We start from the raw sequence: 72,089 nt of genomic DNA, 5'->3' as shown, positions 1-72,089 counted from the left end.
ATGTTTCTTTCATCTGCCCTTAGTAATGTTTCCTTAATTACATCCAGTTCTCCTGGACTCCTTTCCTCCTCAGTCTGACCTCCAGAGAATCCTGATCAGCAGTTCCCTGAGTGAATCAAAGTCTACTTTTCTGAATTCTAGGATCCTTACTCTATTACTTTCCTTTCCTCAACCTCTTGACCACAATCATTTCATGGTTGCTGCTGCCCAAGTTGCCATCTAGTTCTACATTCCTCACCAATTCTTCCCTTTTTTGAGCTACAGATCAATAAGAGTATGCCCCCTAGTTGGTCTCTCCAGAACTTACACCAGGAAGCTGTCTGATAGTCTCCAAAAACTTATTTGAACATTTTATACCCATCCATGATAGTATTCCAGTCTTGTGAGCTATCCCACAAAGTCTGTTATTCCAATCACATCATAATTCTATGGCTGTGCAAAGACTTGCAATTCTTTGTTTCCTTTCATTTCACCACTTTCCCCACTCCCATTTCCTTTCCACATCCCATTTCATTACTCAGCCCCACCCCAGTAACTCTCTGCCTCCCAGTGTCATGTTCCCATGCCCACCCAACCCATCTCTCATATACCCTGACCTACAGCAGGAACTGAAGCCTGTCCTGCCCTCACCAGACAATTCACAGCTGTAACTTCTAGTCCAGCCCCTGCTCACCAGCCCTCTAGTGGCAAGCCACAGCTGTGCAGTTATGGGGCAGTAAGAGAAGGTTTTTAGCCTTTAGATGTGACTGCTTTGAACTTGATTTAGCATTAATACCTACCAATGTTTGAGCAGCTCAAAGTGATGCATTTAACAAGTCCCATATTCTGTGCACTACAGAAAATATTCTCAGACTTGTGAAATGAGTCTGATGTTCAATAGAGTATCAGACAGCACTCCACAACAGTTTAGGATGGGAAGTGGAGAATGCACAAGTAATTCAAGTCTCCAGTATTGAGACTTACATTGATAAAAACTGATCATCCAACAAGTAATTTGGTCCAAAACTTACAAAAAAAAATCCCCAAAAAACAAAAACAGAAAAGAAAAAAAAGAAAGAAAGAAAAAGAAAAAGGACATATTTATTCCCAAAAGAATTAACTCTCTCTTATCTCCGATCTTAAAGATCAGCTTTCCAGCAGTGCAGTATTTCTGCATATTAGGCTGGATTAGAGATTAATTTCTAATAAACCATTCCCAACACCACTTCATGTACCACATAGATATTATTTGGAAGTACTGATCTCAGTACTGACCTAATCCAGCACTGTTTAGCTTGTATGAGCTTGTAGGATAATAGAGCATGGTAATACAGATTTGATGTTAAGATAAAAATAATATAATGGAAAGTTTCAAAAGATTTCAGTTTCTCCTTGGGAACAAAAAACTGTTTTATTTAGATTTAATCAAAACAAAGCGGCAACAATAGGATGAAAAATCATTTTCTTAGAGTGGCACGAAAGGGGTATTCATTAGGGCTGTGTGAAATGCTGCCAGCTGTTTTGTTTTGAGGCTGTTTCATTTCATTTTGAGCTTGAAACAGAAACATCAAAAACAGACAGAGGGCTTCAAAACAGCCTTGAAATAAAATGAGGCCAGTCAAAATGGTTTGAAAGTTTCTAAAATTTTCGAGTTTCAAAGCAGCAGCCAAGTGGTGGGAAGCAGGACAGAGTGAGAGATGTGCTCCAAGCAGCTCCTTGTAGCCCCATGTGGCTCAGCCCAATGGGGAGCGCAGCCCTGGCTCTCCCCACCTTCCACCACTGGGCTGCCCTCTGCGGGGTGGTGGAGCTGATTGGAGTTCAGTGTTAGCTCTGCCCACTTCCAGCCACCAGTCTGCTCTCTGATCAGCTCCACCAGCCCCACGGAGCTCAGCCTGGTAGTATGAGGCAACAGAGCCAGTGCTGCACTCTGCCTTCCACCACCAAGCTGAGTTCCATGAGGCTGCAAGTTGCTGGGTGCTGAGCCTGGTGGAGGGGGGGTGGATCACAGCCCCTGGGCTGCACCCCGCCTCTTCCCACTGGGCTGCAAGTCACTGGAAAAAGTGCTCTGCTCACCTCCACCAGGCTTGGTTCCCAGGAGATTGCAGTGCAGTGGAGGGAGGAGGGGTGCAGCCCTGGGGCTATGCTCTTCACTGGGCTTGGTTCCCAGATGCTTACAGCCCCATGGAACTGAGCTTGGTAGGGGGAACAGGAGTGCAGTGCTAGGCCTGCGTTTCACCTCCTTCCACCGGCTCAGCTTTCAGCACCCAGGTGGCAGCAGCAGCCTCCTGCCCACACTCCCAGGAGGGCTGCAGGGCTCTGCCTGACTCCTCCCCAGGGTGCAAGCCCCGATCTGCCTGTGATCAGAAGAGGCTCTCCTCCTCCAGTTTCGTGTTTCCCCATCATAGTCAATGGACGAAACATTGAAACAGCATTAAAACATTGAAACTGTTTCGAAGAAATGAAATGGAACAGTGCTTTTGAAATGAAATTAAACTCAAAACAAAACACTATTCTGTTGAAACATTGAAACAAAAGTTAAAGCAGAATGGTGCACTTTCGGACAGCCCTAGAATTCATGTAGAAAAAGAAAATGAACAAAAATGAAGAAAATCAATTCTATCCAAAAGAAACTTCAAATTGGGATAAAATATCAAAAAAACAAGGACATCCAAAGAATTCTTAGTTTAATTCCTTTGTACACATATATTGAAGCATGTGAAATCACTTATAGTAATGTAAACCATTAAGAATCTACTGAAAATGCTTCTGCAGAGACTGATTTTAAGTGATTCTTGCTTAGATATGCAAAATTAAATCCTTAAGATCTCCTCATAAGTACTGAATATGACTGAATTTCTTTTGCTCATCTGGGTGGAAGGACTGCATTAGATTAGGACTGCTAATCACCCCAAATAAAAGGGAGAAGCTCCCAGGATAATAAAAAATCTGAACTGGAATAAGCATATTAAAAATATCAGTACTAGAGAAAAACAATTGTTGGGTTGAGTTTCATCCTTCTACAATAATACAGGTAGAATGGCTAGATTAGCAGCACTAAAGATCTATAGATCTAATATAAGAGTCCTTTTTATTATGTGGACCAGAACTGTGGGATACTGACCCCATGGCTCATTAAAAAATAGACCTTGCCCACAAAAAACATTACTTTTTTAGGGCAGATTTTATCTCTAATTCTATGCTAAGAGAGAGTGTGTTTAATGGGGGTAGAGGGTTCTCATGTGCTCTGAAATGGGATTGATTAATGTGAGCATTAGCTCAATTAAGAGTTCTAAATTATTGGATGGAAATTAAATCTTTTATGCCTTTCAGATATCCCAACAACTTCATTTTAGAAGCCTTTTATTTTTCAAATAAACCCTTGTTTGGATGGTTAAATAGCAGCCATATCCTCCTCCAGACAAATGGGAAATGTAGTAAAAGTCATTAATCCAATATTTCTCCTCTGTTTTAAACAAGACATAAATTTAAGAATTAAAGGTGTTATCATGCCGACCTACATGCATGCAGTGACTTTTTAAAAAAATTCTTCTTTTTGTATAATTAATGAAGTGTTATTTTGGCCTCAAATCCTACATATTTTTAGTATAAAACTACAAACAATGAGAGGCCAGTCGTCATGGGTCCAATAGTTAGAATATATTCTTGCAGAATGAAAGAGGTAGATGACTTAAATTGCCATTTGTAGTCTTTTTCATTTTTTTGAATAAGAAGAAAATGAATTTCTTCATTAGTGCAAAATTTTAAATACTGAGCTAATGAAGACAAAATAATTTATCTAATTTCTCATACCAGAGATCCTGGTTTTCTATGATCAAAAAAAAATCTTCAGATTAAAAAAAGTAGCCCAAAATCCACATTTTTCCATGATTAGAATGAAACACCACTAATATATAGACAGATATAGTCTATAGCAGAGATTCATTTTAATCATGGGAAAATGTGGATTTTGGGTTACTTTTTTAAGCTGATTTTTTTTTTTAAATCAGAGAAAATCAGGATCCCTGCTCATAACTCACTGCTTGCTTGTCTTGTTGTGTCCAGATGAGCATGCACATGAATTTGCCTGGGGACAAATACTTGTCTTTGAGGAATGACCCTGAATGCATGCTCTGTCCAGGCTCTGCTTTCAGATGGCTCATGCTGCAGCCATGTGCACCACCCTACTTTTTTTCTGCATTTTTTTAGATACCAAGATTTCCCAGTATCTAATTTTGCCACCACACTGCAGATCCACATGCATCACATGCATTTTGCAGCACCTCAAAAGACTTTGAGGCACCACAAAGTGCATGTTCCCACACATGTGGATGTGGTCCCTCAGTGCATTTGCATGACTTGCTCAAAGAATGAGGGACAAAATAAAATACAATTCCTGTGTTATTTTATTTTCTCCTGCTTCATTTTATCTTTTTATTTATTATCATGTATTATGTTCCATTTTACTTCTGGTTAAAGTAATAGATTGTGATTTTATATATGTTTGGTTTTCATTTATTGTATTGTTTTAGTGAAAGCTGTAAATAAACCACTACTTCTAATACTCAAGAAAAGCCAATCAAATATTTTTGCAGAATCTTTTTTTTTTTTCTGAAGAGAAATATTTCTGAAGGGAAATTTGTTTTTTAAATAAGCAATTGTGTTCAATAAAAAGTATCTTTTTTCTTTAAAAAAAATCTTGAAAATGTATATATTTTGGTTTGCAAATGCTTTTGTATTTCATGAGCATTATGGTGTGATTGGTCATGCGTCCATTCTCTTTGATGGACTGGATTCCTTAGCTGGAATAAATCTTCATAAAACAATAGAAAATATAAACTGAATAAATTGCCTTCTAATTTGTACTTTGCACTGTAAAGACTTTCACATATAATGATATATCCACAAATATTTTCTTCCAAGGAAAACAGCCAAACATTTTAGATAAATTGTGTACAATTATTCGTTTAAGCATTATTGTCTTTTCAAATCTTTGAATAAATATGTATTTAAAATGCTATTTTCCCCTCTTTTTATAGTGGCTTAATCACTTTTGTAGGTTTGCTGTTTATATTATAACTCTTGTTAATTCTTACACTTAGCTGTATTACTTTGCTTTAAGACTCCTGAAAGTCTACTGAGGGTACAGTTCTTCACCTGCCAAATATTCTTGTATTCTTTTCTGCACCTTATGTAAAGCACAGGTGCTGGCACTTTATTACCCTGTTAACAATTAACATTTCCTGAAATAGAAATGTGCATGTTTTGCTAACAGAGGAAAACTATAGACTTGTATAAAGTAAAATGTTTTTTCAACTCCATCAAAGCTTACTGAAGGTAAAGTAAAAATAAAATAAAAGGCATGCTATTACTTTATAATATATGTTATATTTTCACATAGCCGTAGGTGTATCGATATATTATGCAACAAATACCACATTTCTATCATTTTTTGTTTTGGTACAGTAAAAGAGGTGTTTGATCTACTGAAGCTAAAATTGAAAGTTTATACTCATTAAAACTCAGTCGGAGTACTTTATAGCTTCTTTCTTCTAAAACACATTACGTTTATCAGAATTATAAAAAAAAGATGAAATTACCTTATACAGTTGCCTTGTCTCAAAGTAGGGCAATTGGAATGAAAGTCATATGAATGACACAAGTACTAATTTATTACAAGGAGCCAAGAGGAATCTTCTCTTTATTGTGATGATTTTTTTTCTTACTTTCAAATATTAATTTTGTTTAATCTTTTAGTCTATATAACATTTCTTGGAATTTAAAAGTTCTAACAGTAGGCTCCTAAACTGCAATTTAGGAACTTAAATAGCATACTTGATTTTCAAAATGGCTGAAGATCCAGGTCATTTGACTGGGTTTTGCTGAGTAATCAGTAGGGATACTGGTTTTCTCCGATTAAAAAAAACAACAATTTTCAGATATAAATAAAATAAGACCAAATCCACATTTTTCCAAGATTAAAATGAAACACCACTACATATATAATATCTATATAGATATTATATACATAGTGGGGAAATGGAATCATGGAAAAAATGCAGATTTGGGATAACTTTTTAAAATCTAAATTTATTTTTTTTAATCAGAGAAAACCAGGATTCCTGGTAATCAGGCTGTGTAGAAATCAAGTTACTATGCTGCTGTTAGTAAATGCCTTACTGGTACTGAATATGTTTTACTTGACAAAGTCAATGGGACTAAAATAAGTCTAGTAGGGATTAGCTTTTTCTTTGTGGCTGTGGGGCACAGGACTAGGAGGAATGGCCTCAAACTGCAGCAGGGGAAATTTAGGTTGGATATTAGGAAGACCTTTCCAACTATAAGCATGATCAAGTGTTTAAACAGGCTGACTAGAGAAACTGTAGGATCTCCAGGAATCTTCAAAAGCAGGTGAGATAGGTACTTGGGTGGGATGGTTTAGTAAGGTATCATGCTGCATTGAGTAGGCAAGAGTACTGCTAGTTTAGATCACCTCATTAAGCTTTAAGAGCTGGAATTTTCTGAAGTGTCCCTTGAGGCTAAAAAGGAGTGCTTTGTGTCTAGGGTTGAGAACCACTTTTCAAGCCATAATTTAGTTATCCAGTGCTGGGTTTAGGGCCCCAATTTTAGACTTACGTTTTTTAAACTCTTTGCCAAGAACATTTATTTAGAATGTAAAATACCAAGTGCCTTCTACACTAGGCCTATCCTGAATTACACCCTTTATAGTCCAAGGTTTTGGAGTACATAAGTAAAACATCTGTGTATATGCACTAATTTTAGACACTATTAACTCTAACAAAATACAAGGATTCAAAATGTTAGTCATTAAGGAACTTTGGCAATTTAATTGAAGTTTTAATGATTCTTAAAAATATCAAATTGAATTTGGAAGATATGTTGATTATTTCAGAGGCTTTTCAACAATAATATAGGAAAAATCAAAGATAATTTAAGAAATGAGGTCATATCCAGAACTACTCTGTTAAATCTACAAAACATTATTTTCTAAATATTAAATTTAGGACTAAACTTCATGTACCAAATCAGACATTCCTGGGGTTTTCCAAAAATTTACCATAGATTTTAATGGTGTGTGTGTATGTTTTGTTGGAAATCAGAAATTATAGCTTCATCTGATTACAGCTTTTTGGTTATAGACATGGGTGACTGGTGCCTCCCAAGTCTAGGTGGACACCAGATCCCTGACAGGGGGGGCACCAGAAGCCAATTGTCTACTGGGGGCAAGGGCTCCCCAGTGGTTCATCACTGACCAGCGGGGGGTGGGAGGGAATTCCCCAGCATCTGATTGCTGAGCCAGCAGCAAAACTGGAAGTGTACTTCTGCTGGCACTTCCAGTTTCATGGGTGGCACTTCTCAGGGGGTGCACGTGAACCTGCATTCATCCCCTACATGTCGCCAATGGTTATAGAACTATTATCCCCGCATGAATCCATCTCTGACAGCTAAACCTGGCAGCCTCCATCACCTTATTTTCTCTCATTTCCCATAATCTTCAGAAGATGGTTAAATGACCTCCTTGCTGGTGGTTTTCTGGTGTGACAGCTGTCCTCAGGGATTTCCCCAACCTTTATGGGCTACCTAGTAAAGAAGCTTAACCCTCTCAAGCCATGATTCTAAGTAATTTGTGGTACATCCATTTGGACGTCTGTTCTCTTATATTTTACTATATATGATGTGCTCAAGGATACAGAACTATGGCTTGAAAGAGAGAGGACCTCTGGCAGATGTTATGAAACAATTATGAATTCAAGTCTTTGTAAATATTGTTAGTTCTTCTTTTTCACTTTAATATGCTAATCTTAAATTTACACATTAATTATGTTAAGCCTCCCTTTTTCCTTTGCATTGCCCTTTACAAATAGAATACCCTCTCTGACATGTATATAACAAAAGCCTCTCTCACTAATTCCTTCTCACTTGTACAATGACAATAGTTTGAGGGACTGTCAAATACAATACGCTAAATGAGTCATGTTATTTTTTCTAGGATCCTCTAAACATATGTTCATCATTTACTTACTAAACACTATACTGGCAGGGCATTGGAAGAAATCTAGCCTTCCATGCCATGTTGCAGGGTGTCCCTGGTGTTTTTGGCTTTGTAACTTGTAGTTGCATGCAAAATTTTGAAGAGGCTTTTTGGAGGAAAAATAAGTGACTGAATATGCAGGGAGTTAATCTCAGCAACTCAGAAGGCCACATCAGTCCTATGTCCCTGAGTATCTATAGATGTACTTAGGACCAGATACTACCTACCTATCAGTCATGTAAGTGGACTTAAGCACTGGAGTGAAATTTTGTTGTACCCTACTCAAGTCTCTGAAAACCAGTTAATGAAAAAGGAAGGTGGGTCCCATCATCTTCACTGCTTTTTATATGACTCAGTCTCAACGGTAAAATTACCGCATTTTACAAAACTAGACATACTAATGACATTTCAGGACTTTAATGGCATAGCACACAACACTAAGTCAAGCTTGATGCCTAACTGGTGGAATGGAATCTGGCCCCTAATATGTACTAATATTGATTTCATGCTTCATTGCTGTTTCTGTTGCTTTTCTTTGTTTTTAGAATTAATTGTTAGCTAAAACTTATCGCCCTATGTTCGCTGTCCGTAATTTAGCTAATGCAGAAGCTTCTTCAACCAGAATACTATTATGACAGGAAGTCAAATAAAGAGACTTAAAGAGAAGGATTAGAAAACAGAGAGATGGAAGAAAACATGACTTTAGGACTCCTTAACTTTAAGAAGATCGAATCAAATATTTCAAAATTCTTGTGTCATGAATTGACAAAACATATAGAAAATATTCAGTGGTAGAAACAATTCACTGATATCAGTAAACTTGATTTTCCATTTTTTTCCACTGATGGCATTTTTCACAAAACAGTGTTTTTAATTTGAGTTAAAACACATTCTGACAATATATTTAAAATGTGTGTGCTGCTTTGTTTTGCTTTTTCAGAAGCCATGGTACACTGCAGTCTTGTACCACATGACTAATATTGCCTGGGTATGATGATTGCATAAAATATAATGCTTCCAGTGAGACTTTAGGAGTGTAAGGAAAGGCATTCTATTTTATACACACAAAAATGGGCAGACATATCTCCACCTACATTATTCTTAAGACTCAAGTGAGCACAAGAGACAACAGAATATGCATACTATTAGGATATGTAATGGGTAAAATAATCCAGGGGAACAATCTGAGTAGCTAAGTCTAAAAGCAAGGAGAAATAAGGAAAAACATCAAGATGCAGTAATTTACGTGGTCGATTTTTTTCTCCATCTCTTTGCTTTTAATCATGCACTATCAATTTAAAACAGATTGAGTAATTGAGATGTTTAAACAACTGTACAATCTTCTTGGTCAAAGGAACCAATTTGCAGCAGAGTCTAAAGAAAGAGCAGTTGTATAACTGACAGTAGCAAAAACAAAAATTGCTGATATAATAGAATTTGACAATTCAATTTAACTCTGACTTTGTGGTAGTTTAACAATCAGCACTACCGAACAGATTCTGGTGATAGTGAGTCAAGTTTTTCTCACTGTTCACACATGAGTAATATCATAGAAATCAATGAGATTATTTGTAAAAGTGGTTGGCAGGTTATGTGTTGGAGAGCTATAAAGGTTTAGTACATCAAACATGGTAGTGGAAACTAGTAAATTCTAAATTCTAACCCTGATTAAGACACTGTCACTCTGTGTGATATAAAGAAAATAACTTTTTCTGTGTGTTTCATCCTCCCCAAGTCCTGAATTGCACTTAACATAACTTACATGCATGTCTGCCACGTCACTAAAATTATCAATGAGTAAAATATATACAGGTCTTTTGCATGCTTGTCTCCAATCTGGTATATTCACCTATAGTGTGCAGGTCCTAACTACACCTCCTTGAAATCCTAATTCACTGTTCAGTTTTCCTAGGAATTGGAAATAGCCACTGACTAGTGGAAATCTTAAGGTTTAATCAGAGCACACCTAGGGAATTTTGCTAACTGCCACAAGTACTCCCATGACAAAATAACTACACCCTGATTTTTTTCTCTCATAAAAGTCACAGAGCAGTACCATACCGACATAGGTACCTACACTATTAATTGAAATCAAGGATGTAGGTGCCTGATTCACACCAAAGACCACTGGAGTTAGGTACCTAAATACCTTTAAATATCTAGATTTAAAAAATGTTTATTAATTTAAAAATATGCACATAGTTATTAAATACACTTTTAAATCCTAATCTAGAAATTACCTGAAAGTTAAGTGCCTTAGAGCAGAGGTCCTCAATCCTTGGGCCACAACCCGGTGCCAGGCCATGGCACGTCAGCTGCTGGTACGCAGCACAGGTGGCTGCTGGACCAGAAGTGACTTTAGGGGCATGATTCCCAGTTAGGGTGCAGGAGATCCTGGGTTCACCTCCCAGACAAGCCTGGCTTAGTGCTCTGGCTGGGGAGCCTAGGTTTGGACCTTGGTGTGCAGATATCCACTTTTATCCAGCTCCAGAGGCAGGTGGGGCCATTTCCCTGTTGCACCTAGTGCATGGCCCAGAGCAGGGAGGTTTAGGTACCTCCTTGCCTCTGTCTCCATGGTCCATCAAGCCCATAGTGTTGTGGGATGGTGGCTGTTGAGGCATTCTGACAACCATGGGGGTTGTCAGAAATCATGGCCTGGCACTGCCCCACCCCTCTTGATCAGGGACCCTTATTCTCACTTGGGTCAGGTGACTACTTGTGCATGGGTGTGGCTGAAGAGCTGAGGGAGCCATCATTAGGGAAGCATGTCCTTGATCAAAGAGTCTTTAGGGCAGAGTTTGGGGAATCCAGCGGCAGTGGTGTGGAGATGTGGAAGGGGTTGCCCATGCCAGGAGCTTGAACACAGCTGGAGGAGAAAAATGTGCACACCACTGTGCAACCGAGTGCCAGATGAGCCCTCATTGGCTAGTTTGTTTGACTGGGCCTGGGGCTGGGTGGCAACTGCAGTGAAGAGAGGGAGGCCGCTCTTTTGTGTGTAGCCTCAATAGCTCAGTTGGTAGAGCTTCAGACCCTTAATCTGAGGACCCACATTCAAGTCCCTGTTCAGACATATGTGGGACCTTGTCCTAAGCTTGGCCCTTTGAAGGTCCTAGAAGCCTGGCCCTAGACCAGTCCCAGCTCCTGGTTCTGACACAGGTGTCTCCCTGAGTGTGTGACTGTCCTCTTCTTGCTGGTTGGCCTACAGCCATTGATTGCACTGGGAGAAGTTGAAGGCTCTCTTTGGCCTCCTACCCATGGCAGCCAGGTTAGGAAATGGCAGCAGGTGTTCCTCTCCCTGACATTGCAAGTCCCATGGATGAACTCAAGTCAGGGCATCTGCAGGAAAGGAGTGCTGCCCTACCCACCCCAAGCCTGGCCTCTTCAGGCTACCGGCTCCTGGCATTTTGCCCCTCTCCAAGTCTCAGGTGGTTGCACAGGACCTTCTGGCCTTCCATCCAAGTGGGAGAGCAACTCTTCACAGCTCATCATGGGGGAAGAGACACAAAGGCCACAAAGCACCACAAAGCCACAGCTTGGAAGGCCAGGCTCAGAGATCTGGCAGCAGTTCTGTGGCACAAGAGGGTCCCGTGTCACAGGGTCCTGAAATGCGGCAGGGCAGAGGTGGGGCCAGGAAGGCACCTATTTCATTGGTCTAGGGCAGGGGCGGGCAATTTTTTTAGGTAGAGGGCCACTTACTGAGTTTTAGCAAGCCATCAAGGGCTGCATGGCAGGCAGCCGGGGCAGATAAATATTAATTTTCTAAATTTTTTAGGGGACCTGAGGGTGAGATAGAATGCCCTAACAGGCTGCATCTGGCCCGCGGGCCACATTTTGCCCACCCCTGCTGTGAACCATCAAACTGCAGCTCCCTGGAGCTGGGCGGGGAAGTTGCAGTTCCTTCTGTAGGGCCTGTGGCGCTGTAAGGTTTGACCTGCTCCACTCCCAGAGGGGTGGGAGGTATCTTTACCTGTCTTCTGGGGGAAAATTCCAGCTGCAGTTGGCTGTGGCTTTTGGGCCATGGTTTGCCAGGCCGTGGCCAGTTCCAGGCTGCAGCTTGCCTGGCCGTGGCATTAAAACTTTAGGAACACTTGACTTAGAGTGCAGTCCTTGTACCTCTATTTCATTTTTAGGTATCATGGCTTCAGGGAAACTCTCTACCATGGACTCACAACACTAGAGACTCCTGAAATCAGAGTTTTACAGCAACAGCTGTGGGAAAGGATGGAAGGAAGGATTAATTTAATGAAGTTAATAGGAACTAAAGGTATTTAACATAGGACTCTGTGTTAAAGATTAAAACATAAAAGTACTTTCTAGCATATTCAGAACTTGAAAGCTGAAAGTACATCAAAGCTCTGGTACTAATCATCTTACATATAATTTTGTTTTTAAATTAGTTCAGAGTCAGGTTTGGAATCCTTGTGGTTGAAAAATATCAGCTTCACTAATGAAGGAAGTAAGAGGGAGGAGGAACACATGGAAGGGTTGCTGAAGTTGAAAGACCATCAAAAGTCTCTAAAAGTATAATGCAAGGTAATATTGGTCCCTCTATTAATAGAATACTTGTTCATGAGAACCGGAAATTTGAGAGCACTAGGGGTCTTTAAATCTATATAGACTATTAACTAGATTTCAAATGGAGATTTTACAAAAGGTATGGAAGTGATGAAGTATGTTTGAGGTTTCATTGTTGAAAAATATAGACCATAATGATGGTAACAAAGAGTGTCCTGGTGGTCCAGTGATGCAATGAATTAAAAGTCTGAAAGATGAGGGATCAATCAGGTTGATAGCATACAGTCTGGGGAAAAAAGTTGTTAGACTTTTATTAGTAGGACATAGGAAAACAGAAAGGCATAGATGATTTCCTAACTGGGTGTATCTACATGTTTATTAATGCATCGTACTTACCGTACATTAAGTTTACTACTTGGATAACCAGGTACCAAAACAATGTGCAGTATCTTGTGCTACTCTGCGGTAGTACCAGTGCACAGGTTTTTACTGACACTAACTGCACAGTAGCCTAATACTATTCTGCAATAGTGTATTAGCATAGTTTTTGCTTGACACTCTACTGTACAGTGTTATAGGTTACTGCACAGTTAGCATCTCTTGTTAGATGCACCCACTGTGTAGTGCATAGAAGAACTTTTCAGTTCCCCTATTTCTTGGGGTTGCCTTGAAGTATTTTTCATTTTGTAGGTTTCATCCATATTCTCTGCATGCATATCACATATTTTGTTTATAACCCCCTTCTCTCTTTCTCTCTCTCCTTCCTTCTCTCTCTTTCTCTCTCTATGAAGCTTTTTGTGTATGCATCTAAACACACACGTGTGTGTGTGTGTGTGTGTGTGTGTGTGTGTGTGTGTGTGTGTGAATAGGGGTCTACCAAACTCAAGGTGGTGGCTGGCTGATTTCTCATGCAGATTGTAGGGCTGGCCATTATTTTTGCTGGCTGAACACAGCAGCACCCCCACCCCCATGCCTCTGATTGGCTGAGGGGCCTTGGTAGTTCTTACCCTCCCTGCTGATTGCCAGATGGCTCCAAACTGCCACTTAGATTGTAACATGTCAATTAATGGCTTCATCAGGCTTAATCATAGGATTAAGCCCATGGAAGTCATTAATTGACACATTATTAAGCAATCTAAGCACTTAATTAAGCTCTAAAATGATATATCTTATTAAAATAAAGCTATGCACATCATTAACTGCAATACCAACTATATACATTTTATTAACTAATACCAACTACATACATCTTATTAATATCAACTATATACATTTTATTAAATAATATGATCTAAGCACTTAATTAAACTCTAAACTGAAATATCTTATGAAAATACAAAGGTTCAGAGCTCCAAAAGATAATGTTATGATCCATGTATTATTATTAAATGAAAGCATATGATTTTTATGATGTTGATTTTCACAGTAATAGGTTTGTTTTGCCTCAAGGCTCTTAACAAAAAATCCACTGCTTTTCACTTTTTCCATTTATTTATTGTCACACTCTTGTGTAAACTTATTCTGAATTGGGGATGGAGGTCTGTGGGACAACAAAAGCAGTTTCAATTCATGTTTTAAATCTATTTAAGTAATCTTAATGCAATGGTATGGAATGCCACAAAAATATAAAAGTTTTAAAATAGCATTAATTCTAAGCTTTTTCTTGGTTCCTAGAAAATTATGCATTAAATTATATTGCCTTTATTACAGATATATGTACCTTTTGCACACTACCTTTGGCCAATTTAGGGATGGCTGCAGGATAAAAATACAATAGCCCTTTGTTATTCATTTGAAAATGTGTCAGGGAAATTGTGCAATATTTAATAGTATAAAATGTATTATTAATGTTTTTTATTCAAGTTAACAGCTCCTCACACCATATGTGGAATTTAAATATTTAAAGATTAAAAAAAAAAATCAAAGAAATGTTCACAAAGATATAAAAAATATTTATTTATATAAATATCAAGTAAAATTAGAGGTAGATGAACCATTTGGTGGCTATTATGAATAGTCCTATAAATTACGAATTAGTTACAAAGCCTGATGTAATCTGCACATTATTAGAACTGGAAGAGCTTGAAGAATATTTCTTTTTTCTTTTTCATTAAAAAAACCCCAAAACAAAGCAAACCTCCTTTAAATCCTTGTCTTTAGAGAATTTGAAATTAAATTTCTCTTGCAGTTGTTTCCCCTTCACAAAGCTGTTCTCTTTGGGATAGAATTACTCTATGATTTAGGTGGAAATGAGAGGCCAAAATCCAAAAGTACAAACAGACTCTTCCAATAAACAAGGCCTTTGCTTTGAAATGTCTAAACTTACTAGGTGATTCTATGTTTAACTCTAAAGTGCTCTAGGAACTCAAGTCTGGGTAGTTTTTGGCCCTGCCTCTGCATCAAAAAAGCATAGGTATGTATGAATAGATTGAACTTGTCCATTAAGAGAAACATGGGCTGGGATGGGGCACTACCTACTCTTGTTCTTGAAGCTAAACCTCTATTTCGAAAGGAATTAAAAAATCATGGGAGCATCAAAGGGAACTTGATTGGTAATTAGCTGGAAGAAGTCCTGTGTTCCAGTTCCTGTTTCTAAGAGTTTTTTTTTTTTTTTTTTTCTGGTAGTGGACATTAAGCTTGGGATAAAATGTGTCTATCTAACAATACATTGTTCAGTGCAGGATCTTGTCCACAGCTCCAAATAGTGTCCCTCAGTACTATAATATCATCTTGTTTTCATAAGGATTGGGAGAAAGGGGTTGGTTCTTCATGGTACCAGACATCAGAGCCATATCCAACAAAAAGATTTAGGAGCAAAAAAAATATGCTCTATACCTTAGTGTTGTAGGTTGTAGCCATGTTGGTCTAAGGACATAGGCAGACAAGGTTCTTTGGGTAAATGTGATATCTTTTATTAGATCAGTTAAATAGTTGGAAAAATTGTTCTTTGCAAGCTTCTGGGCACAAACATCCTTCCTCAGGCATACTCTCAATACTCTCAATATTTGTTATTTTATCTGGGATAGTGCCTAGAATCCCACATCTCAGACTAGGGCACCATGGTGCTAAACAGATTCAGAAAAAAAAAAAAAAAGGTTTTGCCTCCTTATAGACAATCTTAACATTATATACACAGGTTAAAGATTTTCAGTGAAGTCTAAGACTCTAAGGGCATGTCCAGATGAGTGCACACGTGTCTGTTGCTCCGCCTCAAACCCCTTTGAGGTGGGGCAACAGGCAAGTGTGGGAACGAAAAAATGTTCCCTGCACTGCAAGTATGCAGCATGGGGAGAAAATTAGACCCCTGGATATCCAGGGGTCTAAAAAAAACTGCTCTTACATAGAGCAGAGCAAGGCATGGTTCAAGACCGTGCCCAGAGCCAGTCCTCTAAAAGAGACACTCTGGTTTTGGCCAGAGCATCTCTTTTGTGTTCCTGCTGCTCCTAGCACTGTCCAAGGTAAGTTGGGAGGGGAGGGAGTTCATGGGTGTTGGGGGGAGTAAGGGGTGGCAGGGGGATGGGGGGTTTTGGAGAGTGGTGGGGGGGATGTTGCTGGGGCTGTGGGGGGGCAGACGTGAGGACCTGACCCAGAGCCCTGAGGCTCACTAGTCTGGCTTTTCACTGCTCCTCCCGGAGCCCTGTGACCTGTTCTGCTGCAAGGCTGGGCTAGTGAGCCACATGGGACTGGGCCAGGTCCTCCCCCTCCCCCCCCACAGGCATAGGGGGCAGAGGCGGGAGCTGGCCCTGGGGCCCAGTCCATGTTGACAGGAGCTGGTGCGGCATGCAGTTCCCACATGCTGTGCTAAGTCCTGCCATGGCTGGGCCCTTCCTGTAGCTGCAGGACCTGGCCCAGTGTGCGGGGACTACACAGAGCCGAGCCAGGTCCTGCTGGCCCTGGAGCTGCTTGTGCCACCTGGCAGCTGGGTGGCATGAGCAGCCCCAAGGTTGGCAGGACCTGGCTCAGCTCCACATGGTCTCCATGCACAGGGCCGGGCCGGGGAACATGAGCTGCCTGGGGCATGCTGCCCCACACACCAGCTAGTAGCTCACCTTGGCTTCCAGCACCCCAGGAACTATTCCCACCATCTTCTCCAGCCACCAGAAAACCCAACTGACCTCCTACTACTTTTCTCTCCTGACTCAGGGGAAAGCCAACACCTTTCTGGATGGCCCCAGGTGTCCTGCCAGCTGCAGGAGCCTGCTAAAGGCAGAAAAGGTGAGAGTGATTTGAGGGTCCCAATCCTTTTCCCCAGTGGAGCCTTCCCACCCCTCCCATGGGTGAGGGGTGAGATGAAAGATTAATGGCACAGATTAATGGACCTCTGCCTGCAGGATAGGTGGGAATGCTCTGCCCTCCACCCCCCCAAAGAAGGGTCAGGCCCCTCGCTGCTTCTGCCTTTAGCAGGATCCTGTGGCTAGCACAACAAGCACATATATACTGGGTGCATCTACTGATGCACATTTACTGCACATTAACCTAGATCACTGTGGAGTACAGGTGTCTGTCTACAAGTGCACACCTTACCGCTCAGTAACTATGGTGACTTATGCTGACTTGGGCATAAATTTGATACCTGAATGATGTGGGTCTCAGATGTATGCTGGATTAGTTACTGTGTAATGCACATGTAGATGTGTTACTGTGCAATAACTCAGGAGGCTCCTGGTTGGATATGCCAAACTACTAGGGGGCTGGCTGAAGCCCAGCCCCAGGGTTCCTGTCTGGCCCCCTCTCCTGATGCTGGGCTAAGCTACTCTCTGGCAGCCCCTAGATGCAGGATAGAAAACCCTGCACCCATTTTGTTCTGTGGGGTGCATACTCCAGAGAGCCCAGGAGGATCCTTATGCCCCCGTGAACAGCCCACCAGGCCCCACTCCCCTGCCTCTGGGTTTTGCCTCATAGCACACAGAGATGCATGACACAGGTCAGAACTTTATTGAGCAAACCATGTCCCAGTGGCTATGTGGGCAGAGGTCTCTTACATGCTGAGGAACACATCAATCCCAGCAGCAACCTCCTCCTACGCATCCAGGGGCAGGAGCATGTGGAGCTGAGACAGATAGTCCTCCAGGTAGTGGTGGACATGTGAGGCAGGCTAGGCTTGCCCTCCATGCCGTAATAGCTCAGGGTCTCAATCCAGGAGTTCAGGTGTGCCCAAGGCATCAGCAGGATCAGCAGCAGCATGTGCAGCAATGTTTGCCAAATCATTTTCAGAATTAACAACCACATTCCATAATGGAGTAGCTTACTTGAGTCTTGTACCATTCCATGTCCTTATGTCAGATTTAAAACTGAAAAATATCTTTAATTGGTAAATTTGCAATGTATACATTTTTTTTCAGATATCCTCCACATTTTTTTTTTCATTTGAGTCTTCAAATAAATCCCAAATAATTGAAAAACTAATAGGGGTTCTTCCCTGTGATGTAATTTTTGTTTTTTTTTTTCCACTGAGGGGTTTTCCTAGTTTAACAGACAAATTGCACAGAAAGTAAAGGAAGTTACCAACTCAGGACAAACTAGCTTATGAATGCAAAGATAATATTACATCACAAGGAGTTTTTTAAAGCAAAATGTAATGGTATTCATTATATTTTCTTTAGCAGTTAGTTGATGATGCATTCACTTGCTTCTATTTTACTTCAGAAAATTCAGCTTTACTAATTTTTTTAATTCACTTAACATGTACAATTAAAGTATTACAATCAAAGAGAGAAAGAGAGAATGAATGATTGACAATGAATGGGACTTATTTCATTGAGAATTTGTTTTGACATATAAATCAATGAAAACTGTCAGTGTTACAATAGCATTGATTACAATTTACTTCCTTTTGATCACATTAGAAATCACTTGTCAGACTAAGTTATGTTGGGTGCATTCCGTATCTCAACTGTTTTCTTCCTGTGGCTCACTTTCCCACTCACAACCACATAGATCATCCTTCTGTTTGCATTGCTTGAAAGCTTTGTGGACATTATTGCAAGCAATTACATAGAAATGTAATTTTAGGAAATAATTTTATTTGTTTTAGTTGTTTATTAATTTAATTGAGCAGCTGCAATAAGGAGGAGGCACTAATGATTTTTTTTTTAATGGGTTCTTACCAAGGATCCTGGTTTTCTATGATTTAAAAAAAATCCCCACTTTTCAGGTATAAAAAAATAACCCTACATCCACATTTCCATGATTAACATGAAGCACCACTATTTCTATCTATCTATCTATCTATCTATCTATCTATCTGTCTATCTATCTATCTATCTATCTATCTATCTAGATACATAGATCTAAAAATATATATATCACTACCCATATATGGTGGTGCTTCATGTTAATCATGGAAATGTGTGGATTTGGGGCAACTTTTTTTTTTAATTTGAAAATTGGGGATTTTTTTTTTTTAATCAGAGAAAACCAGTATCCCTGGTTATTACATTGATCAGTCTGCTCTCTGCAGGCCAGCAGTAAGGACTCCACATCACAGCAGTGTTTTGCAGAGGAAAATCTAGGCTTTGGCATAACCTTCTTTCCCAAATACATCTTTCTTTAAAACTAATTTTCTATAGGGTATATAAACCCTCATATGTATATCAGGTAAGAATTTCACAGGGTTATGTGCTCATTTTCAATGGAACTCTATGTGGACTCAGACACCACATAGAACAGAACATGAACAGACACCACATAGAATTGGGAACAGTTGCAGGCAGACCTGGATAGGTTGGACAAGTGGGCAGAAAACAACAGGATGCAGTTCAACAAGGAGAAATGCAAAGTGCTGCACCTAGGAAGGAAAAATGTCCGGCACACCTACAGCCTAGGGAATGACCTGCTGGGTGGCACAGAGGTGGAAAGGGATCTTGGAGTCCTAGTGGACTCCAAGATGAACATGAGCCGGCAGTGTGACGAAGCCATCAGAAAAGCCAATGGCACTTTATCGTGCATCAGCAGATGCATGACGAATAGGTCCAAGGAGGTGATAGTTCCCCTCTATAGGGCGCTGGTCAGACCGCAGTTGGAGTACTGCGTGCAATTCTGGGTGCCACACTTCAAAAAGGATGCGGATAACCTGGAGAGGGTCCAGAGAAGGGCAACTCGTATGGTCAAGGGCCTGCAGACCAAGCCCTACGAGGAGAGACTAGAGAAACTGGACCTTTTCAGCCTCTGCAAGAGAAGGTTGAGAGGCGACCTTGTGACTGCCTATAAGTTCATCACGGGGGCACAGAAGGGAATTGGTGAGTATTTATTCACCAAGGCACCCCCGGGGGTTACAAGAAACAATGGCCACAAGCTAGCAGAGAGCAGGTTTAGATTGGACATTAGGAAGAACTTCTTCACAGTTCGAGTGGCCAAGGTCTGGAACGGGCTCCCAAGGGAGGTGGTGCTCTCCCCTACCCTGGGGGTCTTCAAGAGGAGGTTAGATGAGCATCTAGCTGGGGTCATCTAGACCCAGCACTCTTTCCTGCTTATGCAGGGGGTCGGACTCGATGGTCTATTGAGGTCCCTTCCGATCCTAACATCTATGAATCTATGAATCTATGAACCAGTCAGAGAAGTAGAACCTCAATTGAGATTTTTAAAAGGATTTGATGCTATTGAATTCAATGTCAATGGAATTATATCAGCCTAGACAATTTTTAGAAACCTCATACAAATAAATGGTGGTTTTTATCATTATTATTTGTATTGCACTTAAGTTTTGGAGGTTTTTAGGGGAAATGGTTAGTATATTTTGATTTTTTTTTATATGTAAAAAAAAAAAAAAGTATTAGAGTAAAAGTTCTGTTAACTAGCATCTTACAAGCCAGGATGCTCAGTTAATCAGCATGCTTGCTTGTAAGATAAAGTGAAACCAGAAGTGCCCACTGTAGCACTTCCAGTTTCTCTAAGCCCCTATGGCTCGGGGCAAAGCACCCTGTGCTGTCGAGTCCCCACAGGCCGGGGGCATAACAGGCTGCGCGGGGCTGTGCAGGGCCCACCTCCCTGTCCCACAGGAGACATGGGAGGGGTGGTAATGTGGCAGGAGGGGCAGCGATGCCATGGGAGGGGTGGAGGGATGCCCCAGATGTGGCGGGAGAAGCAGTGGCCTGGGCTGCTGAATTAACCGGCATATTTTGTTATCCAGCATCCCCTGGGAATGGGGGATGCTGGATAACAGAGCTGCTACTGGATTTACATAAAATTGAAATAAAGACTTCATATTTTAATGATGGTAAAGAAAAACATCTCTCTAAAGGAATTTTTAGAAAAGCTCCAGCTTGACCATATTAAAAATGGAAATGTATCTATGAGCTATCCATTTTCAAGGTGTTTGTTTTTTTGTTATAGTCATGATCTTCTTGAATATTTCCCTCATGCCAGAAAAATCTATTTCTTATAAATTCTTGTACATAGAGATGAATGTTGAGTTAAAAGGGAGAGTTAAAAACTAGGTAAGTTATTTTATGAATTTTCTTTTAAGGGAGTGCAGAGAGAGTTTACTCAAATTTGTTACATTTTATGTACTGAGGCATTATAGTTTGAGTTCCTGACTAAAACGAAACATATGTGAGTATTAGTTTTCAAAATCCTAGTGAAAAAATATCCCTCTTTTTCAGTATAGAAGAAAACTGAAATCAATACAATAATTATGTTTAGGTTTTATATCACATACTATCCATTATAAAGGGAACAAATGTTAGCTTGAAGGTTCTTAGAGTTTTACAGCTATGATTATTATTATGGTACTGGTTTTCCACAAGACAAATTTTAAAGGATTAGCACATAATGGCAGACTTACGCTTTTTGCTTGAAACATTTAATTCTGTTAGTACATGTTGATAATTTTAGAAAATAATGAAGTGCATTGTTTTTTTCCTGATTGTGTGAATCAAATGACTTATTTTCACTCTTAGCTGTAAAAAAAGTAGGCAAAGAGTAGGATCTAGGGCAATGGGTCTCATCCAGGGTGCTGTGGCACTCTGGGATACCTTGAGATCCTTTCAAGTGTGCCCTTGGATGCCACACCATGTAGCACTGTTGGGTGTGTGAGTATGCTTCACAACACTGACCCAGAATTTGAAAATAAAGATCCATAATGTCGACAGCGCACAGACCAGTCGTGGTATTTCTGATTTCTTTCCAACAGAAAAATTACTCTATTGTTTTTCTGTAGTCAAAAAATGAATGAAAACCAAGACCAGACATTTTCCAAAGGGTTTATTAAATCAATTGAGTGGTGCCTTGAGTCTAAAGAGGTTGAGACCCAGTGGTCTAAAGAATCAGCTAAGCAGGTGTGTGGCAGGAACCAAGCATGGGAGCAAGTAGGCAGTTACTGAGTTAATATGTTGCTGTTTGTTAAATAAATCTAACATTTAGGAAATAGGTGATTTTTCTTTCTTTGGTTCAGTATTTTATTTTTATGGCAGGTTAGCAAAGGAATCTGTTTACATGTGTTATTTGTATAAACATTTGCCATAATTGCTAGTTTCAAATGGCTTTTTACATAATCCTCTTATCTGCAGCACAGGGTTTTTTGTTTGTATTTTAGTTTTTTGGGTTTTTTTCATTACAGCTTGAAATTAATGAAAAATAACAAGAGCTGGGTAGGAAATGGTTTTCCCATTCTCAGAAGCATTGAGATTTCAAAATGTTTGCTATTTTGCATAAGAGTTATAACTTTTTGACATTTGAATTAAAAAATCATGATAGCCATGCAAAATAGCTAAACACCCACTGATTAAAGCAGTAGGTGCTCAGCTCATGACCAGTCGGCCAGATCCAGCCTGTGGAGTTTTCCATGAGTCTGGAAATTTGGAGACCAGTGAGCAGTGTGGCAGCATTAATAGCTATAGCTCTCAGAGTGGCACTTAATGTTGCCATTGCTCCCCCATCATCAAATTTACTGACCAGTTGAGAGCCCTGTGTACTGATCACCAGAAATCCTGGTTTTCTCTGATTAAAAAAAAAAAAAATCCCCAATTTTTGGATTTAAAAAAGTAACCCCAAATCCACATTTGTCTGCTTAGAAGGATGAAGGAGAATCTATCATTATTATAGTTAATATTAAAAGGTGTTTTGTGTTGATAGAATTCTATCCAGTTCACACATAATAGAAATCATATTTAAAGAGAGTTATTTAAAACATCAGGGAAAATATAAATCTATCCATGTATCAGATGATGTAATCAAAAAAACAAACAAACTTAGGAAATAATGATGATGATGACTATGTCTGAAATATATATTGAAATAAAAAACAGGACAGTGGCTTGATACTCCATATAGCACATGAGATTGTAAAAGCTTTCATCAGTAAAGTAAACATGGAAAATTCATCTTCAATGTAGAGTTACATAGTGCTGCATCTGCCCACACATCTTTTCCTTCCTATAGGGAGAATTTTAGGAAGAACTTATGTAATTATTCAGCTTGGTTCTTTATCTCTATCAAGTTATTGGTTTCTTTACTGTTTTTTCCCCCTAAAATAGTTATACTTTAAAGCCTATTTAATATTTTTTATCATTTTCTTCTCAAACTCTTATTCTTGCTTGTGAATTTGAAAACTCAATCTATGGTTCTTTGTCACTTTGTAGGTAATTATATGATTTCATTTAACTATCTTCTTTAGGGCTGGATCACCTGATCTAAATAATCACTGCTTATAGTTCCTAAGACCAGAACTAAGATTTTTAAAGCATCGACTAAGCTGTTCCTGAACACTGGAGGTACCTAAATTCCTGAAGCACTTTTAGGGATATCTGCATGGCATCAGGCATTCTAGGAAGCACTGCCATAAAAATATGCTTGCCTCATTCCCTCTCACACTTCATGTCAAAAAAATATAATTACTTTCTATTACAGCCCGGTGCTACATTCTGAGCATTTCCTGATCATTTGCAAAAAGGGGCTATGTGGCATTTTCCTTGGCATTTGGAGACATGGAGCACAAGAGGTTCCGGAGGACCTTCAGCATAGTACTTTTAGTTACAGTCCCACACTGTGTAGACATGACTTAAGTTTCCACCAGGAAATCCCTTATGCATCTAAAGTTTTGCTATTTTTCAACACACGACCACATAAGTCCTGACTAAACTGAACTACTGTGTGCCATACCCGTATCAGAATTCAAAAGCTAAGATTTTCCTGTTTATCTCATCTTTGGGGCTCAATCAAGTAGTCATGAAAACATCTACCAGATTGAGCCATGGCCAAATATACCATACAGAAGAAGGAGAAAATGTTGGTGGTGCAGCTTCTGCCTCTGACATCCAAATAATTAAAATAGTCACCTTAAGATTTTGGGATAACCAGAATCATGTCTCTTCCCTAACTGTTTTGGAGGAAGAAGTTGAATTTAGATTTCTCAACTACAAGGCGAGTGCTCTAGCCATTGGAATAGCAAGCACTATGACTTGAGGGCATGGCATCAGGGATCTTATTTCAAAGTTATTCTGCTCTGAATATATTACTGAACTATATACTGGAATGCAGTGGGCAAATGCTGCAGACAGGCATTTGCTGTAGGCATCTACACATGCCTGGATGTGGGAGCAGATTTACTACTTATGGCGGTAGTATGTTCCCACCTCCACCGGAACTGCACTGGCCCCCTGCTGCCTCCAGGGGTAGGGAGAGGCTCTGACCACAGCTGCCTGCAGCTGGCAGAAGTATTTAAAAAGCAGTCCTGCACACTGTTCCTGGACTACCTGCTTTCTTGGCCGACAGCAGTGCACAAAGCATGGTAGCAGCATGAAGCAGCTCAGTTGCTGCAGCCTCTGCCTGCTGCGCCATGACTACTATAACTCCTAGCCCTGGGAGTGACATTCACTGCCCCAGGTTCCTGCTTCCACTGTGCTAGCCTACCATGAGGACTGCCACCTGGCCCAGGTCAGTCTCAGCCCTCGTGGTCCCCCTGCATGGTACAGCCACCTGGCCCAGCTTACTGCAGCATCCCAGGCTCCCCGCTCCCATGCCGGACCTGTGTGCTAATGAAGTATGCCTTTTGCTGCATGAGGGGATGCTGCTGTACCCTCATTGCCCACCTCAAGTTTGCTGAGGCCAACTGTACCCGGGTCATCATCAAAACCTGCATGCTGCATAACATATGTGAGGCCCAAGGGGAGCTGTTTCATGAGGCATGGGTGGAGGAGGCACACTGGACGGAGGACACCTGCCACTGGAAGTGTGAGTTATGGCATCAGACTATGGCAGACCCCTCCCACTGAGGCCCCAGGTGAACTTCTCACTCACCATCAGGGGCCGGGCTACCAGGTGTGAGAGGTGCTGGTTGACCACCTCCTCCTGCACTCCCTGCAGTAGCCTGCCTGGCTATCTACCCACAGACCTCCGCTCTACTGCACACCCCCAGCACCATACAAACTGTTTACATTTCTCAGACAAGTGGTTTATTCTATTCCACAAACACAGACCCCTCTCCCTCCTTACTCACCACAGAGGCCATCCCTTTCTTCCCACTCCCTATGGTGCCCCTACTAAATCCCTCCACAGAGCCCTTCCACCACCCACCACCAATAAGCACTCTTTTACCTGTGAAGACTGCTTACAGTGTATGCTGTGTGTTATCCCAGGGTGGGGGATTGTGGGGTGTGGGCACCAAGGAGGTGGAGCTTGAGGGCCCAGAACCCCAGCCTCTGGTCACAACTCTGTGGGTGCACATGGTACGATAAGGCTGGCAGGTGGGAGACTTCATTTTTTCATAGTTTTATAGTTGGTAGGGTTGGAAGGGACCTGAGCAGATCATCAAGTCCGACCCACTGCCATGGCAGGAAAGAATGCTGGGGTCAAACAACCCCGGCAAGGTGTTCATCTAGCCTCCTTTTAAAGAACTCCAGGGTAGGAGCCGGTACCACTTCTCTTGCAAGTTGGTTCCAGATCCTAGCCACTCTGACAGTGAAGTAGTGCCTCCTGATGTCTAGTCTGAATCTACCCTCTGCCAGCTTGTGACCATTATTTCTAGTCACTCCTGGCAGTGCTTGGGGGAACAGGGACTCCCCCAATGCCTGCTGGTCCCCTCTGACTAGTTTGTAAATGGCCACTAGATCAACCCTCAGCCTTTTCTTGTAGAGGCTGAACAGGTTCAGGTCCCACAGCCTCTCCTCGTAAGGCCTGCCCTGCTACCCCCTGATCATACGAGTGGACCCTCTCCATGTTGTCCACATCCCTCCTGAAGTGCAGCATTCAGAACTGGACACAGTACTCCAACTGCAGCCTGACCAGTGTCGTATATAGTGGAAGGATCACCTCCTTGGACCTGCTTGAGATGCATCCGTGGATGCATGACAAGGTATGGTTGGCTTTCCTGACCGCATCCCCACACTGTTGGCCCACGTTCATTTTGGCATCAATAATGACTCCAAGATCCTTTTCTGCCTCTGCAATGATGAGAAAGGAGTCCCCCAGCCTGTAGGTATGCTGCTGGTTCTTCCTCCCCAGGTGCAGTACCTTACACTTGTCAGTGTTGAAAGCCATCCTGTTCTCATCGTCCCACCCCTGTAACCTGTCTAGGTCTGATTGCAGCCTATTCCTCTCTATTGGCATGCCCACTTTTCCCCACAACTTAGTGTTGTCTGCAAATTTGAACAGGGTGCTTTTTATCCCCTTGTCCAAGTCGCTGATGAAGATGTTGAACAGTGCAGGCCTGAGGACCAAGCCCTGTGGAACGCCACTGCCCACATCCCTCCAGGTCAAATAGGACCCATCCACCACCACTCTCTGGGTGTGGCCCTCCAGCCAGTTAGTGACATATTTGACTGTGTAGACGTCAACACCACAGTCCTCTAGTTTTTTTAATGAGAATGGGGTGAGAGACAGTGTTAAAGGTCTTCCTAAAGTCCAAAAAGACTACGTCCACTACTACCCCTGCCTCTAAGGATTTTGTAACCTAGTCATAGAAGGCCACCAGGTTGGTCTGACATGACATGCCTATAATGAACCTATGTTGGTTGCCCCTAAGCATAATCTCCCCTGCTGGCCCCTTGTGGACATGCACCAGGATAATTCTCTCAAAAAGCTTACCCAGGATCAAGGTAAGACTAGCTGGCCTATAGTTTCCTGGGTCCTCCTTCCTCCCTTTTTTCAAAATGGGAACCACATTGGCTCTGAAAGAGACTACCAAAGCCAGGACAGTGTCCTCCACATGACAGGCCTGGAAGTCTGCCAGGCACTCCTCAGCTACTGTGACCAGCCATTCCAGCAGCTGGTTATGGTCCTGGGTCCTATGCTACTGGAGTCAGTGCATACATAGGTCCCCAGCTGAGGGAAGTGGTGACCCTGATCACTAGGGATCCTGGTTTGCTTTGATAAAAAAAAAATCCTCAATGTTTGGATTAAAAAAGTAACCCAAATTCTACACTTTCCATGATCAAGGAAAAATGTGGATTTTGGGGTGGTTGTTTTTTTTATCCAAAAAAGGATCTTTTTATCAGGCAAAATCAGGATCCCTGCTCATGAGGTTCAAGAAGGAGAAGTGCAAAGTCTTGCACATACGATAGAATAATCCCATGCACCAGAACAGGCTGGGGACTGATAGCCTAAGTGGCAGCTCTGCAGAAAAAGACCTGGGGGTTACAGTAGACAATAAGCTGAATATGGACAAAAGTGTGTCCTTGTTGCAAAGAAGGCAAACAACATAGTGGGCTACATTTATAGGAAATTTTCTGGCAGATTGAGGGAAGTGCTTATTCCTCTCTATTCAACACTAGTGAGGCAACATCTGGAGTACTGTGTCCAGTTTTGGACCCCCCACTACAGAAAGGATGTGGACATCTTGGAGAGAGTGCAGAAGAGGGCATTAACATATTTAGGGAGCTGGGTAATGTGACTTAGGAGAGGCTGAGGGAACTAGACCTATTTAATCTGGAGAAGAGAAGACTGAGGAGGACTACCTGAAGCATGTTAGTTTGTCTGTTCTTAGTGTTGGCAAACAAGGAGCAATAGTCTCAAGTTGAAGCTAGGATACATTAGATATTAAGAATAACTTTTTTTACCCAGAGGATAGTAAAACATTGGAACAGGCTACCTAGAGAGATTGTGGTATCTCCATTCTTGGAAGTTTTTATGGCCAGGATGTATAAAGCCTTGTCTTGGATGTTTTAGTTGTGGATGGTCCTGCTTTGAGCAGGAGGTTGTCCTCCTGAGGCCCCTTCCAACCCTAATTTTCTATGTTTAGAGAATTTCTTATTGGTTAAATTATCTGGCTTCTTATTGTGGATCCATATTATGATGCCTAACTCTCAGGTGCTTATATGACTAAAGGGAATCCTCAGCCATGAGTTGGGTGTATAGATCCCCCCCTCCAGTACTTGGGGAAAGTTCAGGGTCTAAGAGTGAAATTTACAGAAGCCAGCATGCTTAATAAGAATACATCTAAACTGCCAATATATATAAAGGCACAGGGGTCACACCTCTAATGAAGCAGGATGCCAAAGGTAGGTCAATCCTTTCTTACAAGCAAAATAAGGAAAAGATATCATACCCCTTAAGTCATGTGGTCCAAGAACTAACCCCAGATATGGTAGATTCAGGAGTAATTATCCACTCTGATTTATTTGGAGCAGGAATTTGAATCTATAACACTTATTTCCCAGAGATTTCATTCAGCATGGGATTAGATTTTGGATAACTCTTGCTCTTGCTGAATATGTTCAACTGTTCATGAAAGACTTAGTTGTTAAAAATATCAACAACTGAATCCAGCTTCCCCAGGGAAATGTACTAACTATAAAGACTGAAATATAGAACTGTTGTTTCTCACACTGGGTACATCTACATGAGATACTTACTCAAGATTAGAGCAAATTACTCTGCAGTAAGTCTCACCATCTACTACATGTGCAGACACTTACTACACAGTAATTTGCTCTGATCATGAATAAATTTGCTACCTTGTAATACAAGTGATAAATTTACTCAGTTACTTACTGGGAAGTGACTGGACATGTCTACATATGCATTTATGCTGACTTAAATTTCCTGACCAGTAAGTTACTGATTTATGGAAGGGCCTGGGGTGGACTCCTATCAAGTGAGAGAGTCAACCATTTGTAGATTGACCCAGGGCTCTCCATTGGCCAAAGCTGGGTCTAGGGCCTGAGTGGCTGGAGTATGCCACAAGAGGTTCCAGAACTGAGAACCTGGGGTCCTGACTGGCTGGAGAGTGAGGCAAGGCTCAAGTGAAAGAATATCTCTCAGGGGGGAGAGCACCAGTGAGAGAGTAAGGGAGTCAGCCACAAGCAGTCTGGAATGATGGAGGCTGAAACCCAGCCACCTGATGGGAGGTATCCTGTAAGGGGTCTGAGAGAAAGTTGGGGCCAGCGAGTGATGGTTATATTACAAGGTGGAGTCTGAAATAGAGGACTCAGAAGTGAGCAGCCCAGGAAGAACATCTAGGAGCCTTGAGTGGGAGGAGAAAGACCAGGGCAGACAGGTCTTCAGGGGTCCTGCATAAGACGTGAAACTGCACCCTGCTGAGGATGGATGGTGTGGTGGTGTTGCCAGTCTCCAAGAAATGCCACACCTGTGCCTCCTCAGTGAAAGGAGAGTATGAGGTGCCAGAAATCCTCAGCCCCCACTGAATTGTGGGTACCCCATGGATGGGAAAGGCTAATGGAGCACAGCCTGACAGAAAAGCAACAGGCTTGGGTGACAGCACAGAGGCCAGGAGGGCCCGAGGCCCAAGCCAGTGGGAATTGGCCTGAATAGGACTGAGGCCTAGTGGGAGACTGAGAAGAAGGTCCAGGCAGGTCACAGGACATCTGAGGCCTGAGTGGGCCAGAGGCTGAGTTTGAGATGCCCAAGGCCAGAGAGGACCAGGGGCCGGAATCATCCTAGTATGTGGGGTGGTAGGCCAGATGTCCCATCGTACAGTAGGGCCACAATTGGGCAGCCTGAAAGTCTGCAAGGGGTGAGGACCAAACATGAGAAAGAGGAAGACTGAAGGGCTGTATGGAGTAGGGCCAAGGAGCCAGAAGGGCCATGCAGATTAGGGCAGAGTGCAAGTGGCCCATGGTAGGGTGACCCAGTAAAAGGGGCAGTGTGAGTGAGACCCAGTTATGGGACATATGTAGGATGACCAACATATGGACAGAGTCTGGCCCTAGAGAGGGCTAAGTGAATGTCACTTGTTTGGAGGCCATCTGCAAGGCATGGAACACAGTAGAGGGAAGGTTGGAGTCATGCATTTTTGCCCTTGGTATCTGGGTTTAAAATGGCCATCCTCCCACTTAGATTAACATCAAACTTTATGTAACAGCAAAGGCATGGCAGGAGAGACAGGGCAGACTGCCCTAGACAGGTAGGTGGGCTGATGTTTAGCTCAGCTGTGGATGGCCCCCTGTCATAATACTTATTCATTTATTTGTGGTGTTTCATTTTGATCATGTAAAAAATGAGGATTTGGGGTTACCTTTTTAAAAAATCTGACAATTACGGATTTTTATTTTAAATCACAACAAACCAGGATCCCTGATGATCAGGAAAATTCTACTAGCTGTTTGATGAAAGCGAAAATCCACCTCATACTCCTGCTCTAGTGGTACGTAACAGACACCACCCACTCTTGTTGCTCTCCTCTCTGACACTAACCCAGAGACTTTCAATTGTACTATCTCCAGTTTCATACTGGAACTCTGAGCAGTCACACAGCTCTTTTTACATAAAGCAAAACTACTCCTCCTCTCCTCCCCTGCTTGTGTTTCCTGAATAGTTTATACCAGGGTGAGCATAATATGGCCTTCAGGCTGGATCTAGACTTGACAACTGACTGGATCTGGCCCATGGCTGCCCCGAAGCAATCTTCAATGAGCTGAGCCCCACCTGGTCCTGATGGGGCATCCCACACTGCACTTCAGCCCACATCCACTGACCCAGGCCCTAACCAGTGTACACATCTTCCAACAGGGCTGTTCCTGGCGCTGCTCTATCCCACTTCATCTCCAGCAGAAGCTGACCAGATGGGGTAGTAGTCAGAGGGCCTGCTACAGGTGGAATTAAGACTTCTGCTTGTTGCCAGAGGCCACAAGCTTCCAGCTTCCACCCTCCTTGGTGTCCACGTCCTTTTCCTTTTCTAGTGCTGCCTCTGGCAGTGCTTCCCTCACAGTTCTAGAGGTTTCCTCCAGCATTGAATTGATTAAGTCTTCATGGCAGAGGATGCTTCAGAGCCTTGCCACTTCCTCTCTTGCCTACTCCCTGATGGACACCACCAGGAGGCACTGCTTATATTGCAGGCATCCCCTCACTTGGCTATCACTGGAATCTGCAAGCCACAATCTCCACAGTGCCAAACTAGGACGTAGGTGGAAGCCTTGCTGGTAAGCAGTCCTGCTTGGACAGACACCTTACAGGCACAAGGAGAGAAAGAGCTGGCAGTGATAGTGTCTCTGGCTCCAGCCATTTTACTGGGTCTCTAAATCTGCTGCCTATCTCTTCCTGCTCCTCTTTCCAAGGAGCTCTTTCCTACCAAACTCCCCTGTAAGATGGCCTGTTTGCTGTATCTCAGTACTGAAAGATTCTCTTTTCCCTGCTAACCTGCTGCCTCTCACTAGCTTACAGTGAAGGGAAGTGAAAGAGTTTCTAGGGAAACTCCCTAGAAACTCCCCCTTGCTCTGGATACTAGTTAAACATGAGGTTTTGGTCTAATTGCTGAGTTTTAGGTGCTAATATAAAACTATGTAGGTTAGTCAATCCTAATCACACATAAAAAAAGAATCTTACCATTTAGGCTCCCCTTCAAAGAGAGGGACTGCAAACTGACTTTTGAACTGCTTGCAAACTGTCCTAGTTCCTGCCCCTGGTTGCTGTCTCCTTGGTCACTAAGGGAGTCTCCTTTTATATATTCCTGGCCTTGGACTGGCTCCTAGTCCTAGCTAAGGGCAGGTGGTTGTCTTAAATTTAGGAATTTAGGAAGTTAATTCCAAAGAACAGTAGATGATTCCTTTTACTGAAGATGCGTAGCCTTTAACTATCTAGGCCTTTCTACCACATCCATGGTGAATACTCAAGTGTAATTATTGTACTCTATGGGTGCATCTTCATATGTGCTTTAATGACCATTAGCCTATTATAAAGCATCAAAAAAAATGCTCTTCAGCTAATGCACATTAAAATAGTACCACGATAGAGGTACTACGATAGAGGTACTAGATTTAATGTGCGTTACCTAAAGTGTATTAATGAATATGTAGACATTAGGGCTGTGCGAAACAGCACTGTTTCATTTCATTTCAACTTCCATTTCACTGATTTGACAGGACAGTGTTTTATTTCAAATTTCATTTCATATAGAAAACGCTGTTCAATTTCATTTAGTTGAAACTGTTTTGCTGTTTCGACTCTGTTTAGATGTTTCACCGATAGACTATAATGGGGAAGCATGAAACTGTCTATAAGTTTGTCATTTTTTACCTGATTTGGATGAAATCTGCCAAAATGGTAGCCCCTTCTGAGCCAGTGATGTCTGCCAAGTTTCAAGGAGATAGGTGCAGGAGTTTCTGGGACACCAGAAACATCAAGCTGCTGACAAGCAAAATATGGCACGTGTGACTTTGTGTGTGTGTCAAGGTGCAGTGGGGTGAAAACTGCAGGGGTGGTAGCCCATGATGAGGCCATGAAGGCTGCCAAGTTTCTAGGAGATAGGTGCAGGAGTTCCTCAGAAACTGCACCTCAAACAATTCAGAGCAAAACTTGTGTCAGTTGTAAGTGTGAAGGCACAGAGAAAGCTCAGTTGAAACAATATTTTTTATTCTGTTTTTCCATCCCTCCCCCATAGCACTGGGATTGGAAGGGACCTCAGGGAAGGATCACAGTCACTGGCCACCTACACATGCCAATATCAGAGCAGTCCTTCCTCCCTCTTCCCCCTTCTTCCCCATCCCTCACCTTAGTTTCTCTTTAGCTGCAAGTAGGCCCAGATTTGAAACTCGAAACATTTCAAAACTTTAGAAATATTTTGACTCCCATCATTTCATTTCAAGGTGGTTTCGAAGCCTTTTGTTTCATTTCCATTTCACTGTTCTGAGCTTGAAACAAGTCAAAATAGCATCAAAATGAAACAGTTGGTGAAATTTTGCATAGTCCTAGTAGACATGCCCAGTGTATTCTCAGGATGTTCTATGTAGCTGCACTCTGAGAATGCCTACTGAATCAAGTTCCTCAGGGGATGAGAGAACTTAGGCATGCCTATAAACATTTAACCTGTATGATAAGGAGAAATAGAACTTTAATTCATATGGGTACCATAAACTTACCATGGTAGGCTGTGATGTCCTTAAACACAATGTGAATGGGTTACCTCCTGCATCAGAAGCAGTTAAGCTGCGTTTTTATACAGTAATGACATGACAGGATTAATTAATCCACTTAAACTGTTTCATGAACAAAGTTACATTGCTTCCAATTCAAGAGCTAGCCCATGTAAAGCAATCAACATGTTTGAGAGTACTGCTTCTCTGAACGACAAGCTTGTAATGAAGACATATTCTTAGATTCTTGGGAATCTTTAAGGTCAAACAGTAAGGTACCTATGATATTTCCAGGGTTAGGCAGCAGCTGAGTGGGAAGATTTTACAATTGCAGCATTGGTCATGGCAGCTAATATGTCCTTTTTTCCCCTATCTATTCTTAAAGACTTGGTAAACACTTGGGCAAGGTCTACACAGCAAAATGAATGTGTGATGGCAGTGTATGCTAGTGTACCCATTAATCTAACTAGTATGGGTATTAATAATAGTGACAATGTAGTGACATAGGATTTAGCAGTACATTAGTAATGAGAGTACATACCAAAGTCTCTAAAGAATTTGCACTCCGATTGCAAGCAAATGCAAAAGCCTGTGCCACTGTGTCTTCACTGCCATTATTACCTGTATTTGCTAAATTAATCAATCATGGATATGCTAACACATGCTACAATCAAATTGTTCTTTACACGTGTGCACATACTTTCTCTGCATATGGTTGTAGTTATGTACCTAAGTATCACATTGACCTTAGTTAGATTAGCCAAGTACTTAAAATTAAGCATATGTCTAATTGTGTGTAGGATTGTTAGAGTCCTAAGAGCCCTCAAGTGCTGACAAAATGTAAAGTGAAGAGTGACCAGCATTAAAAAAAAAAACTGGTGTGTAATAGTGATATGGTCATATGAAATGTGATCATTTTACTTTTGAAGAAAATATTCTTATGGTTTTAGGAAAAAAACATTTAGCTTTTGGCTTTAAACATATGTTGATTTAGAGAGAAAAAAAATGTTTTACTGGAAAGATAGGAAGTCTTTGCCTTCCCTCTGTGCTATTTTGTTGATATATTTATCAGTAATTTGTGTGTAGTCATTAGGTTGTACTCAGTAAATTAACTTTTTGCTTGTTCACTGCAACTTGTCTCTCTCTCTCTCTCTCTCTGTCCACCTGAACAATTGATAGACACAAAAAAGGTCTAGTGGGCCATCTAAATTACCTGCTGCTATTTTAGAATTATTCCCAAAAGAAATTTAGCACAGCATTCCAGATATCCCAACACTTTGCATATTGCAAATTCAATACCATTAGTTCATTTTTCTAAGTACTAAAGATAGCTATCTATTTGTCAAAGATATACACAACTATGACTTGAGTTATTTTTCTAGCTTCACCTAAACCTTTTTTATGAATAGGTTACTTTGTGTTAGCTATATTTTAAGTCTGAAATGTTTCTACATAAGCATCCATGCCTGCATATTTTCCATGTTGACATTCTCTTTGTTTAGACACACAAAAGGAATAGACTTATTCAAAAAATACCCAAGGACAAAATTTTAAGCACTCCAAGTACCCAAAGACACAATTTCAGGAATTACTGAGGTAGAAAAGTAAGAATATGGTACCCACAGCCACTGATTTAGGACCATGGGTCCTGTGCTAGACCAGATGTGGTACACAGCAGAACACGAGGGGTAAGTGTTACATGCAGCCTGCTTCCTACAATAACCAGAATGGGTTCCATGTGTGGCTTGTGTCCTGGTCCCTGTAATTCAGACCAAGGTTCAACACCAGGGGCTGGACGATGGGGATCCACAGGTTGGATCTAACCTGCAGGTTTGACACCCTTGATTTAGCTGACCCTTGTCAGATCAATTAATTTACCAAGTATTTGGTTGTCACCTTTCCCTTGCCATCCTCAGTTGCACAACATGGTCATGCACTGTGGCTCTAGGTAGAAATCCAAGAACACTCCTTATTTTTCTACTAATCCCTAAACATTACCCCACATGTTAGTATGTTCATTACCTGAGGCCCACTATTGTCCTGGGAAAACTTGCATCATTACTCTATTACTATTTCTATGAACATTCAAAGGGCTCTCAAGCCATCTGCATCAACTACTGCCTTAAAATATCACACCAAGACTTAGCTCACAGCTAATGCTCATAATGCTGGTTTTGGTTTTGCCTAAGGCTGAGTGAAAATTTGTTACTTTTCAAACTCTTACTAAATATTTCAGTTTCAGGCTGGTACAATTGAGCCAGATTCGTTTTTGTATTGTTACTTTGTACTCTATGATATATTAATGGCTTCTGTGGTCTAGAAGGATGGTTCCATACATTCACTACTAGTTATCAATTACAAAAGTGAGGGACTGTAGGACTCAGGCTAGATTTACATTTACTGAAAGTAGAAGAAACCAAGGTAAAGAAGTTTGGATTTTATTTTGTTTGTTTTTGTTTCCCTCCTCAGCCTGGTCTTTACTCAGGTTAAAAGGCTAAGATGGTTGCTGAGAATAAGGCTGTCTGGTAGTTTTTTGCAGGCAGTTTTCTCTTTTGGGGAGAGCTTCATCCAATACTAGTAATTTTTAGTCTGGTTGGCTAGAAGCTGGGGTTAAAAGGTCACTTCTACCTATTGCTATGTCAAGATCCAGGAGTATCCCCAGATTATTCAAAAAAAGGACCCTATTAAGATCTGTCAGGAAAAAAAAAAGTCTACATTCAAATGTTACTTGCAGGTATGAACATATTTTTTAAGCTGCTATTTATGCTAAAGCTCATTTTTTCCTTCCTAAATAGTCTTATTCTCATGTTAAAAAAAAACTATGCAGATGAAGTCCTGTAGAGTTAATTCATTTCTACTTTATGTGAGTGATTTCTGATCAAAATGAAACAACCTAATATCACTGGGATATTATGATGTACTGGAAACCGCCGCCATTCGTGGCTTTGCACCGTGAATATTCAAACCCACGAAATCTCCCTGAGCACTCTCCCTCCCCATACGCTCTCGCCATGGTCCCCCTCCCCCCCCACCAACAATGCTGGTGTCGTCTGGGGGAGCTCCATGCTTCCCTCCGCTGGGCTCCTGCCACCGTGCTTCTGACGTATTCATGGATTTTGCCATTCGCAGGGATCTCTGGAACATATCCCCTGCGAATGGTAAGGGTCTCCTGTATTTAGATTTTGTGTAAATTTGTTATTCAAAATAGTGAAAGCCAGACACCTACAGATCAAAACATACAAATAACTAAAAATGAACCAAGCCAATTGATCTATTCATAAATGGCCTGGATTTCCACTCTGTCACACCAGCTTCATGGTGATATAACTGGACTTATTTCACTAGAGTAAAGCTGGCACTAGACTGTTACTTCATGTTGGATAATAAGTTTAATTATCTTCAAAGACACTTCAGTCCTGATTAAAGAATTCTCTCCTAGTTTCCCAGGACATTATTTCCCACTGAAACTAAATTTTGTCCATGAAGAGTATTTCTTTTGGGGGGCTTTAGAAGCTTAGCGTGATGGAGAAATTCTGTCTTCTTTTTTGACATTGTTATAATGAAGCTTATGCTAAAAAATTGTGTACATGGAGAAAAGTGGAAGATTTTAACTTCCCTTGTCTTTAAATCACTGTCATTTTTTTTCCCTTTCAGTGTCATGAAAAGTACTGTTTCAAAAATAAATGTGATGGTCTTCCACTTGGGCTGTTTCTGTTCTTGAGAACAAAAGCTATGGGATAGCTTTAGTACTCCCTTCAAAAACTAAATTGCTTGCTAAATTGCTTTCTAGGCACCAAGTCAAAAGTCTTTTAGATATGAATTATGTGCAGGAAAGAAGCTTTCCTGAAAGTCATATGAGTGATGCAAGAGACTCCACACAAAGGAAACTAAAGCCCCCTAAGGATTTGGTAGTTTCATTTCCCCTGTTCAAGCATAACTCTTTCTACTCCCACAATAGTAAACTGTCATATTTTGGGGTATTCACTAACTCAGCAGTGGCAGTTAGCTCTTATAAGTGGTGTAACAAAATCATTTCCTGTTTATGAGTTTGGATATGATGAGCCATATGTCTGTGAACATAAATGTTTATTCCAGATGTGCACCTAGTTTACATAATGATTTAATAGCTTATTTGTGCATCTTGAACAAAGACTTAATTAACCCTCATCTACCAGTGCTTGAATAATGTATCAGCTCATTTCTAGCACTTTAAAAATGCCCATGTGTATTTATTCTGCATTTTGATAATATATGCAATATTTTAAGAACTTGGATGCTTAGGAGATTGTGATTATACGTTGATTTCCTTGCATTTCCAGTTCCTTGAATTGCCAATCCTAGACACTGATTTAAAGACATGAAAAACAAAAATATATATATGGTATATATTGCAATATTCAGGAGTGTGAGGTCTGCAAAAAAGTCTGAGGCTAAGTACAGACAATCAAAAAGCCTGAGGTGGAATCAATCCAATCTATGCACATTTCTCTAAACTGTCTTGATTGGAACATTAACAAACAGACCTTGTGTTCACTCTTCCATTGGCCAAGGCAGTTACTGGCTTGCCTGCCAGTTGTTCCAGTGGTGTCTCTGGTGCTCGTGCATGCCTCCCAACTCCACCAGGCAGTAGCTGACAGGTGGAGGGATAGCAAGGGGGTGGGGAAGGGATATTTGTTACCTGGGTGAGCTGGGCCACAGGGGATAAGCCCTGCCTCCGAGGCTTTCCCCTCCAACCCACTGTGCAGACCCCTGGTGGAGGGGGTGGAGGGGTTTGCTTCCCCTCAGCTCACCCTCCTGCAGCTGAGGCAGGGGAGCTGGCAAAGGGATGTGGCTGGAGCACTTGCTGCCTAGCAGAGTCCAGGTGCCGGGGAAAGCCCATGCTTCAGTGGCTTCCCCTTACCCAGTGTGAAGACGCCTGCTGGAGGCTGTCAAAAATGGGCCATACTTAAGAATTTATTGAAAAATTCTCAGCTCAGCACAGGCTGTGAAGAATTTTTCTGCTGGCATTGGTGCTGACTGCTGCTGAGGGGAGTCTGGAGTGAAGGGGAACTTGAACCACAAACAAGAAGATGTTTTAATAGAAAGTAAAAATATTATACTTTTAAACATCTTTAATTGCATTGTATGTGTGTCAAGAGGAAGGGAGGGGTGAAGAAATCAAAGACAAAAAACAATCAAACTCTTGGAATGAGGTTGCTCATCTTGCATGGAGAAGAAACATAGCAGTGTGTGACAAATTATTACAAAAATATATTGTGAAGAAGGTAAGAAGCTAGGCTGTAATATGGTAGCAAGGTGAGGAGGGGAGAAGGGGGTGAGGAAGAAAGGATTTCCTTACAGATTTCTTCACTACTACAAGCTATTATTATTGAACCATCAAGCAAAACTTTCTGTGATGTGAAGGGAACAAAAAAAAAATCTATACTATAAGAAATAGATTTTAAAACCTTCTTATTAGCCAAGGAAATCAAGTAGACTTTTCCTCTCAAAAATTTAAAATATCAATAAGCCTATCAATTATTAGTAGAGATCCAGGCTTTCTGTTTCCCACAGAACAAAAAAAAAAAAAGAAGGAAAAATGTGGATTTTCTCCTTCAAAGGAGAAAATCATGGGGGCGGGGGGCATAGGCAACATGCTTGGGGTATATGGGGAGGCACATGCTCCCTCAGATTTCTGCTCCAACACAGGGACATGGGGCTGCAGCCTGGACATACTGGCACTGAGCAAAAGCCACCTCTGTGTCCCAGCAAATGGAACCTAGTATGGAAAGGCAGAGCAGGGTGGGGAGGCTCAGTGCTGCTGCTGCCATTGCCACCACCACCAGGAGCACCGGGCCACCAAGGTGAGGTGCCCCTACCCACCCAGAAGCAGAAGGGGGGCGCAACTCTGCATTGCTACTACCACAGTGCCTCACCATGGCAGCCATGGCAGTGCTGCTGGCATAGCACTCCCAGTGACGAAGGCAGTGTTTCGTGCAGTGTTATGCCCCCCTGCTGCTGCTGAGTGAGGAGGGGGTGCCTCACCTTGGTAGCTTTGGCAACACAATGCTCCTGGCTGTGGCAGCAGTGGCATCAGCAGCACCAAGCTTCCCCACCTCACTCTGCCTTCCCATACCAGATCCCTCCTGCTGAGCTGTGAAGGTAGCTCCTGCCTAATGCCAGTCCAGCCAGGCTGCAGTCCAGTGCTAAGTTGTGAATGGAGAAATCTGCGGGAGCATGTGCCCCCTGCATGCCCCCCAGCATGACACCTATTGCAGCTCCTATGCCCACCTACCCCCTGCCCTACACACTGCGGGGCTGGACCCTGGGGGTGGGAGCCAGTGGGTGAGGAGTGAGAGCTACTTTAGAGGGCTGGGGAGATTGGGGGACCAGTGAGTAATGTGCGAGGGGCTGTGGGTCAGGAGTGAGGGGTAGCAGAAGGGCTGGGGAGTGAGGGGTATGAGTTGGGATTGAGAAGAAACATCATGGGCAGGGGCAGGGCAGTGGCATATCAGTGTTGCTTAGTGGCACTGCGCAGCAGGGTGAGACAGCCGCAACTGGGCCTGCATCCTGATGAGCGAAGGGGACAGAAGAAGCTTTGATTTTCTATGATAAAAAAACAAAATCAAATGCCAAAATACATAGTTATTTACAAAGTGCTTTATTATAATGATTGAGGTGCTGGTAGGCTTCCACGTTGCTTTAAAATTGTAAATATATGTGACGGGCTAGCTGGCAGTGACCTAGCCCAGGGGTTTTGAAAGGGCAAAAATGATTAGAGGACTTGGGTCCCTTTCCTCATCAATCTGGTAATGATTTGGCCCAGGGGTTTTGAAGGGGTAAAAGATGATTGGAGGACTTGGGGTTCCCTTTCCTCACCAATCAGGCCCAGAGATTCACCCCTCATGTCTGCTGATTGGCCCCTTGGGTCACCTGGAGGGGAATAAAAGGGGCAGCACAGCTGACTCAAGAGGAAACCAGTGAGGGACTATGAGGAAGGAGCTTTGAAGAGCTGGCAAGAGCTGAGCTAATAGGGAGGAAGCAGTTGCCCCAGAAGAGCCTGAAGGAGCAGGACCTGCAGGCAGCAGTGGGACCCTCAGTAGCACAGTGTGTGGCCGGCAAGAGAGGCATCCTGCTGTGCTCCAGGATCCCCTACGAGAGGCTGTGGCCAGCAGTAGGATCTGAGCAGTGACCTGAGGGGTCCCAGCTTGACTTCCAGCTCCTCCAGAGACCAGGCAGCTCGACATGAGGCCGGGGCTCCAGGAAGGTCAAGACTCCTAGCAGCTTAGAGCAGTACTAGCAGTGGTAGATGTGTGGCAGTGTTCTTGTCTACCACAGGGGAGATCTGAGTTCAAGTTTTAGGTTTGGTGACTTGGGGTGAGTGAGCTAATAAGGAGAAATTCCTCTTGCAATAAACAAGAGCCATTGTGTTTTCCCCCCTTTCTCCCCCACCAGTGACCCAGGCCCTATATTTCTTTGTCCTTTGACATTTTGTATTTTGTGCCTTTTTATATTTCCCCAACCAGTATTGTTTGCTCTGTTGCTTGTGTTTTGTTAACTCTGTCTTTTGCCAATGATTGTAAGTGTCTAACCTTTGTTGAATCCTGCCCCTTGGAGCATTGTGATGTCTACTATACCCCCCTGATTATGCCTGTTAAGTTCCCTCATTAAAAGGTATATGGTTAAGTCCCCAGTGGTGGTCTGGCTCTGCTCTATAGGGGGAGGAGAGTCCCTACACCTCCCACAGCACTTGTGCACTGCTCTGATCCCTTCAATTGGAGAGGGGGTACCTTTTGGAGTACCACCCAGGTAACATATATCAATAAAACAGTGTGTGCAACTCATACATACACACACACACACAGTGGCATTTCACTTAAATCATGGGGGAAAGAACATGGATTTGGGGATTTTTAATCTGAGAATACTGGATTTTTAACAGAGAAAATCAGGATCCCTGATTATTAGTAATTTATTAGTAATTAAAATATTTTCTTCCATGATTTTGTCATCTGTTTTTTCAGAGAAAGTTTGTATCTTTTCCTGGATAAAACTATTCAAAGCTTTATATAAACTAGGTGTAACTTATTATATACTTGTATCTACAGTGATTTATTAATGATTATTTAATAATGTATTAGTAATTGTTAATTACTAATAGTAAGGGACCTGGCTTTCTTTGTTAAAAATACCCAATTTTTTAGTTAAAATTCATAATATTACTGATGTTTCATTTTAATCACAGAAAAAACAGGAATTTTGGGCTACTTTTTTAATCCAAAAGTTGTAGATTTTTTTTTTTATTTCAGAGAAATCCAGGATCCCTGGAATTTATTCACTGGGAATAGTAGTGAGGCTTTTGAGGTAAAAACTAGTTTACTCTCCACTTAATAGTTCATTAGGGGGAAAAAAATCTTTAGTATGAGCTAGATGCTTCAACTTACTACATCAGTACTTCCATTGAAAATAAGAACCGATTTATTTTCCATTAAAAATGAGAATGCATAATGCTCCTAGCACCCAGTTTTAAATTTGTTTCATGTCTTACAACACCAAAACATGAAAAGAGAAATTTCTTGTCTAGTCTTGTAAAAATGGAACTGTAAGGACTCTTAGAAAGAGGCATTTATCTATTACTGATTCAAAAATGAAGGTTTATTAGGCTTTGAATAGATTAAGGAAGAATATATATCCCAAGGTTTATAATACTTATAGGAGTTACAAATCCAAATTCTTTCTGTACCCATGGGAAAAATGAGACATTAAACAAAGCTCTTTCAGCAATAGGAAAATATATCACTGTAGATATGAGTACATTATAAGCTACACCTAGTTTATATAAAGCTTTGAATAGCTTTACCCAGGAAAAAAATGAAAAATTTCTCTGAAAAAAACAGATGACAAACAAATGAAAGAAGAAAATACATGCAAACAAATGGAAAGGCAGATGAAAAGAACTTACCTGCTGTTATACAAAGAAAGGAACTACTATTTTTTTATTAAATTATGTTATCAGGAGTACTCTTCAATACTCACAAGGGTAAGACTAATGAATCCCTTTTTTGGGGGGGTGGTAATTTCTGTATTGAACAGATTGGGGAGTGAAGATGGGGAGGAATATATGAAAACAGTATGCAAAATATCTCAGTAGGTAGCTGAATTCTGGTGTTTCCTTATTTTTTAAAGCCCCAGCCCCAGAAGGTGATTAACTACCTAGGACCCCATTCAGTCAATAGACTTCAGGAATTCCTAAATGTGATTAGGGTTCAAATGGCTAAGCAGTCTACAGAAAAAAGAGTGATAAGCACCTATGAAGACTAATTTAACCAACCTAAAAATGCTTAGAGATAAGTAATAGGAACTGGCAAAGCAAATGGCTGTTTAGTAACACTTAGGCATTCAAAGATGAAATGTGGATTGGTTTGCTGTGCCAAAAACTCTGTTTGGAGAAAAGAATATTTGCAAATAATTACTTTCCTAAATTTAGAGCTAGATTACATATTGTATACATAATACCAAATATTTTCAGGGCTACAGGAGGAGTCCTAGGGGAACCAGGGTTCAGGATGTATCACTGTTATGTTGTGCTTGGGGGTTGTAATAGTATAAAGCCTTTTCTTGGAATACTGTCTAGTGGAGGATCCATATTCCTCTCGCTGCCAATATCTTACCCTTTCGTGCCCAATCTGTCCTTGCTTGCTTCTGGAAAGGACCATTTTATATAGATCCTGCAATCCCCCAACTCCAGTAGGCTTTACATTAGGAGGTGGGAGGAAGACTTTCTTCACCTTTTTTCTTGGGATTGCTAGTCACAGTGTAGTCCTAAAGGAATAATGTCTTCATCCTTTACATATTTCTTTTCTTGGTATTTAAAACTTCCAAAAATATAAAATAGAAATATATAAATCTGCCACAATCCTTCTTTGCTAAGAATGTAGACATAACTAATGCTGGTTCAGGATAAAGGTTAATACTGAAGAGCAATTATAATTCCTGCAGTGTTAATTGAAAATAAAATAGTTAGAATCAAGTAGAAAACCTATGTGGAATGATTAATGGAAGCAGTATTTTTATTAGGCATATTTTATAGGATGTATCAGTCTACTTTACACTTTATCTCCCTTATAGCATGTCACTACTAGTTTTGAAGATGAACAGAGACAATTGTCAACATTAATGGTCTTCTGTCACATATATAGCATTTTAATTTTGTTTTATATTGTAAAGAAGCTACACATTGTGTTGTGTGGTCAACACTAATTTGGAAGCTTGCCATTTAACAATGAATGCACTGAGACAGCTCCCTGGAGTAAATGCCTCTTATTCTAGGGGTGAATTAATCCCTCTTTACCTTGTTTGATTTCAATATTAAAGGGAAGCTGACACAATATGACAGTATTGATGTTTACATCTGAGAATAGAATGAAAGGTAATGCTCTTAAAACTTAAAGGACCCCAATGTTTAAATATGATAGTGTTGAATTATTAATAAATAGTCCCCAAAAATGTATTTGAAAAGTTGTGTTTATTGTTTATAGCTACTTTCATATGTCATCATATGTAATGTTATATTATATAAATAATGTATGCTTGGTGATGTGATTTGCAAGTGTGTAGTTGGTTTCACATGAATTGGGTCAATTACAGTTCAGAAGTGTCTCTGGAACTTTTGTTCATTCATTAAGCATCTGTTAAGCATCTTTTATGGAGACATCGACTTTTGATGATCTGGCTGCATCTTTTGTTGCTGCTGCTGCTGTTAATTTAGCTAATGAAAAATTATTCTATCCTAGGTTTCTTCTCCCTGCCTTAGTGTAAAGTAGGTTATATTTAAATTTAATTCTATTCTGACATTTGCTCTGAATAATGTTTTATGAGAAGTGACATTAGAAAGGCTGCAGAAACTGATGCTCTGCTTGGGATACATGCATCTTAATAAAGTATATTGCACGGATGCTGTTCCACTGTTTACATTACTTAGCTTGGTAGGTCTCAGTCAGTCTCTTCATGATTTCCTTTTTTTTTCAGATTTGCTCTCATAATGTTTGTTTTGAAGACTGATGCTGACAATGGCAAGACTCTGATCATAACAAAAAACTAGGCCTTACATTTTCAGGGCAGCAGCAGCACTTAGCTTCAGAGCACCCATTGTGGTCAGAGAATATCACCTGCCTACAACCTCTCTCTCTCCTTCAAAAGTGCACTTACTTTTGCTTAGTCTTTTCTCCTAAAGCAGACTGTTTACATTTACATGGAAGCTTTCCTCTGATAGGGACTTGTTACATGTTACCCTTGACACACATGAAATGGACTTAAATTGTAAGTGTCTGCAAGCTAAAGCAGGAAAACACATGCCAAATGTACTCTGTCTCAAAGGTATGCCACTTCAGGTGAGAAGTATCTCTAGCTCATGTTATGCAGCACATACTGTGCTAATGTTAGTCAACTCCATAGAGATAAAACAAGCAGTTTTATCAGTCTTTCAACATCCCACAATGCACTGTTCCCAGCCTCCCTCCCCCATTCAGTACACAATATTTCCACCCTCTTGAACATTAATACCCAAGGGGTGGTGATGCTCAGTGGCAGGTAGAATGCTCCCAGTGCTAAGGCTACTGTAAGTGGCGCCCCTGAGCAGCACAGCAGCTCCACAATGACCAGGAAGATGACAGCATGAATACCCCACTGCTCCATGCTCCTGCTAAACCAATCCCTTTGTCAGCAGCTGTGGCTCCACACTTCTGTGGGAATCCATACTCACCTGCAGCCAGGGGGAGGAGATATGGTACAGTAGGAGCATGGAGAAGTTGTGAGAGAAGAAGCTGCCACCTAGAGCTCACGGCTGACAGTCCAGGGTTGCTCTACCCAAGCTTAAACTGCTGTGATCCCAGGCACACACGCAAATGTTTTGCCCAAGAGGAGCTGACTTTGACGCAAATTGCACCAGAGTTTATCACATCACCTTAACAGCATGTGTAGATGCACCCTAGATTGTGTTTCTTAAGTCTCTCCCTTCTAAGCTCCAAGCCCAGGTACCTTCATTAGGCTTGTAGAGATTTACATGCACAACTTAAAATCCTTTAAATAAATTGTTAACTCATATTACCAAAACAAAAAGGAAGAAAGCAAACACAAAAATAGAAATTGTTAGTCCCAACCACAGGGCAACTGAACAAACCCATATAGAGGAGCACAATCTTGTCAATTTAGGGTATAATTTCTCCTCCCTGGTAGTAGAATTTAATGAAAAAGCTGTGAAAATCCATGCATTCTTAACTAAATGCTAAGCTCCACTATTCAAAAGGAATCAAATCTATGCCAGGGTTGAAAAGAATGCATTAAAATCCATGGTATTGTCTTCCTTTATTGTCTATACTTTGGCTGTTTTTAGGGTAAAGACATTCAGAGAAACATAGTCTGGTACCAGTATACTCTCAGGAGCCAAAGTGATGTCTGCTAGATGAGTTTTTGCTTGATTTCAGTTTTAATAATTTCCTATGAAACAATTTGGAAACTTAGAAGCTTAAATGAGGAGTGTCAAACATTTTTAGTAGTGTATAGACTTCTGTGTGGGGGTAAAGTTGCTTCATTTTTACAGAACTGACACTCTTAAAAATATGCTTTTAAGTATACTGCCTTAATCATAATTAAAGGAGGAAAGAAGGAAGGAAAGACTTACTGGTTTGAGTCTGTGGAAACAAGACTTCAATTTTTATCACTTGAGTGAACTTTTACTTGAAATCTGTGACAAATGAACAAGTAAAAATGCACTTTATAGTGTGTGCTTCTGTGACTACACTACTTGAAATCATAGCAAATTCCCAGTATAGAAAAGGACTTAAAATGGGATTTGCAGCTGTGTTTCTGAAGGCAGGATTGATTAAATTCTATAGGAATTTACACTGCAATCTGAGTCATTCATCTCATCAGATATTCCAATTCCTTGTGACTCCCGATGCCACTGATTCTAACCATAAATGTACAAGACATCCCCTTAAAGAACTTTAGATTTTATTAAACTTTTTTTTTTTTTTGTATTGCCTATGTATGCCTCATGAACCACATAAGGGAAGAGATGCTAGATTGATGAGATCCTAGTCAGCAAGTATTGACACAGGCATTTCTTCCTTTTATTTGGGCATAAACTTTTCTCTTGTGCAGAAGGCATTTGGTAACCTAGTTTTTAATCTATTTTCTGAGCAGAAGGGGGAGAGAGGTTTTAAAATGTGATCAGTACTCCAGAAGAGCATTATTGAAGTTTAGATTTGGTTCACGGAGTAGCCTAAAGGCTTGAGTTATTTGTTTAGATCCTACTTTATATAATTGTGTTGGATTTATCAATGAAAAATGTATTATCCTTCAATGCATATGAAGAGCAGGTGGAGAAGGAGTATAAGGGGAAGGTAGGGAAAGGGAAGTTTTTTTTCCCATTTGTGGAAGAAAACAGGTTCTTAATCATGTACAGTTGATCTTACAAGGTTGTATAAAGTACTAGGTATTTTCAAATGTCACAGCAGCACTCAGCAGCTTCCAAGTGTAACCCAGGTACACCCCAAAATGTGCTTCTGTCCCTTCAGTTGGAGGGGATAGGTGGTTAGGCAGAAGTACTACCAGAGGGGTCTGCTGTTTAGGCCAGCTCCCCCTCTAATCCTCTATAGAGTCAGGCCAGGATAAATTAAATATTTACAGGTTTATTAATATGCAGGTAACAATATTTACAGATGTATAAGAAAGTATTGGTGAATATATACAATATACAGATCACTCAAATACCATTATGCTCTATAATTAAAGACCCAAGGGACCACAATCTCAAGAAGGTTTGGGTCCTTAGGCAGGTAAGCAGCTGTCAGCAACAGGTAAGTATAACAAAGCAGATAAACACAGGTATCAACAGGTATGTTTAGAAGAGAACAAGAAGAAGTAAATACAGGCAAATATTGAATAGATAACATAAGATAGACACCTTGCCGGGCTAGATAGACACCTTGCCGGGGTCGTTTGACCCCAGTACTCTGTCCTGCCCATGGTAGGGGATTGGACTTGATGATCTGCTCAAGTCCCTTCCGACCCTACCAACTATGAAACTATAAAACTATAACCCAGGTCACATTAAAGAATAACAATACATAAATAACTATTTTAAAATATGAAGCGCAAGTCTGCCCCTTTCCAGGTACCCACATGGCCAAATACACTCGGTGTTCCTTAGGGTGCCTAACCCTGACACCTCTCCTAGGGGAGAATAATGGGAGGGCTCCCGTACCTTCTCAGCCCCTGCTGGGCTCCTCCCCACCAGTCACTGATCTCTTGGGACCTCCCCCTCTCAGGGTTTCCTCACCTGTGAGGACCCATTCCCCAGGTACTCACAGATCTGGGGAGCAGACTGGAGACATAGATGCCTTGTCAGGGCCACCTGGAGCCCTGCCTTCTGTTCTCCATTAGAGCTTGGGACATTGTGCGGGTACTGAAACCCAGACTTTGCCTTCTGCCCTTCTCTGGGGCTCGGGCCACCTTGTGCAGGTCCTAAAATCTAGGCCATGGGGGAACTCAGCCCCAAAGTGCTGGTGCCTCCTGGGTGCTCTGCCTCATGCCAGGGATGGGGTTGCAAACCTGAGCGGCCTGGGGCTGCTCCCAGGGTTTTGGATGCTGTGCACTGCTTCGTGCACTGAGTCCTCAGCCACAGGCTGAGGGTAGCAGACCTGAGCCACCACATGCAGCTCCCAGGGTCAGGTGACTCCCATGTGCACCTGGGTTCTCAGTCACACGTCAAGGGGACCAGACCCGAGCTGCCGTGTGCGGCTCCCAGAGTCTGGTGGCCCTGTGAACCACACTGTGCACCAGCTGGGGCTGTAGCCAAAGATGATTGCTGCTACGGGTCCTATTGAGGGAGTCGTCAGGAGCTGTTCTGGGCTACAGCTGCTGCCTGCTGGGCAGGTCTCTCCAGCTCTTCTTAGCCCCTCCGCCACTTCTCTGATTGGGGAGGGATTCCCCCCATTACTGCTCCTGACCAGCGAGGGAGCCAGCAGGGAGTTGATAACACAACCATTAGCAACCCATCAAGAAAACAAAAGCCAATCTCATAATTCAACTTCTTAAACAACTTTTTTTCCAATGAAGGAATGGAGGGACATTACCAGCTGACCTGTTCATTAGCTTCAAAAAGCCTTAACTGGATACTGTCCTGTCTACCTTTGTCCTGTCTGCCTGACAGACATCTCTCAGCATCAGCTAGCATACCACATGCTGGCTATGGTCCATGCTGTGGGAGAGGGAAGATGGGGGCTACCTGCTTCAGCAGCAAGTAGTGGGGGTGGGTGGGCAAGGGAAAGCCAGGCAGACACTACTGTGCCTGCAGTTTTTGCTGGAGCTCCAGCTAGGGAGCAGAGGGGTGGGGCCAGATCTGCTTCAGAAAAGACAGCCCCACCCAGGGCTGCAAAGCATCTGGAATCCTGGGAGACTCCAGTTTAAGTTAAACCAGGAAGGGCTCTGGGAGAGAGACTGCATAAAGCGTTCTGACCCAAATTAATTAAGTCTGATACTACATTCAATCAGGTTTATCTCAAACCAGTTTCAGCCATTTTCCAACTGATTTATGTGTACTGAACATCTGTTCTATTACAGATTTAAACCAGTTTCTGATCACTTAAACCAGTTTATGTGTAATGTCAGCCCCTATGGGGCTGGATCAGTCTGGTCCCACACGCGGCCACCATGTATGGCCAGGAACCTGGGCAGAAAAGCTATTGAGCCAGGTGGGGCTGGCTGCACATACTGCCACCGTGTGCTACCAGGGCCTTGTATGGGAGCTGTATGTTATGGACTGGGTGGGGCTGGCCGCACATGATTCTACCACATGCAGATCTAGGGACTGGCACATTCCATAGACTCTTAACCCCTCCCTCATACATACATACTGACACCCTCCCACACACACTCTGACCCCCACCATAACCCCCACACACCCATACCGTCCTACAGCGCCTGCTTACCCCAACCACATACCCCACACCCATACCCCTCCACATCCACCCTCCACCCTCCCCCACACAACTCGCCCACCATATTCACACCACACATACCCCATGCCCCTCCACACACCCACTCCCCAACCCCCCCCACATAAACTTCTTTACCACCACACACAATATAGAAGAATAAGACTGTATTTTAAGCTATTATAGAATCACCTGAAGATAACACTATGCAAATACACATTAATCAGGACAATTATTTTTTAATACAATTAAAATAAGTTAGAGTAAATGTTTGATTTTTTTTAGTTTATGAGTACACTCTCCCTCCCAAAAGGAGTACTTCTGGGGCAAGAGGAGGGAGTTCTGGTGGCAAAGGTCAGGGGTTAGGGGTTGGAACTTTCAGTCCCAAGATGGCAACCAGGGATAGAGCACACGTCAAGGGACATGGCTACGCTTGTGACCCTTGACAGCTCATCAAAACTCATTAAGTGGCTCTGCAGGCAAAATAAATGCCTGCCTCTGCCCTAGGCCGCTTACAGATGTGAAAATACCCCCCCACCAAAAAAAAAAAAAACAAAAAAAACCAAACAAACCAGTGTCTTACTTTTAGCTCAGCACACGCCTGCACAGAGCACAGTAATCTTGACCCAGCTCACCAAACTTCTGTATAGATCTCATGAGCTAAAAAGCAGAGGGCACTGAGGTCAGGCCTGGGCTCTGGTGGGCAGGGGGGGAACCAGTCCCAGCTCTGAGGCAGCTGCCTCCCAGCCCCATGCCCTGATCAACTGATCAGGTCATGGGGATGGGAAGCAGCTGCTTGGGAAAAGGGACAGTTCCCCACCCGCTTCTGCCTGGGCTGACTGGGAGCAATTTTCTCCCAGTCAGCTGTTGGTCAGCTGTCTATGTGTGCTACTTTGCAGTAGCTACTGTATAGTTGATCTACTACCTGTAGATACAGGCAACTAACTTACTGTACCATAAATGCTTCACATATGTCAACAGTGACACTTTATGGTGCAGTACATTAGTCTACTGAACAGTAAAACATCTCCTGTAGATGCATCCTATGGCACTGAAGCTAGCACCAGTACATACTATTTGAAGATATAGAGTGAAGAAACCTTTGAATTCCCAGTTGTCCTCCAGGTTTCCAGTAAATTTCACTTCCAGTATTTTTTACCCTTTCATTCTTCCAATCATGGTATATTTTTAGTTTGTGTTATTCTTGGATGTATGTTTCTTCTGCTAAAAACTCAGCAAGAATAAAAGAAGTTGACATAGGTCTGCTAAATAAAGAACTATTGTCTTATAGTGATATCACCATATATGATAAAAAGAAATGAAAGGTCAATCTGGGAAGAAATTATTAGAAGCCAGAGTAATTTACTGAACCTGAAAACCAACTTTAAATACTGGCCTGAATGGTTAAGTGAGGGAACTGTTCTAGTAGACAGATAAACTGCGTCATTATAACCTGACACCATGTGTAGTCATTCAGACAAGTGAAAAATGAATGTAAAACTACCATTTGATTTTATTTGGCATCTATTTTATTACATAAATGGTTACTCGTGTTCTGGAAAACAACAAGAAAAAAATCCAGGTTAGTCAGAAGAACTGTCATTCTAATGATAATCAGGGTATTTCATATAATATATCACAGAAAAATGTGGATTTTGGTTTATTTATAATCAGGGTATTTTCTGTGATTAAAATTAAATACCCCCAATTTTTGGATTTTAAAAGTTACCCAAAATCCACATTTTTCTGTGATGAAAATGAAATGCCACATATATATATATGTGGCATTTCATTTTCATCACAGAAAAATGTGGATTTTGGTCTATTTTTTTTAATACAAAAAGTGGGTATTTTTTTATCAGAGAAAACCAGGATCCCTGATGATAATGGTACTTTTTTTTTTTCCTGTAACAAAGTGTTTTCAGAAGTGTCTTATGGAAAATAGGTTTTTGTAATCTCCTACAGAGTTTATATTGCACCTGGAATACATGTTGGTTGTAAAAATGTCTAGGAATGCTATAATGCCCCATTAAGGACTTGTGTTTTTATTGGATTTTCTATAGCGATCTGTTCTTTCCTTTCCTATTCATTTCTGCAGCATATTTCCATAACGTAGAACTGTCTAGCCCTGTAGGTCAGAAAGGTTAAACAACCAACAACCAAGATCAGCGATACTCATCCCTTTAACCAGTGTAGCATGCCTCGCTGAACTGCTCACAACCTTCATAGATATGCCCGTAACCAATGTCACTTTTATGGACAAACTTTTCACTGTCTGCAGCACTAGATAGATACAGTACCTTCAGAAGAAAAAAAAAATTAAAGTGTTTTTTACTTTTTTTTTTCAAAAAGGTACCTACAATTATGAGTCTTACAAGAAGATTAAAACGAAACATTTCTGGATTGAAATTATAATGCAAGCCTTCTGATCAGCATGTACACTACTTGCAACGAAAAGATTATTTTAAATAAAAAGCTTCTGCTTTACTTATCAAATGTTAAAAAGCAGCCTTCAATAATTCTGAAAATGAGGTCTTAAACTACTGGGAGTTTATTTTTCAAGCTTATCATGATTCTTGATGGTTGCACAGTGGTATCATAAACAATTTAAACTACATTTGTAAAGCTAATGATCAATGCATACTTTTTTATATGTTTGTGCTGCATTACTCTTTTGTTGTTGCTGGTTGTATGCTTGGTTGGCTGTGTTCATATTGTTCATTTACTTTACAAAACTCACTAATTCTCTTACCCTTGGGACTTCCAAAGCTAAAATCAGGCTTACGACCTGCAACTATTCTAGGTCGTATTCAAGGACAGCCATTCTATTTAGACAAACCTAACTAAGGTTAGGTCAATCTAAATGTTGATTTGTGAAGGCATTCATGGGGGTTTAAACCACCGAAAAATGGCAATCTAAGGTAGTTAAAATTAAAACGTGAACTAGCTATGATTGGGAACAGGTTAACCCATTTATTGTATGCCTGACAACATTTGTGGAGCAGCCCTTGGGCTGGTAAAGCCCAGCTGCTCACCCCAGCTCCAGGAGTGTGCTCTTCCTCCCCTTCCCCTGAATATGACTAGGCTATTTTTAACCCGCTACCCCCTCCTAAGAAACCCCTTCATAGACCTGTCACAATCCAATCCTCACGATCCCTCCTGCACCTCCCTGCACCCTGAGTTACTTATACTGCTTTCTCCATGCAGCTCCCAGGAGCATCAAACAGCTGTATGTAACACTCCTGGTCTATGCTGGCACAGCTTAGCCATGTGAATGTATATCAGGTACAGAGAATGGCTATATACACCTTAAGATTTCTCATAGTTGATGTTCACCTAGCACTTCCATGAAAATCCTCTTGTGGATTTGCCAGGAAGCTAATTTAGTATTGACCAGTTTGTTTTATTTTCACTATTTATTTATAATTCTCTGTGAGTTTGACTTGATCTTTTTTAGCGTATTTGTGATTAGTTGCTAAGGGATCTGATTCAATGATATTTGAGTCACTGGTGCCTAGTTACTAAATGGTCTTTATCTTTAAAATTTGAGTTATGTTCAAAGCTTTTGTGCTATATCTTGGGAACTTAAATTCTGATGTTAGCGTGCATTTCCACATAACTCTTCACGTAAGCTTTATCTTTTTTCTTTTGCTCTCATGTGATTGATAAGAGGAGGCTGTGCTCTGCAAAACAGCTTCAACAACAGCTGGCATGTAGGGCAGATTCTTACTGATGGATCCACAAAAGTCCAGTGATGTTGCTTTAGGTCATTGACTGACAGGGGGTTACTCTGTTTTGTAACGTGCTGCATAATAATCACCCAGAGTTCCTTGCATTGAGTCTGCTGTGTTCCCTGGATAGCTGCCTGGAGAAGGTTAGGATGTATGCACCAAATTTGCAGAACAGTATTTTTGTGCGCTAGAAAATAAAATTGTTCTTTATTAACAATCTGCTATTTACAATTTTGTGAACAGGTGGAAAGTACTGGCCTCACAGGGACATTTGTTCCGGACAACATGCAAATAGTGAAAAGCACAAACAGCGGAGGCTTTAAAGGGAGAATATGTTCTGAGTGAAGTTGGCATAATGGAAGATTTGAGAGAAATAGAGGTGAGTAAGACTTTGGGGAAGGGGTCATGCATGATTCAACTACCTTATTTCACTTCAAAGCAAGTCATAATTATTTCAATCATAAGGATAGGCTTTTAACAGTTTATACAAAAGGGATAAAATACATGTATAATACAAGTGCAATTATACAGACATTCTTCTCTGAACTGTTATGAAGGAGGGGTTATAAGATCTTTAGAAAGAACAACTTTTGTCTGATCTGACTTTTTTTCCTCCTTTCTCCTATCCATGTGTAATATTCAACTATAGTGCCTTTTTGTCTCTTGGAAAATTTGGAAGCCAACTTAGACAACCTCTGTTCAGTTTAAGGTCAGCTGAATGTGTTTGGACACTTGCTAAAATTAAACATTTCCAAAGCCAAGAGTATTACTTCCACCCTCTGTCTGTCTAAACCATTTAAACTGTTTAATTCATCAAATCAAGGCCTCTCTCATTATCATGATATGTTTTACAATGTTTAGTATAATGGGGTCCTGAAATCTATAGTATAATACAAACAACAATAATAGAAAATAAATATGTAGTTAAACATGTCAGGCTCTTACCTAGTGTCCCACCATAATATGCTACATAGAGCATCCTCTAAAGCATGCCCATGCTGTACCTAAGATATATGATCAAACAGGTTTTTATCAATCAAGGGGTTATATTTTTGATGTTGTAGGCTTCAATGATACTTTCTTAAACCATCCTTAAGGCTTTCCATTTGACATCTGAGAATCAGAGAATAAAGAGAAGTATTCTGTTCTTTAAAAATGCACTTTCATTTCTCATCAAACATTAAGCATGTCCCCACTCTCTTTTTTTTCCTTTGGCAGGTAAGGACATCCTAGGACAAGGGTGTTTTGTTTTAAAATAAAGGCCAGATCAATCTCTGAGTCTCAAAAAAACAATTGTAGCTCACTGGAGATGTAGTAATGGAACTCTGTGGATCAAACTTGGGCAGTCTTCTAGTAGAATTGATTATGATCACAAAGACCATTTCAAAGCAAAGAAAATAGGACACACAGCTCAGGTGGTTGAATAATGAGCATTGGTGGACATTGAAGATCAAGTTAGAATTTCAGGTGGGGCGCACAGATTTCAGGTGGAGCCCTGTGGGCTGGATGGAGTCGCCTGGTGGGCTGGATCTAGCTCACGGGCCATATTTTTCCCAACTTAGTCTAAACCCTGCTTAAGTGTTTTGCATGTCCATTTAATTAAATAATCTCTTTTCCATAATGCCTATTGTCAAATCTCCATCTTAGGTGAATGATTAGGAAGCTAAAAGGAAGGAGAACGAAGGAAGCAAATAATCTCTCCCCACTATGTGTAGAAAAGTAGATAAATAGATCCCAAGGGACTGAAGAAAGCTAGAAGACCAATAGAAGACCAATGGATGTCTATACATGTGTTCAGAGGTGAAGGGGGACAACTTATTTACAGCCTTAGTTAAAGATCCCCTGCAGCCATTTTGAAATGCTGGGGGCTTAACACATGTGACACTGAGGCAATGCTGAAGTGTTTTAATTAGAATGCTAATGAACATGCCTATAGCACCCAATGAGGCTTCCCTGGGCAGGGAAAAGTTCATGCTATATACCTTTTTTATCCAGTCAGTGGGGGGAAGTTTAGCCAAAAGTAAAGTGAAGACTCAGCTAAGAGTGTGACAGAAATCCAATTGACTAAGTTTTGTTGTTAGAAAGGTTTCTTATGGTGGTGAAGAGATGGGCTTTGTGACAGTTGAGACAGTCTGTATTTTGCCCCGATCTTAAATCCCCTGCTGACCTACAACGAGTTGCCTGGCTGAATGCATTGAATCTATTTGAATTTATTTAAACTTCCCAGTTTCCTGGTCAGTGTAAAGCAGCCAGCATAACACCCGTAGTGTAGCACAGTAGTCTGACAATTGATGTGAAATCCCTGACTGAGAATACCAGAGAAAAAAATACACTTGTTGCAGTCTGGTAAGATTCAGTGAGACAGAGGAAGTTGGAGATAGCAAGTTTGTAACACATGGGGCGTGTCTACCTATGTGCATTTACTGTAACCAGAATTACTGTGTAGTGCAGGTGCCCATCTATATGTGTATGCCCATACTGTGCAGTAAATATGGTGAATTACACTTCCTTGAGTGCAAATTTGATACCTGCATCAAATTTATGCCCGGTTAGCAGGGATCCTGACTTTCTCTGATTTAAAAAAAATGCACTTTAAAAAAGTAAAAAAGTAACCCCAAATCCACATTTTTCTGTGATTAAACTGAAACACCACTTATATATATATATTAGTGATGTTTCATTTAAATCATGGAAAAGTGGATTTGGGGTTACATTTTTTTAACTGAAAATTGGGGATTTTTTTGAAAATCAGAGAAAACCAGGATCCCTGCCAGTTAGTTACTGCATAGTAATGCATATGCAGACACGTTACTGTGCAATAACTCAGGGAGCCTCCCTGCTGGGTCTGCCCAGCCACTAAGGGACTAGCCTGAGCCCAGCCAAAAGGCTCCTGGCTGGCTGCCTCTCCTGGCTTTGACTTGGGACTAAAGTTAGTCCCAAGGGCTGGCAGCCATGTGGCCAGAGTCTGGAGCTCCCCTTGGTGGCCAGAGGGGCATATGGCAGGCTGCTCTGACCTGAGACTAAATTTAGTCCCAAGTCACCTGCACATGTAGACACCATCCCATTCCCACTTACTGAACAGCAATTTACTGCACAGTAAATTTAAGCCTGAGTAAATGCATGTGCCCTTGCAGGAGTAGCTGCATAAAGTCTCCTGCATTGCAGTATTCCTTGCAATGTTTAAGAACTGGAGCTGGGTAAAAAGTGTAACAGAAACAATCCTGAATTACACATATTAAATGCAAAATCAACCAAATCAGTAAAGCAGATTTCCAGATATTTCTTTTGTGAAGACTAAAGATTCAGCAGTTGTATTAATGCACTGGGCAAGGAAGACCATGACTCTCAGGAATATCTAAAGCATGCATGGAAATGTAGTGCTAGAGCATTGTTTAAGAGAGGACTAAAAATCATGACAAGAAAGCCTGATACACTTCCTACTAGTTTTACACTCAGATAACACCAATTACAAGTTTTCTTGCAATTTTTTCCAGTACTATTGCATTAAAAAAAAATTAAACGAAAAAATACATTTAAAAAAAATATTTACCGGATTAGACTATAAAAACAGTATTTAAATTGTGAGCATTTAAAAAAACCCCTATATTTCCTAATCAGGGAATATAGTAAGAAACTTTGCATAAGAGAAAAGAACAAGATATTTTCACTGTATTTTTAGCAACATATAGATGTCCCATTTCTTAGTGTTTGGATCCAATTTGGGGATTTATCACAATTTATATATATCAGGACAGATTCATTCCAGGACTGGCTATTTCCAACCACTTTGTCAACATTACTCGGGTATAAAAGAGAATTAACTAGCTAGTGAAAGTCGTTGTGCAGCTGCTTTCATTCACCAAAGTAGTACAAATAAATAAGAGTAAAATTACTAAAATTTCCTGAAGGACAGTTCTAGTGGGTTCTGGGAAAGAGCTATCCTGGCATCTCAATGGAATTTTAAAAATCAGGATTTTATCCTAGTTTCTTGTTTTCTGTCCTAGAACAATGTGTACAGCCTCACAGCAGTACCAGACAGTAGCATAGTCAGATGTGCTGTGTCTTCTATAAGAATGCTACATCCTAAAGTGCAAGGAGTAGAATGTGGTAGACTTGGCTTATCATGCTGCTGTACATCCTCCTCTCTGGGAAGAGATAGAAGTTATTGGCACATGTGCAGGGCTGTATTAAGCTGACTTCATTAACCTGGCCACACTACCCTAGTTCAGGCAAACTCATGGACAGGAAGCACTGCTCCTGCCTTAGTACAGCTTCATGCATGCACAAATAGGAGCACTGTACTGGGGCAGTATTGTTCCAGTTCAGACTCGTATAATTTGAGAAGCTTTGAGACTGTCAGAACTGCTTCACCATCTTTTCTCCAGTTTTGTGCTCATCTTATTGTCTTCACTTCAGTGATTTAACAATGTTACACTGAATAGACCTGAAGGAATGGGATTGATTTTGGAAGCAGAATGAGCACAAAGGAGTATAAAATAAGGAAAATATTGTATATAGAGAGCTTGTAGTTGGACAACCTTGTTAAAAAAATGTCTCCACATTTTGCAATCTATTATTCATCTTTAGCTCTTGATACTATGTGCATCTAAAATGAGAAATACATCTTAATTGCATAAAATGCACTATTTTTTCTGGTAACTGAAATAATAATAAGAATAAAGAATGTTTTATGAGTCCATGTAACCTATGGAACCATATTAGACTCACAAATGTTCTGTCTTTATGCTTTTTAGTATGTTGCAACTCTGCTTGCAGGCCAATATGAAGACATACTATATATATATATATATATATATATATATATATATATATATATATATATATACACACACATACATATATATATATATATATATATATATTTGCATGGGCATGCAATATAAGACTCAGATGATGCATAAAACATAACATAACATAACTAGCTACTGAAAGTAATTTTTGGACCCATTTTAGGTATTTAAGATACATGTTTTAAAAAAAAAAATCCCCCCCCAGATTTATTGAATGGATGGTGAAAAAAAGAGAACAGTTAAAACTATATGTCAGTATGTTATGGAGTAAGATGCTTGCAGCTTCTTAAGAGCCACCTGTCAATTTCAAATTATAAAAAGAAAAGTAAAGTAGTCTGTTCACACTAATTATATCAACTTAGTTTGCAAGAAAGGACTGAATAATAAAACAAGCAGACTGAATCCTCAACTAGTACAAAAGTCTGTATAGTCTAATTAAGTTGCAGGGTGTTTGTGTGGGGGAGGAGGAAGATTCTTCTCCTTCACCAGCTCCCTTCAACCTCTTCTCCTATTTTTTGCATCTAATTTTTGAGGGGGAGTTAAGTGTTTATTACATATGTTATTCAAGGATTTACTTGCTTTTCTGTAGACAAGAGAATATGTAATAGTTTAGTAATCCCTTCCCCCTGTTTAAAAAAATATTTTTGCAATATTTGGGGTTTTTTTTAATGTTTAACACCCCCCCCCCACTCCCCCGATGGTGTGCTTGATTGATGCAGGATTCAAGTGCTGATGAACATATAGGACAGATAAGTTTGTGTCTGAGTGGGAGTGTAGTTTGCTCTCTGCAGGGAACATTCTGGTAGGGCTTTGTGGCTCATATGAGCTTCCATAACCACTTCCCACCATCCCCCCACCATCTCCCAACCACATGCATCTACAGCTGGCTGTAGTCTGTGCATAATGGCTGCTCAGCTGAAGTGGTCCTGGGTAGAGTGGCTGGGGTGGAGCTGTGGAGCCAGAAGAGGGGAAGGTGGTAGGTAGGGTTGGGGGGTCAATGCCAGGATTGGGTGGGGAGCAGGAGGGAATTGGGGCTGGCAGTAGTCATATTGGGAATTGGCTGGGGTGGCAGTATAGTGTGGGGCACAGTTGGAGGTACCATGGTATGGGAATAAGTAGGGGACCTCTGGGGTGGGGCATAACAGTGGAAAAACATTGCTGCAGTCAAGTAAGACTTTTTTTTTCTGGGCAAGAGATCAAGTCATATTTAGAAAGTTGGTGGTAAAACCTGATTTTTGAACCCAGATCTGGCATATTTAAATTATGTAAAACATCAGGAAAAACATAGATCAGTAAAAAAAAAAATTACTAATCAGTTAAAAAAAATGTTGGGTTGGCAACTTTAGAAAGAGCATTTTTAGGGCTTTGAAATTAAAAATCCTACAAATTGTTATTCACATACCAAAGATTTGAGGGTTGAGAATTCTCTGCCTAGAAGTGATGTATGTTTATAGCATTGGATGGAAATGCATAAATAAAATGATTTCACCATTTTTTAACCTAAAGAAAGTTAAGTAAATGTGGTTTGTCACATACCCTCAAATAAAACATGCACCTTGTTTTTGGAAGACAGAATGAAGAAATAAAGATTTTTTTTCCCCAGAGTCTTCACTGTTGGGGATGCCAACCCATCCCATGCCTTCAAAGAAGACTGCACAGAATGTAAAGGCATATTTAGACAAGGAAATGATCTATTTATTGAGAGTACAGGAAACCCACCTCCAATTCCCAGGATAGCTGTCTTGACCTAGACAGGAAGGGTCCATGTGCAGAGGTCAGTGGGAAGCAACAGCTAAACTGTATACCCCGCCCCATATTCTAGTTTCTTTCTCTTGTCATGCTTATGTCAAGGCCAGTCACCATTTTCTTTGCTGCATATCATTGCTCCATCTTTGTTGTTGTTTTAGCTTTTATAATTAGTGGCAACTATTATTATGATATCATTATGCATGAATGTAGATTTTGTTCCACTGTTGTGCAGGCACTCTCCTGGCTGGGGGTCATCCATAGGTAATCTTATGGTCTAAAGTTCCTCTTTGTGTATTGTGTTTTATGATGTAGATGAAGTCCTTCTAAGAACATAAAGTATCCAGAAAATGTGGCATCCCAGGAGAAAGTCTGGGTGAGGCAGCAAAAACTTCCACATCAGGAAGCTTCTGCTGCCTAATCCTTTAGTGTCCCTGGATTGCTACACTTCCAGGTTATTCTGTGGGCACATCCTCACATGCAAACACATGCATTTCCAGGGGCACAAAAGGAAGTGGCACACCTTTATGCCACTGCTTTGTGCCCCAGGGCATTTCCCTGCATGTGCACTTCAGCATGTGCCAAATTGTCCTAGGTGGGGTAGGGAAGGCTGGGGCCAGCACCTGTACTGGACCCAGCAGCCTTACATGGGGTCCTGGGGGTCTTCTGAGACAGCAGTGCCACTGATCCAGCTGCATGGAGCCTGGCTGGCAGTCAAAGTATGGCTCTGGATCGACAGGTTCCATTTCTGGTAGCACGTGCTGCTGCCTCATAAACCATGCTGCTTTTTGTGGTGTTTTTTTTTTTTTAATACCTGGGCATCCCAGGTTCAAATTTTGGCACTGTGCTGCAAATTTGCAGTGTGGCACAGAGTTGCACATTTGCCACATGTGGCTTGCAGTGCTACAAACAGGTTTGAAGCACCCCAAACCTCATGTGTGCACTTGTCTGGTAGTGCTCCATTTTTCCAGGAGTATTCACAAGGTTATGACCCAGACCCTTGAAAGAGCAGAAGCAAGACTGTTACTTCTTTATTGGAAGTAGTTCTTTATAGAAGTTCCTGTAAATAAAGTGTTGTTACTACAACACAAGCCTTATCAAGACACTATCAGCAGCAGACTTGCTGCTTCAGACACAAACAACCCAATTCTGGGTGACTGATTTGTGGGGAAAAGTCACATGTTGTATGGTGTATCTAAGAGAGCCTAACATGTAACACATGATTTATTTTTTAAATAGAATGGGTATATCCAAGGCCCCAGCCTCCCCTATCCCACCTGAAGCATTTTTCCTCATGCTAGCCCCACATACAAGGGCATGCCACGGAGCAAAAAGTAGTGGCACAAATTTGTGCCAGTTTTTTTTTTCCCCCCATAGCAACTGCATGCCCCTGTTCATGGGGACGCTGCCCATAACTCCTAGAATTAGGTTTTTGACAGTTATAGGACTCAAAGGATTTATCAGTGTTATCAGGGTGGACTCTTATTAGCAGTGTAATTTGACTCCATTACAATAGTTAGGGGGTTAAGTTTTACTAGTTATATGTCAGGCTCCGTCAGTTTGGATGGTCTGTGCTCCTGCTCTCAGGATATCATTTGTGATGTTGTCCTCTTAACACCTTGATTTTTACAAGAAAGAGATTGGAAGCTTTAGTTCTTAGTGACAAGGAGCTCAGTCAGGTTTATTGTCTACATACAAGCCTAGACACTAGAATTCATAAACATGGTACATTGTGCTGGCCAGGTTATTTGGTGGCATGATACAGGCATAATACACAAGGGATGTGCCCCTAGGACCAATACAAAATATTAAGGAATCTCAGGCCCCTTTTTATATGCCTATTGAAATGATCTCATGTTTACATAATATACATCATAGTTCTCCCCAATTAGTAAAACATCTTTAGGTGGCAACATATATGTCCCAATTCTGACTTATATGGGTAATGTTCCCACCATATAGGGAACCCACTTCCCAGGTCACTCTGATCCTTGCTTTTGTATTCTATTCTAATGTAATCAATTCATTCAGTATCTGTTGCCCCTATAAAGTGCATAACAAGCTATTTTTCTAGTTCTTCTGTCCAAACCATATATGGTATACCTGATTCCATGTTCACTGTGGTTTACTTTGGTTGATAATACTAATAGGCCTCTCTGTGATATATGCATATGCACTAATCAATGGTTGTACTCCAGTGAGGCATATGATAGCAACACTCATGATTATGGAGTTGAGATTTTCTATTAATATTCTTCTTTGCTCAGTTACAGTGTGATTTGAAAAATATTCCCGACAACTATCTTCTTTGCCAGAATATTGGCAGAGTGAACACAAAAAATGGGTTGAATGCAGATAATTCATTTACGATTTGTAATGGCAATTTGAATATTAACAGTTATACTGTTCTACTACTGTTTTCATTTTCAGTCTGAGTATTCTTTTCATACTTTGTGTACTCTAAAGTTACACATTAAAAGGTTTACATTAGAAAACAAAGGATTAAAAACAGTTAAAGTGTATGCTATTTTACTCAGAATAAATGCATCCTACTTACGAACAAAGCATGGAAAAATCCTCCACAGATAGTAAACACATTTGTTATATATTGCCCTTTGTTACAAGTTGACACTAGTTTCTACTCAAGTTGCACAGCAGACTTTTCAGTATTAATATTGGTATAAAACATACTTGACACTGACCTCTTCTGCTATCTCTATTCATATATTATTTTCAAATCCCTGTCTTCATCTTCTTCTGTTGTCAAGTACTTAAAATGTCTTTTCAAGGACATAAACCCATGTGTTTTCATGAAAACTTGGACCATATTATTTTAGTAATGGTGACTGAATTTAAAACAAATACCTGATGAGTACTCAGAAGACAGTCAGAGAAACTCTGAGTTTTAAATAGATGTTCTACATTGTCATTCTGTTCAAGTTTGAAAGAAGAACAAATGAGAACTTTAAAAAAAAACCTTGAAACATGGAAGATGATGAATTTCAGCTGATTTTGGATTTTAAACTTCATTGCAGAACAAGGAAGTTTTTTTTTACCTCCCTGCCTCCCATCTGACACCTTCAGGGAAGGAATTCTACCTGATCAACACATCAAAGAGCTACTCAACACAGCTCACAAAGACACTCTCATGGACCCAGAGGGACAGACTTCCATCTTCAGCTCCCTCTGTGCAAAAATGAAGTTTATTTCCTACCTATGGGGACTTTTTACGATCTTGTACCATCTACACTTTTCCCAGAGCCTGATGAAGGGACTTTGATCCCAAAAGCTTGCAGAAAAGGATGATTTTCTTGCCATTTTCCAGTTGGTCTAATAAAAGGTATCATTTTGGAACCAAGAGTTCTAGTTTTTTGTATGTCATATTGTATTGTCTAATCATGTTCCTTTTCTTTGCCCGCATTACTTTCTATCACTGTGTATCAAAAAAGAATTGCCTGCTACTGAATGGAGGTTTTATGGTCGGTCATACAGAAAGGTTGTGTCTGCCCAGAACAAAGTATCAGGACTGGGTCATAAACCCGGTGCCAAGAGGATGACCATAAATGCTTTCATATGAGTTTGTTCAATATTAAATTATTTCCCTACATTGTCAGATTTCATCACAGGAGAAAGTTCAGTAGACTGATGTCAACTACAGAGGTCTGTGTCTTTTATGAGATACCTGCACCCTTAAGGTGGATGATATGCCATTATTTTAGCCATATGGCAGGCACAATCGCATTATGGGTCATGTAATCTGGCCAGGGAATCCAGTGCACAGAAAGGAATGAGAGCATGTGATCATGATATAAGATTGCCATACAAAAAATGGATATTCTAAACCAACGTGTTTTAATATTGAATTTTCCCAAAACACATGCTGATTTTGGTCAAACTGACCTGAAACAAAATATTTATTTTCAAAATATTAGCAAAATGAAATCCAAAGGAAAAGAATCCAAATTTAGGGAAGTTGCATTCTCTGTTGAAAAGCCATTCAAAGGAAAATTCCTGATGTGCTCTACTGCTCAAATATCAATAGGACTAAATCTACATAGTGCTAAGTATCCCAGATTCTTAATGGGATCTTTCTTCTTCTATTTAAACTTTTTATTTCCTGGGTAGTATTTTTTATTGAAGGCTATGACTATTTAGAATACTATGTACTCCTGCTTGTTATATTCACTGAAAAACACATATATTTTTTCCTTTAAATAATTCCTCTGAGATGTGCTTGTGTGTGTTTAGTAAGTAGCTTTAATTTAAGGCAATTCACTGAGCTTTAGATATTTCCAAAACTGTAAATGGCTGGATGTCTTTTATGCTATGTGTGTTTCTCAAAGAGCAACCAGTACCTCTGGTGGCTACATATTTGCTGCTCTGCTTGCTGGAAGCCAACACAATCCTAAAAATTGTTTTAAACCAGCAGGGCAGATAATGATACATTTTCTACATAACAATCAACTTTTCCTGTACTTCTCATATCCTTGCCTGACTTGTGATCTTTGGCTTTCTTCTGACTATGGCCTTCAGCTCCTGACACCTGGATTGTTCTTAACTGACCTTTGACACAATTCTGTTTCTTGACTCTTAGGTTTTGGGCCCTTATTCTTGTTCCTGACCTTGGATAAATTCCCACCTCCTGCCTAACTGCTAAATCTGAGAATTTACAGCTTGTTTACTTACAACACTATTTGAATTTTGTCATGGATAAAACAGACTATATGGAAAAAGACCAGCTTGGCTTAGCAGGGAACACTTCAGTAAAATAAGTCACAAAAAGAAAGATTATAAGAAGTGGAAACCTGGGCAAACAACTAGGAAGGAGTACAAGAGTGTTGCCTGGGAAAATTGCAGGCATGTAGGGATGAAGTCAGGAAGGCCAAAGCACATTTGGAGATGTAGCTAGCAAGGGATGTGAAGGGTAACAAGAAGGGTTTCTACAAGTATATCAGTAACAAGAGGAAGATGAGGGAAAGTTTGCATTCTTTACTGAATAGGGGAAGCAACCTAGAGAAAGAGGATGCAGAAAAGGCTGAAGTGTTCAATGCCTTTTTCACCTCAGTCTTCACAGGCAAGGTCAACAGGCAGCACAGTTTGGGAGGATGTGAGCAGCTAACAGTGATGAAAGAGCAGATTAGGGACTATTAGAAAAGTTGGACATGTACAACTGCATGTGGCCAGATGGAATGTACCCAGGGTGCTGAGAGAGTTGGTTGATGTGAATGCAGAGTGTCTAGCCATCATTTTTGAAAACTCATGGCTATCAGAAGATGTCCAAGATGATTGGGAAATGGCAAATTATAGTGCCTGTATTTAAGAAAGGGAGAAAGGAGGATCCAGGAAACTACAGACCAGTTAGCCTTACCTCATTCTCTGGAAAAACCATGAAGCAGATCCTCAAGTAATCCATTTCTAAGCATCTGGAGGACAAGAAGGTGATTAGCAAGGGTCCTGGCTTTCTCTGAAAAAAAAATCACCAATTTTTTAATTAAAAAAGTATCCCAAAATCCACATTTTTCTGTGATTAAAATGAAACACCACTAATAGATATAGATATATAGATCTATATACCTCTAAGTATAGAGCTATATAGATCATGGGTGGGCAAAATGCAGCCCGTGGGCCAGATGTGGCCTACTAGGCCATTCTATATGGTACATAGGACCCCTAAAAAAATTAGAACATGTATATTTATCTGCCACTGGCTCCCTGTCATGTGGCCCTCAATGGTTTGCCAAAACTCAGTAAGCAGTCCTCTGCATGAAATAATTGCCCACCCCTGATATATATATATATATATATATATATATATATATATATAATATCGTGGTGTTTCATTTTGATCATGGAAAAATGTGAAATTTGCTTTACTTTTTTTAATTAAAAATTGGGGATTTTTTTATCAGAGAAAACCAAGATCCCTGGTGATTAGGAACAGTCAGGCTGGATTCATCAAGGGCAAATCATGCCTGATCAACCCGATTGTCTTCTATGATGAGATGACTGAATCTGTGGATGTGGGGAGAACAGTAGATGTGATATACCTTGATTTTAGCAAGGCTTTCAATATAGCCTCCCACAATATTTTCGCAAGAAAGCTAAGGAAGAATGGGTTGGATTAACAGACTTTTAGGTAGATAGAAAAATGACTGGAACATTGGGCTCCTAGGGTAGTAATCAATGGCTTAATTTCTAGTCAGCAGCCAGTATCAAATGACATGCCCTAGGAGTCAGTCTTGGGGTTGGTTTTGTTCAATATCTCTATCAAGGACCTGGAAGATGGCATAGAGTACACCATGAGCAAGTTTGCAGATGACACCAAGCTGGGGAACAGTAGATACACTGGAGGGTAGGAGTAGGATTCAAAGTAACCTATACAAATTGATGGATTGGACCAAAACAAATCTCATGAGGTGCAACAAGGACAAGTGCAAAGACCTGTACTTAGAATGGAAGAATCCCATGCACTGGTACATGCTGGGGGTTGTCTGGCTAATCAGCATCTCTGCAGAAAAGTACCTGGGGGTTACAGTGGACAATAAACTGAATATGAGCCACCATGTGTGTTCTTATTGTCAAGAATACTAATGGCATACTGGGACACATTGGTAGGAGTGTTGCCAGCGGAGCAAGGGAAATGATTATTTCCCTCTATTCAGCACTGGTGAGGCCACATCTAGAGTACTGTGTTCAGTTTTGGGGCCCCCAATATAGAAAGGATATGGAAAAATTGGGGAGAGTCCAGCAGAAGGCAACAAAAATGGTAAGCTGGCTGGGACACATGACTTCTGAGGAGAGGCTGAGGGAACTGGGCTTATTTAGTCTAGAGAAATGAAGACTGAGAGGGGATTTAATAGTGGTCTTCAACTACCTGAAACAGACCTCAAAAGACGATGGAGCTAGATTGTTCTCAATGGTGGCGCATGGCTGAACAAGGAGCGATTGTCTCAAGTTGCAGCAAGGGAAGTTTAGGTTAGATATTAGGAATAATTTTCATACTAGGAGGGTAGTATAGCACTGGAACAGGTTACCCAGAGAGATTGTGGAATTTTCATCCTTGGAAGTTTTTAAAACCTGGCTAAACAAATCCTTGGCTGGGATTATCTAGTTGGGAATGGGCCTGCTTTGAGCAGGGGTTGGACTAGATGACTTCCTGAGGTTCCTTCCAACCATTTTTTTCTATGATTCTATGACTCAAACCATGCCTATTGAGCAAAATAATTAAATATGTTTTTAAACTTAATCACATGCCAAAATCCATGTAGTTGAATGGGATTTAGCAGGTGCTTAAGTGTCATTATCTGAAGTACAATTGTTATTTATATACTGTTTTATTCACAGAGATCTGTGTAATAATAAAAGGATTCCATTGTATGAACTCAGCTTTTTTATACATGTAGCAAACCCCCCAGTTTTTCTTTTTCTTTTTTTAAAATACATTCCCTCCCTTCCCCAACTATTTCTGACTTTTTCTCTCCCTCTCTATTCCCTATAGATAAGTATGAGTAAGCTGAGACATAGGATAAGCTTTAGCATTTTATTTTAGTAGAAAGTTTTATTTTTCTTTTTCCTTCTTTGATCCACTGTTTTATTTTGTAAAATTATTATATTTATATTGATTTTTACTGTGTGATTACTGTTTTACTGATTTTTACTGGGGTTTTTTGGGGGTTTTTTTTGGTACTATATGATTTAAGCCTACATGTTTAAGTTAGCATAAGAAATGTCAAGTTTCCATTTTGTATATAAAGCCTCCGTCTTGTGTCCTCTACCCGGGTCTAACCTATGACTCATGTCTAACCAGTCTCATGTAAATTGGTTCCTGAATGAATGGAGATGAATGGGGGTGCTTGAGATACAATGGTAGCAGGCCCCTACTGAATGATCAACACAACAACTGGACCATCAAATCAATGACTGGAATATTGCCTTGCATTGACTCTCCCAGGAACCATGAACCTCACCCAGGAACAGAACAGAAACCCAGCATTTGAAAGACAAAGACCCTACAGAAACCAGCAACCACATCATTGTGTCCTACCAGACAATGAGGACACCTGAATATGCATGTAAGCATCTGAGCAGGACTGTCCTTTCCTGGACATGTCCCTCCCATAGGGGACACAGGTAGCCCACCCCTATTAAAGGGATGGTAGAGTGTGACCTCCTTGGGATGCCCTCTCCATCTGGACCAGCACTACGCCACACCACCTATTCATCCAGAGGCCCTGCTGGCGACCCCCTCTGCACAATACCTTGCTAGAGAAGACCCCGACTGGCCATCAAGGATCAACTCACAGTCCAGGATAGGTAGCTATCACCCACCTTCCTTCTCCAAGCACAGGATCTGGACTCTGCTTACACACTTTAACTTCAATCTCTCCACCAAGCTTTTCTTCTCCTGCTACCATTGTGTGACCGCTTGTGCATGCGTAGGAACTAATAACTTTGTAAGTTGTACAACATACTGCTTGTTTCATAAAACTGTTAATTTAGAACCCAAGTTTGGTTTTGTCTTACTGACCTCCCAGGCCTACTCCAATTCCTGCTTTCTGCCCCTCTGATCTTCCTCTTGTGTGTGTCTCTCTCTGCCTTTGCCTTCTTCCTGATCCTGGTCTCTTTCTGCCTTCTGTCCCTGTCCTTTCCTGTCCCTCTCTCTCTGTTCTCCAGCTTCCACCTTCTCTCCCCAATCTTCTCTGTGTCTCCCTGCTTCCCGCCTCTCTCTCTGAACTTCTCTGTGTTTCCCTCAATTCCTAGCTTTCCGTTTCTGCCCCACCACCTCCATTTTCTTTCCCTGAACTTCTTTGTGTCTCCCTGCTTCCCACCTCTCTGTCTCCAAATTTCTCTGTGTCTCCCTCTGTTCCCCTGCTTCCTGCCTATGCCCTGCTGCCTCTCTGTCTCCCTGCTTCCCGCCTCTCTCTCTGAACTTCTCTGTGTCTTCCTCCATTCCTAGTTTTCTGTTTCTGCCCCACCACCTCCACTTTCTTTCCCAGAACTTCTCTGTGTCTCCTTGCTTCCCACTCTCTCTTTCTGAAATTCTCTGTGTCTCCCTCTGTTCTCTGGCTTCTCACCTCTGCCCTGCTGCCTCTGCCTTCTCTCCCTGATCTTCCAACCAGCCTGATTCCTCTCAGCTCTGCCCGTTGCCTCTACCTGCTCCTGACTCTCTTTCCTAGCCCCTGGCACCACCCGTTGTGTCCCTGGTCTCCTGGCTTACCCTCGCCACCTCCAGTGGCTCCTCACAGCCTCTTCCTGACAGCACCTGCAGCCTCTTCCTGGCAGCACCTGCAGTGTGTATTGGATGTGCAGGTATTGATGATTGATTTTTGTCTAATTTTTGGTACGTATAGTGTGTAGGTGATTGAATTGGTAATAGGTGTGCCTGTGCTTAGATTGGTAGCCTTGGATATGTATGTGCCTGAGTTGGTAGTATGTGTATGTGCCTACTGTGTGTATGCACCTAATTGATTTTTGTGTGTGTATATGTGCAATTGGGTCACACCCTGCCATCTAACAGTGCAATTTTGAGATCCTGAGATTTGACCTGGCCCTACAGGACAACATACATAGATCCATATCTATATCTATATCTATATATATATAATAGTGGTGTTTCATTTTAATCATGGAAAATGTGGATTTTGGGTTACTTTTTTTAATCCAATAATTGGGGATTTTTTTTTATCACAGAAAACCAGGATCCCTGCTCATGAGACCCTATGTGAGGTAGCTGAACCACCAGAAGGAGCACTTCAACAACAGACCAGGCCTGGCACTGCAGGCACATGTGGTGCAGGGATGGGGGAGAGGTGAGTCCCCCACTGATGTGTGTGGCTCTGGCCCCACACCATGGGAAACTATCTGGATTTGTGAAGTTTTGGTTGACTGGCTCCTCACCTGTGTGGACCAGGATCCAGGCTCCTCTGGCCTTGTGTCATGGGTACCACTGCCCGCAACCCAGACTACCTGGGCACCATCCCCCTTCCCCTATCCCTCCCCACCCCTCAAGGGGCACACACTCAGGTGCAGGGGAATGTGGTGTGAGGGAGAGATGCGCCTCAATTTAAAATGTTGCAGTTGTCAAACTCTTCCTGTGTTTAATAAAAAAAACCTGTTGAACATTGCCCGTGTCTCAGCCTGGTTCCTCCTCCCAATTACAGCAAAACAGCAAACCTTTGGTGGCAGTGAGGTTGTGGGGGCATTTGAGAACATGGAGACAGGACTTGGAAGGGGGTTTGGGGTCAGGGAGAATGCCACAGGGCCTGAACTTTGAGGGAAGGCATGGGTTATGGGGTTTTTGACCTGGCATCCTACTTTCCTGGCACCCAACATCTCACAGGCTGATAAGCACCAGAGTCAACAGGGATTTCTCCATGTATTAGCTGGAGTGTTGTGTGATCCCAGATTTGTGCCACTGCGCCTGTCTTAGAGACCTGAGGACCAGGAGGTACTGCTGCAGCAGGCACTGTAGACTACTGGCCCTCCCATGTGGACCCCGCAGCCCCTTGACTTTCATAGCCATGTCTCCCCATTTCAGGATCATGGAACTTCAGCCCTCACCAATTCCTGGGGCTCATGTTAGGCAGCCAGCTCAAGCTGAGGGGCTGTCTATCCCTGCCTAGACTTCCCTGCTTCCTTGCAGTGAGACCAGAGCCATGAGCAGGGCCAAAAGGAGCATAAAAGCTCCTATGTAAGCCTCCCAGTGGGTTGGTGAATAAGCTGGGACCACTGGGCTCTGCTGCCAGAGGCTTCCTGGTCTGGCAAGCTTGTGGGATACATTCTCCCACCCATTCTGAGTGTTTCTGCATCCCTTTGGGAATGGCCTGGACCAGCTTAGGGGATCTGCTCCTACAGTGTGATGGCTAGCAGTCCATGACCATGTGCATTAATTCCCCATCCTGGTATTGTCAATCTTTTAGCTCTGCTGGACCATGGGGTGTCTCCTCCAAACTGGGTGGCCACAGGGTAGCCATCTGGAGCCCCTGGTCATGAGACCTGGTAGCCCAGCTGTGAGAACACCCTAGACTGTCCTTTTCCCCTGTACAATTCATTCCCTCTGCCAGACTCACAGCCCCTGGCAACAGCTCAGAGGCTGATACCAGAGACTGTAACATTATTTTTTTCATTCCACTGGTACCTGGTATGCACTATCATTTTCTCAGCTGGTGTTTGGCAGTCCCTCTTCAACTCACCATGCTGTCCTCCATGAGCTTGCCTTCCATGCACAGATGTGGAGACTGCAGGTAAGTGGGAGGGGTTTCTTAGCTTACAGGAGTTAGCATAGATCCAGGATAGATCTGGGGTCAGGATGGACCTGAAATTATGGGATGGGGATTGGAGGGTACCCTGAGGGTTTGATACACTCAGTGCCTGTTCTCTGAAAATCAGAATTAGCCAGCACCCATTGGACTTCACCAACAGACAGTATACCAGTTTGTGGGAAGTCCTTGTTGAGCTGCTTGCCAGCCTGTCCACATGCAGAACCTGGGAGTCACCCTGGCAGCAAAAGCTGAGTGACTGAGATAAAGGTTCTCACATGGGAGGGAGTGGGAGGGAAGGCGGAAGGGTGGGGAGGGGACTGAGGCAGCGGTGGTGGTGGTGCTGGCTCCCTCTCCACCTGCTATTTCCCTCTGCCTGAGGAAGTAGCAGCAGCAGTTACCTCCCCCCTGCCTGCCTGCCTTTGTCTCCATCTCCTCTCGTGGAGCAACAGGGCTTCCCTCCACCTGAAGTGGCAGAGGCAGTGGCTCCCTCCCCACTTCTGCCTGCCCACCTGCCCACCCACCTCCTCCTCTTCCCACAGAGCAGTGGGACTTCTCTCCACCTGAGGTGGCAGCTGCCTCCCCCCCCCCCACACCCATGTGCCTCTGCCTCTTCCCATGGAACATCAAGGCTTCCTTCTGCATGAGGTGGCAGCACTGGTGTTGGCAGCAGCTCCCTTCCCCCACCCGCCCTCCACCTCTGCCTCCACCTCCTTCCATGGAGCAGTGAGGCTTCTGCCTCCCTGTCTGAGGCATTGGTGGCTTCATCCCTGCCTAAGGAGGTGGAGCCCCTTCAGCCAATCACTGCCAGCCCTCTCAGTGGTGCATGCATACTTGCCCAAAAACGTTATAGACATTCAGACACACAGACAGACAGACTAAGCCATTTATTATATTAGAACATATATAGTGGTGTTTCATTTTAATCATGGTAAAATGTGAATTTGGGGTTAATTTTTTTTTAACCAAAAATTAGTTTTTTGGGTTTTTTTTAATGAGAGAAAACCAGGATCTCTGGTTACCAGGTACTACCATAGATTCTTGAGTGGTTGAGGAGCCCATTGTGTGACAAGCAGACCCTTCAGTAAGTTGTGTGTAAAAATTCAGATGAGCTGGCACTGGCACGCTGAGTACTATCTTGTCTTTCCTGACTCTGATGCCTTTTCTCTGTCTCATCATTGAAACTCTGTATTTTAAAGCGACATAGACCTTGCTTCACAGTATCTTTCCTCTTGCACTAGTCTGAAGTTCTTTGGGGATTCAGCCATTACTCATACGATTCACATGACCTGCCCAATGGAGGCATCTCTGTCTCAGGAGCACAAACAAACTGTATTATCTTGGCCTGTTCCAGAACTAAGAAGCTGGAGATTTTTTTTCATGCCATGTTATGCCCAGATTATGGCAGAGATATTGAAGATAGAAATTGTTCAGTTTTCTTTCTTCCTTGGCATACGGAGTCCACATTGTGCTGCTCTGAAATAGAGAGCTAAGTATGCAAGTGCTGTAGAAGGACATCTTTGTTGATAGAGTGAATGCTCTGTTGTTCCAAACTCTCTTTTGAAGTTTAACATGGTGTTACTTACCTTTCCAATGTGAATGTTAATTTTTGCTTCCAAGACAACATTTTGTGATACATTGGAGCCCACGTAAGTGTTTTTATTCAACCATTTCCAGGCTTCCATCATTTATTCTAACTTCAGGAGGGTGATCAAATTTGTTGACCCATGACTAGTGTCTTATTTAGGCTATTGGTCAGACTGAAATCATCACAAGCATGAA

Source organism: Alligator mississippiensis, chromosome 1, assembly GCF_030867095.1.
Source record: "Alligator mississippiensis isolate rAllMis1 chromosome 1, rAllMis1, whole genome shotgun sequence".
In the NCBI taxonomy this organism is placed as follows: Eukaryota; Metazoa; Chordata; order Crocodylia; family Alligatoridae; genus Alligator; species Alligator mississippiensis.
This window is presented reverse-complemented; position numbering follows the sequence as displayed.